The sequence below is a fragment of the Stegodyphus dumicola genome, chromosome 2 (assembly GCF_044657685.1).
Source record: "Stegodyphus dumicola isolate Sdum_Otavi_A_Nest chromosome 2, ASM4465768v1".
Taxonomy (NCBI): Eukaryota; Metazoa; Arthropoda; class Arachnida; order Araneae; family Eresidae; genus Stegodyphus; species Stegodyphus dumicola.
In genome coordinates, this window is record NC_140769.1 from 87026967 (window position 1) to 87099055 (window position 72089).

Genomic DNA, 72089 nt, shown 5'->3' on the forward strand with positions numbered 1-72089 from the left:
CCACCACACTTTAAATCATGTCATCCGACTAAACAAAAGTTAGCTTCATTTTATTCCTATGTTTTCCGTGCTCTTCAAGTTTGCTCCTCCAAACTAGCCCTTGATGAAGAACTAAATTATTTAAAAGAAATAGCTATTGACAGGGGCTTTTCACCCAACATTATTAATCAAGCAGTTAAAAAATTCTCATCTCAACACACTAAAAGCCACACTCTTATTTTAGGAGATTATAAAAATTCTGTTGTCATTCCCTTCTTTCCATCAATTAGCTATAAAGTTGCACATATTTTGCAGAAATTTAACTTTCGGGTTGTTTACTCTCCCATCAATAAAATTCCTAATCAAAATTGTTTGAAACTTTAAACTTCCCGGCATGGTTCCGCTACGTAGACGATACTTTTACCCTGTTTGAAGGTAATAAAGATGATTTAAATAGAGTTCTTTCAACAATGAATTCTATTGATCCTGCTATTCAGTTCACTTTTGAACTTGAGACTTGCAATTCTCTTCCGTTTCTCGACATTCTGGTCACACGTAACACATCCAACTTCAGTACTACAGTTTACAGTAAACCTTCATCGGTTTGCCTTCCACCACACTTTAAATCATGTCATCCGACTAAACAAAAGTTAGCTTCATTTTATTCCTATGTTTTCCGTGCTCTTCAAGTTTGCTCCTCCAAACTAGCCCTTGATGAAGAACTAAATTATTTAAAAGAAATAGCTATTGACAGGGGCTTTTCACCCAACATTATTAATCAAGCAGTTAAAAAATTCTCATCTCAACACACTAAAAGCCACACTCTTATTTTAGGAGATTATAAAAATTCTGTTGTCATTCCCTTCTTTCCATCAATTAGCTATAAAGTTGCACATACTTTGCAGAAATTTAACTTTCGGGTTGTTTACTCTCCCATCAATAAAATTCCAACTTCTATACTCAAGGACCCCATTCCGGATATGAATTCCTGGGGTATTTATAGGATTCCTTGCCAGTGCGGTTTAATTTACATTGGCCAAACTAAGAGAGCCTTAAAATTTCGTGTCAAAGAACATGAGGCATATGTTAGAAAAAAGGAAACACAGAAGTCTTCTGTTGCTCAACATTGTTGGTCCGAAAATCACACTTTCAATTTTTCTGCTGCCAAAATTATTCAAAAAACATCTTCCATTGGAGAACTGGATTTTCTAGAGGCATTTCACATTCATAAAAATCTTTCTGTTCTAGTTAACGATCCTAATTCCAATCCAAATTTGCCTTCGGCTTTTAGAGAAATTATGTTTTAGTTCTGGTTTCGCCAACAGATGGCGCCACTTGCTTATTCTTGTCTAGGCTTTCTTATCTTATCTAAACATTATTTCCTATCTTGTTCATTTGCGGTTTTGCAGCTGAAGATGATGGTTCGGTAAAACCATCGAAACTAGTCCTGTGAAAATTTTGTAAATTAACGCTGATTTTTGTTGTTTGACTTCTGAATTACCTTTATATAATTCTGAAAATAAAATGAATAGAAAGATAATAACCAAAGTCACGATTCACAACCATCGAATGATAAATGTACATATACATATGTAAGAAAAATAAGGAATATGCAAAAGATTAAATTAGCAGCGTAAAATTAATTTTCCTTCTCTATTCTAAAAACAGTAATCTTTCTGCACTGCATCATTTGGAGATTAATTCATGTCATATGACTCTTACATAATTTGATGTTGTAAAAGAAACTAAAACTCAAACAGCCAATAGTAATTTTACAGCAGTATTAACTATCAAAGACGAGTAAAAATGCATCGAGAACCAAAATTAACTCGGTCTGAATTAAGATTTCACCCTTAACATAACACATTTGCTTTTTACGCTTTGTATTAGCTGGATTGCAGTCTGTCTGCTCCTTGTTTCTTACTACACATTTATCAAAAATGTTAATTTTTGGAATAGGCATAAATAATGTGCCAACTTGTTTGTGGCTGCAACATATTTTCTGAAAGAAAAGTTGAATTAAATCTACCTCGACTGCCAAATTTCTTATTCATTGTGGATTGGAGTTTCAACATCTCTAAGCCATCAAAATTCTTGCTGTTCATTACGGATTCAGCTGCTTGTATTCGACTACAGAATCTATTACATATATATATAATATCATTTCATTTGATGGTTGCGAATCATTACTTTGACTGTATATATATATTATTGATTTCATTATAAATATATACATATAGTACTGTACCTCACTGCATATATTTGTATTTCAGTTCTTTAATTGGGAAATTAAACAATTGTATTTAATCACATCAGCTTGTTTAACAATTTGATACCTAATGAGAAATGTATTGCCAAAGGATGGTACTTTCTAGCGTCTGCTTAAATTTTAAGTTACCTACAATGCACTAAACCAAATTAAAAAACAAAACTAGAAGAAACCCAAATTTTCAGGAAGAGAAACATTATTAACAAGCAAGCAAAAAGAATACGGGACTTGCAAATTAGAAACGTAACATAGAGTTCAAATTTAGCATACTTGCTATCCCCTTAAAGCTTGCTTACCAATGATAGTAACACCCTGCAGCTTATTATGACATGCATACACATAGATGTTTTGCGTGGAAGAAAGGATGAATCCAAGAATATAATGTAGTGAAGAAATAATAATATACAAACACTGTGTCGACCCCTTATTACAATACTTTGAATGTTACGTGTATCTCTCAAAAGATAAATGAAACATGAAGATAACATATAATAAACTTAATAGTACCCAAAATACAATAAATTATATTGTAACAAAATGAATTTAAAAAAATTTACAAGTTTCAACAAATACCAATTCTCAACGCACAGTTCGGGAATTAAGAAAATATCTCATAGCGTATAATGTTTTATTCCGTACCTCACTTTTAGTGCTATATAATCTTCCACAGATTTTATATAAATAAAATCTATAACATAATGGGTATTTATAGTATATGTAGTTCTTGATGTAAAAAAGATCAACTTTCGTACTGAAAAAATTCCATCTATGTGAATAAGTATGAATATACTCATATACACATAATTATATTAAATAACTAATTTAATGAAACTAAATTCCTATAGAAAAATGGGGAAAGTGTAGAATCGCCCACTGCTTGGCGCGTTTTTAAGAATTGCACATACTCGGTATCCATGTACACATTGACCTATTTTCACTTAAAAAAACATCTCAGAATTGCACAAAAATGCCATTGTGCACTCCTTTGACTTTATTCATGTACACATCAACCTATTTTCACTTAAAAAGTCAAAAGAAAATTGACAAAAATCCAATTCCTTTTACTTTTGTACAAAGTGCCAAATAAATAAGTGGGCGATTCTGCACTTTACCCGAAAAAATATATAAAAATACCATTTACCTATATATATTAATAATTTATTATTACACAAGGTTTTTCATATATCACCTCAAAGGAACATAAATTTAATTAAAGCGATGCATTATTGGAATAAATTTGAGTCAGTGTTTTACGTGCAAGTTATTTAGATTTCTATTGTAGAAAGAATACTTGAAATAATGTATAGAAATATTATTTTGAACCATAAAAATTCTCAATAGTAAAATTTAAAGTACTGAAAAGGTAGCTATTGTTTTTGACACTAGATTATATAATGTAAAAATACCTCATGCCGAGCATTTTCTGAAATTACAATGCTAAATGAAATTGATATAGTGCAGTATTTAGCAATAATAACTTTTTGTAAACAAATGTGGCTATATTCGCTTAATTGTAATGACAGTAATTTTAACTGCATTTGTATAAGGCTGTACAGAAGATTTATTTATATGGGTTTTCATCCGCAGAGAACAACCGGATTCCCTGAGGAAGTGCTTCCGAAAATAATGTTTAAATATTACTCTAACTATATTTGAAAGCAATGCTATAACAGTGCCCTTATAAGACTCATGATCCGAAGAGCTTTGGTTTTAAATGTCTCGTAAAAACTTTCAATTACTTCTGCAAAATTCATACCCACGTAAAAATTACTACACCGAAGTCAATTGATTATACAGCAAAACGTTCCTAAAACAATAAACTCCACAATTCGAGATAATGCCAGTTTCCTGTAGCCTGACAAAACTATGAATGATTTTTAAGTCCTGTTATTTAATTATTGTCCTGACAAATGTGCCATTATCAGAGGTGGTCATTTAAGAAAATAACCACTATATGAGGTTTCAACTTAATGTAATTTTTTTCAAATAAATAATTCACTTTTTATACTCCCAAGACTAGTACATTTAATATTACATAAATCTTATTCACAAATCTATTTCTATTTCAAAAGCAATTTATGAAAAACACATTTGAAATTTTCTTCATCAAACTAATAATAATGAAAATTAAAGTATGCATAAAAATGATTATATGTGTTTTAACAAAATAGCACAAAATATTTAATGTAAAAATGTGGTTCTAGTCTCATACTTGTAAAGAAAAATAGACCAAAAAGGAAAAACAATGTAAGCTACTATGATCATCTAAATTTTCACATAATTTTAGTAGTGGAAAAATGATTCCTTAAGCTTGTATGTCTTGTCTACCCCATTCAATAAGTAATAAACACATTAAATACTTCAATGTTTATTTCATTAATAAAACTTACCTTTTTTGCTCGCGAAATATAATAAGTACATTTTTTAAAACATAAAAAAACATTCTTTTTGCTCGGCCACATCACATTAGTCGAAAAATTCAAAATTGAATCATGCAAGATCATTTTTAAGTAAGGTATGCTCAAATTTATTAGTACAGTCAAAAGTCGTTAATTCGGACACCCATAATCCGGAATGATCTATAATCCGTACCTCAAAGCTACAAACTTTCTGCGCATGCGTCGCGTTTACGCATGCGCACAGGCGTTTACGAGAGCGCGTAAGACCCTTACGGCTGCGAATATGTTTGTGCGCATGCGCGTTTAATGTGTAACGGAGTTATACGCTAAGCTAAAGTTATCTAATTCAGTTAATGTTGCAGATTGCGTTGTTCCTTAATCTTCGAAATGGATCTGGCTTATTATTTTTTGCAGACTGTTAGAGCAATTTTATAAAAGTAAGCTTGAACTTTTGATTATGTCAAATAGAATTTCCGATATATATTTACTACAAAGCGAAAGTATGTTTTGAAATCCGAAATCTGTTTATCAATTTCACGCTGCTCTGCGGCAGAGGGGGGGGGGCAGAAACGTCATTTTAGATTATGATAGATTAGAAAGATTATGTCAAATAGAATTTCCGATATATATTTACTAATATGTAATTTGTATCTGCAAAGCGAAAGTATGTTTTGAAATCCGAAATCTGTTTATCAATTTCACGCCGCGGATTGGAAGTTGATCTGTCAGCACTATCCTTATCTTCAGGGCAGATGTTTTTATTTTATTTGGTTTATAATTCCGTACTAAGTGTAGTATTTCATTTCGATGTACTCCGTCTTTGATATGATTTAAATCAAGTTCCTCGTCATTATAATTCGCTTCCGATAGTGAAGAAAGTGACCCAGAGGTTATTGAAAACGAAAACATTTCGATTGACAAATTAGTCGGTATTCTCAACACAGCAATTATAGGACTTGAACAGCGGAACTTTGTAACTAAACAAGAAATTATGTCTGTTTAATAGAATTAAAGAGAAAGTATTATCACATGAAACGAAGCAACTTACATTGAAAGAAATGTTTAATAAAGTAAACAAATAAATATTAAGCTTTTTCTTTTTGTAAATTTTGATACCCTTTAGATCATAATTGTTCTTTATTTCATAAATTACGGTTTCATATTTTTAATTTTGTAATTTCTGCATGCCATCTTACCAGATTTGAACTGATGATCTATAATCCGGAAAAATCGATAATCCGGAATCGCCGAAGTCCCGACGAGTCCGGATTAACGACTTTTGACTGTACATAATATTCAAATGATAAAGCATCTACATGAACAAGCTTTAAAAAAGTATTTCTAAACTGTAATCAAAAAAATAAATTTTCCAAAATACAGTTTCAGTAGAATGCAAAAACTACATTTCTGCATCTGCACACTGAAACAAATTATCAAGCCTGAAATTATCACTTTTCAGTCTTTAAGCACATTGATTTTCAGGATAAAAGTAAAGATGGAAAATCAATTTCACGCTCAGAAACTCCATTTCACAACTAGTCAGTTATCAGCAACGTTCTCTCAAACATTAGACACGATTACACGTGCATGGCTTAGTGGTATATTCATAGTCAGTGCTGGTATTTTATTATTTATTACTAATTTCGGCACAGCTTTAGTATTAGTCCTTTTTGGCGAGAAATTTGTTTGGCGACATTTTGGAGCGATAAATGAAAAATTATGATAACCTTGTTAACCCTAAATACTGAGCTTCAAACATGCCGCCATTTCTGTCCACGTAACTTTAACGAATTTGATAGGTATCAGAGCTTTGATGGCAGGAGGGATAAATTGTGTGTTTTTCTTAAAGTTACTTTTGTGTTAGGAAAGCACAACATTTAAAATATTTTTTAAAAAGCCAAATTTTTGATAGTTAAGACTAGTGCTTTTAATATTACATCACATGAGTCTTGACATTTTTTCATATGTCAACTCTGCATATTATTATAAATGCCACCCCCCCCAAGGGAAAAAAAAAAACACATTTTCAGTAGCATGAGGTAAACTTTTGGTGTTTCCTTTGCTAAGGAGATCAAAATTACCATGGTCTAAAAATACTTGTATACCTCATATTAGAACTATATGGATGTGTAATTGCATGAATTCATAGGTTCAAATCAGGTGTCATTATTGCTTTTATAACATTTTCATAATTTGTCTGACTATAAAAAATATAATGTTGCTTAGATTATGGAATATATTGCTTATAATTTTAGAGTTCTCAAATTTTGTAAATCTTACAACCTAACAGCTGTATATGAATAACCTTCACTGAGTATTATTACTTTCATTAATAGTATGTTGACATAAAAGTCGACTTTTTATTTTAAATTTTATGCAAATTTTCTACATTACTTAAACATTTTATCTAACAGAAATCTGAATTTTTTGTAATAAAAACTCTATAATAAAAGTAAGAGTACAATTTATATATAAAAATTTGACTACATGGCAAGCACTTAGATACTGATTTCAATGTCTTTAAATGTTATTATCATAAAGTTTAGATATATTCTTATTAAGTTAAGATATACTTTTATTCTATTATAAAGTTTAGATGTACAGAACAGAAGGCACACTTTGTACTTATGACTCGGTCAACCACTTGTGGCAAGATAACTTATGATAACAATTAAGTTCAAATGTAAAATTTAAATTCAAATAAATTTGTAGCCCAAAGGCTGCACAAATCAATTTAATGCAAAGTTGGTTAAAAACTTAACTGGCATGGAATTCAACTATCAGCAATTATAATGCAAGGCTGAAGACTACAAATCTTTTCTTATCTAGCAACCTATTAATGTGGCCTCAAAAGGCAAAAAGCGGTTTGTTTTACAAAATAAAAACTTCATTTGGATTCTGGTGAGAAAACGGATGGAGGAAATTGACAGTAAAGATCCCAAGAATAAAATAACTCTGGTTACAAAATAAAGGAACGTTGTTCCCTGATTAATTATTCAGTACATGAAATAGTGTAATGCATTTTTGTTTGCATCACATACAAATTATTTAGTTTATTTAAATGCTTTCCAAAACTGACAGGATTTTGCAAACATATTGACCATATTTTTTTACCTATAGATGCAACACTTCTTCTCTTCAGAAGTCAGATTTAGAATTAAGAAATAAGAAAATAAGAGAGAATTATGAATAGAAAATAAATACATATGCTGGCTAGCAGAAGAAGGATGCCTTCATAAAGTACTTTTTAAGAGAAACTGGCTCATTCACATTACATCTACGGAAAACTACTAAAACTCCCATATAGCCAGCCTGAACTACCACTGTTCAGTGGCTATCACTCCACCACTAGTGGATTCCAATGACTGTTTGAATTTTTCACAGAAATCATCATTTACGATGATTGTTGTATTATTACCATTGGTACAAAATTTACTCATTATGATAATTTAATTTTAGCTTTTAAATTATAATCATAAATTACTTGTAATAAATTGAGGGATTAAAAAATACACATTTCTTAATAATTTTACCATTTACAATATTTAATCATAAAAAATATTTCTAACACTGGTACAAAACTTGCCCATTATAATTGAATTTGATTTCCTTCACTTTGAAATAATTTTTTATTTTCTTTTAATAACAGAATCTAAGAAACTAAAGTAACATATACTAGTTTGAAATGCATTTATTAACCTTTTGTAAACTTCATTATTCATAAACATAAAAATTAACCTTTTGTAAATTTAAAATATTAGCTAAGTACTAATATAATAAAATATAAATATGAACTAACTACTTAAAATATTAATGTTTAATACATTATATTTTGTAATTAAAAATATTAACATTTTGTAAATTTCATTACTCATAACATGATAACTGTCATAAATTCATTTACAGTAGTGTTTCAAGAATTTATCATAGCAGTACTAGAAATATTGAAAATTAGAGAAAGACTGTTTATTCTGATTAAGAGCTTACTTTTTAGAATTGTTATTTAGTCTAGATCGGGTTTTGTTTACAATCCGCCATTTTTTTCCGATCTTCAAAACCGGGTCTATCTTGGCGACCGAAGTTTGTCGCCAAATAAAAAAATCGCCAAAAGGACCAATACTAAAGCTGTTCCCTAATTTCTAAACAGTAAAACATAGTAAAATTTGTAATACAGTAAATCCTAGTAAATAATATACTGCATTACTACAACTACGAAGAAAATAACACCATCACACAACAATAACTAGAGCGGCGCCATATTGCTTGTTTGGGAAACTTCTGACAGTGGAGGAGGGAGGGGGAATTTTTTTTCTCACGTCAGCGTTAACAGGGAGAAAAGTTTTGCGATTTTGAATGAACTTGTTCGCGTTAAAGAGATGTTGGTTGATATCGGTGTTTATTTGTAATATCAGAAATGTAAGTGCTTATGTGTGAGTATTCAGAGAACCAACTCGTAGCAAAAACCACCTCCCTAAGACGACCGCCTCTGAAAGAAACCAGTATTTCTGAAAACAAAAGTATACTTTGGTATTAAATATTCCCTCTGTAAAGCGACCATTCACAAAGAAAATTCTGCAAGTGTGTCTGGTCGCCTTAGAGAGATTCATTCCGTAGATGCAATCTCCCTAAGACGACCACCTCTAAAAGATAAACGTATATCTGAGAACGTGAGTATCTATTGGTATTGAGCATCACCTCTCTAAGGCGACCACTTACAAAGATGAATTTTTATTTGCGGCTGGTCGCCTTGGAGAGACCTCGTCGTGTGTGGTGTATATGATTACTGTTATTGTTTCCAAAAAAATTAAATCAAATAAATAAGCATATTTAGTAAAAACCCTCTCTAAAACGACCACCTGCGTTTCCAGGTTACTCTGGTGGTCTTAAAGAGATCATATTTTCATTCTGTTAATTTTATTGTTTACAAGAAGTATATTAACGTCAGAAAAAAAAATAGCACAAACCCATATAAACCAACAGAAGATTTATTATTATATTGATACCAGTAAGAAAACCAGTAAAAGTCAATATAAACCTATACAAACCAGTACAAAGTTCTGCCATTGAATGTTGGTTGTATGGGTGTCAATTGATACCAGTAAGAAAAACCCACAGAGATCAATAGAAACCAGTAAAAGTCAATAGAGACCATCAAAAATTCTATAGGTACCAGTAGAAAGTTTTACTGGTTTCTATGGGTCATTTTGAAACCAGTAAAAAAAACCCACAGAGACCAACAGAAACCAGTAAAAATCAATAGAAACCCATAAAATCTTATGGGTACCCATAAAAAGTTTTACTGGTTTCTATGGGGCATTTTTAGTAGGGTATGGAACTAATCAAAAACGAAATTGCCCAAGAAGGTATCCCAATTCAAAAAATTCGACAAGTAATTCACACTATTGAAGGAAAGAAAGTTCATCTTCCTGTTTTTATAGCAGAATGTACTAGAAATAAAGAAGGTAAAAGAATATATGATCTAAAGAAACTCAGAGGTCTGGATGTCTTTATCGAGCCTTTTAAAGCTCGCCCTGGACCCGTGCAGTGCCATAAGTGCCAAAGGTACGGGCACACACGGGACAAATGTCACTATAAACCTCGCTGTTTAAAATGTGCAGAGCCTCATGAAACATTCACTTGTAAACAAACAAAAAAATGACAACAAACTCCCTGTCTGTGCCCTCTGTGGGCAAAATCACGTTTCTTCCTTCAAAGGTTGCAGTAAACATCCTTATAATGTTCAGAAGCAAATCGAAGAATTTAAAGCTTTAAAAGAAGAAAAGAAAAAAGAACAATTTAAATTTAACAAAAAGGATTTCCCTTCACTCCCTGAGAACAAACCAAAAAATGCATGGAATACTTCCAAGGAAAATGAAAACAATAATAAAACAGAAGACACAAACTCAAACCCACTTGGCTTTGTTAACTGGATAAAAATCCAATTCGCTCAAGTTAAAGAATTCTTCCAGAAATTTAAAACAGCAAACACAATATTTGACAAACTAGAGGTCGGTATTGCGGTCTTCGAATATTTCTCAAATCTAAACTATAAATTTTAATCAAACTCATAGTCAAATAAATTTTATCTCAGCTACAAATAGCTTCTTAAAAATTTGCTACTATAATGCAAACGGCATCAGATACCAACAAGTGGAAATTTCAAATTTTCTTACTAGACATAACATTAATGTTATGCTAGTAAATGAAACCCACCTCCGCTCTTGCGACAAATTTAAAATACAAGGCTACCGCATCTACAGAAAAGACAGAAGACATAATAGAGGAGGAGGAAAAGCAATTCTCATTAAAAACCATATCAAAACTTCCAAATATGATTTAAACCCTGCTTGTACTATAGAAAATGCTGCAGTACTTATCTATAGTGGTTTTAGAGAACCTTTTCTTTTTATCTCTGTCTACAATCCGCCCTCAAGCACTCTTGATCTCAATAATCTGAAAATACTTACTGAAAATAACTACCCCACCTTAATAGCAGGTGATTTAAATGCTAAACATTCCTCTTGGAACTGTAGAGTCACAAATAGAAATGGAGAAAATTTAAACAACTTCATCCACAATAGTAACATCAATCTCATTGCTCCCAATCACCCAACGCACTATACGCACGACGGACTAGGAGATATTTTAGATATAGTTATGATGAAAAACCTTCCTAATATTCCTAATCTTGATGTTCTCCCAGAACTTTCGTCTGACCATCTCCCTATAGTCTTCAACTTCTATGGATTATATCCCCCTCTCCCTAAAGCTCATACAAAGGTTAATTGGTATATGGTTACCGAACAGCTAAATTCTGTAAACAGCAGGGCCATACTTCGTTATGACTGCGATATTGAGCTGGAAATCACCAGATTAAACTCCAAAATTCAAAACGCTATCAATAATGCTACCTATACAGTCAAGAATAAAAATCCCTATGGCATCCCAGAAGAAAGTAAATCCCTTGTACAAGAAAGAAATAGACTTAGAAAAGGATGGCATATTACTCGCAATCCTACTGAAAAACGTCATATTAACTATTTAAACAGAAAAATAAAAAAAGAAGACATCGCCACCCATCGATCAAATTCGTGGGATAATTTCCTAGAAAACATGGATCTTTACCAAAACTCTGTTTGGAAAGTAGCTAAATCATTCAGAAATCTTTCACCCAATCAAATTCACTCCCTGTATCACATGGGCAAATTTCACCACTTCGAAGACTCCATTGCTGAAATTCATGCAAAAGAATTAGAAAACATTTTCAAACAACATGAAAATAATAATTCTGATCACGAAAAAGATATTAATTACTCTGTCAATGGCATCCTCAACAGTCCCAGCATTAATTTTTTTTACGCCTGCATCTCCAAACGAAGTTCAGCAAATTATTAAAAAATTAAAGAAGCGCAAAGCTAAAGGATATGACATGATTTCTAATGAAGCATTGCAAGTTTTACCTAGAAGATGCATAGTCTTAATTACAAATATTTTTAATTCTTGTATTAGACTCAGGTACTTTCCATCGCAGTGGAAACACTCGATCATTCTTACCATCCCGAAACCAGGAAAAGATCCAAAGCTAGCAAAAAATGATATAGAATAAAATTCATTTAATGATTACATCGTCTTCTGCCAGCGCTTGGAAAAGTTTTCAAACGAGTACTTAGTGCTCGGCTCACCAATCATCTAGAACGCCTTAATCTAATAGACAAGCATCAATTTGGATTCCGCAAAGGCCACGGTACCACACATCAAATATTAAATTTAGTTGAATTTATTGCCCAAGAATTTACAAAAAAGAACGGAGTAGCGGCATGCTTCCTCGATTTCGAAAAAGCTTTCGATCGAGTGTGGCATGCTGGCTTACTTCATAAGCTATCTAACTTCCTTTTACCAAACAGCTTTATCAAGCTTATACATTCTTATTTTAAACATCGTACTTTTAAAGTGCGCTGTGGTGAAGCAATCTCTTCAAAAAAAAAAAAAAAAAAGTGATTTACAGTGGAGTAGCTCAAGGCAGCGTTTTAGGACCGAAGCTTTTTACAATATTCATAAATGATATGCCTCTACCTTTTCATTCTAATATACTCAAATATGCCGACGACACAGTCATCCTCACCAGTTCACGAAGTCCAAATAATGCTTTAGAGAAACTTCATTTCTAAGTCAACATTATTAACAAATTTTCTCAAGACTGGAAAATCAAACTAAATACTGATAAATGCTGCGTAGTTCTCTTCCGCAGATACAGAAAAAATATCCCAGTGAATATAAATATCCGACTCAATAACCAAGATATTCCTGTTGCCAACAATTTCCTATTCATTTAATGATTATATCGCAAGTTTAGAAGATTTTCAAGTGTTTCAAAAGACATAGGAGTCTTAAATTCACAGATAGATGTTGCTTTTACTATGTTCGAACTTTATTTATTTCCAAAAACTAGAGAAAACTTCATTTTTCGAACTCTGACTCCTCGACCGATCTAAATGCCGGACGCTGATCACGTGTTTCTGCTCTTCTTGATTCACCCAGAAGCTTAGACTTTCATTTCGCTTCTCGCCACCATTTATATAATCACCCATGCTATGCCATGATATGCAATTTAGCAAAACTTATTTTATGAGTTCTCTCATTTATTGATCTCGCCTTCGGGCGCGGTGTATTTTTAAATACACCTCTTAAATTATTAATTTTAAGGCCTATGGTAAAATGATAATATACTGGTAAGAGCTCCTAGTAGCTAAAGCCAGCAGTAAAGATATATTCCAAGATCTAAGTTGAAGTAGTGATTTGAATCGAATATACAAATCGAAAGCTCTCCCAAATAGAACTATGGATTATAGAAATAACACATATAGACACTATACGTGATAGATGTCTTAGAATGAACTAGAATGTCCTTCGATTTATACACCATTTGATAACCAGTCCCTTTAGAAACATGAGGACAAGTTTTCTCTTCTATGCTATTAAAATATGTGCGCGTTTGTCTGTTTGTTTGTGGCATTATCTCCTATGGAATGGCGGGGATTTGAGTTTGGAGAGAGGTACTCGCAGATTCCAAAAATTTGTGGGAAGCCATTTAGACAATTTTTATCTTCGTACGACTTTAATCAGCTGGGATATTCATTAAAAACTCTGAAAACGCTAATTCTCGCATTCATTTTTCCAAGTGGTAAGTGTCGCGCACTGGTGATAAAAATCTGCGTTATTTTCGAAAAGTGTTGCCACTGCTTTTCAAATCGTAGAATTTGTTACTGAAAATTTTTGTTAAGTTTTACAAAATATGAAACAAAAATAGAATTGCCAACGATTAAATATATTATTATCATACAAGACCTTGAAGAAAGCACGCGATTCTCCTATAATCCTCGTATTCTCACGTTGAAGAAAGCACGCGATTGCATGTGATGTCAATGTCAGCATTTTAAATAAATAGCTGCTGTTGGCAACTTTTTTGTTTCTGGTTAGGATAACTGACACGATATGTTATTGCCACGTTATTTCTTTTATTGATATTTAGAAAAAGTTGTTATATTACATTAAATTTAAATCATGATTTCTTACGTATTAACCTGAAGTGTCAAAAGTTTTTGTTTCCTGGTTTGGCAACAAAAAAATTATTTACGAATTGGATGCTGCTTGAAAAGAATGAACTCACCCCCCCCCTGAATTGGAGGGAATGCGTACTTGTGGCTTAACTTGTAAATAACTTTATTTTGAGTTGGAGCATAAGGCGCCAAAGGGAAGCCAAGCTTCAAGAAAAAGAAGAAGGTGTTGGTGTATTTAATTATGGAAAAGCACACTAGGGCTATTTGCCTAGGGGGAGGGATGCCTTCGTGAAGGACTTTCTAAGGGAAACTGGTTCGTATACACGTTACAAATGGGGAAAACCACGAAAACGCCCATGCAGCCAGATCGTTCGTGGGATTCGAACCTCGGACCGAACTACCAGTGTTCAGCGACTTTACCGCTCGGCCGCTGGTAGGCTCAGAAAAAGAAGAAGAAGAAGAATGAACTCACTTAATTTTACACTGAAATGTTTTTATATATTTTCTTTTCAGGTGTACATAGAACATAAAAGCTTTGCTTTGACCGCAGGCCGCTAGTATTTAAAAAAAAAATTGTTAAATCATCCTTATCATTTAAATGTTATTTATATCCATGAGATAAATACAAGTTATTTTCCAGTTTAACACTTTTTAAAGAAAAATAGTTTCATTGGCAACAATGTATTTCAGATTTAATTTTGGAAACAGTAAAATGTGCAATTCTTAAATTCGGTTTGAAAAACAAATGTATGAGAGGTAACTACTAAAAACAAAATTATGATAAATTTCTCTTAGTATGAGAGAGATGTCGTAAATAATAAGGAATGCCAAACAGTGTTTCTTTTATTATTAGCAGCATCAACAACATATCTATCATTCTATCTCTCTATTTTGTACACTGTGAAAAAAAGGGGTACAGTTCTATATCTCTTGTTCTACTGGTCCGATTGACAAACTTCAAATTGCATTTTTCATGTCTCGAAAGCTCGACGTAAGAGGATATATATTAGATTTCTATATAGCATTGTTCTAATATAAGTATTTTGACACAAAATCGGACTTTTCCTGAAATGACATGCTGATTTTTTTTCCATATTTCGATTCTACGACTCAAATCATTCCTAAATACTAAATTTTGTAAAATTTGGTGCAAAATTTAAGGAGAAATTCAATTTTTTTTTTTTTTTTTTCAACTTGCGCCAAGAATAATCCATTTGGCGAACTTCTTAATTTTTAAAAACCTATTTTCCTTCCCTATTTTTCATTGCAGACGAGCGGAAAAAAATCATCGTTCATACGTTCAAATCATTTTAACAAAGTGCGTAAACCCCATTTGGCTTTATTATCGCTTATAACAAATATGCCAAATTTAAAAACGCGCCAGTATGTAAATTTACATATATCTTTGGAAACTTCCAATAAGAAACTCTAATTTTTGCAGGTGTGCCTAGAAATACATCTATTTTAAGACGATATTAAACATATTATAGTATTTTATATAAATGCTATATATAAATCTAATACATATCCCAAGTCGCATTTTCGGGATATGAAAAACGCAAGTTGAATTTCGTCAATTGGCCCAGTAGAACTGTCTCATGTTTTTTTTTCGCAGTGTATCTCTTTAGTTATTAATTTAATGATCAGTCTTTTTATATAAATGCGAACTAACTGTATCCCTACTAATCTGTCTATGTAAATGTACATTCATACTACGATGAGGATCCAGCTAATAAGCCGAGATCATACCGATCCTACTGAATATATCGAATAATTTAGAAGCTGCTACTAGTAGCTTGAACCAAAACCAACTGGTTCACACGCAACCTAACTTAAACGTAAACCAGTCACTTCAATGGAATCGCTCCGCTAGCCCTCTAAGAGCATGTGACGGGCTATACAAATCTAGGAAAATTATGCGCGCATTACAAATCGCAACCTTCGAGCTGTTACAGGTGTTAGATGACATGGTGTGAAATTACATGAGTAATTAACTTGTTCAATAATGCCGCCACTTAACATTACAAGAGCCATTAATTTCACGTTAAGTGTCAGATGACTTTAGAGGCCTGCACTCGTGTCATCAAGGGATCTTGGATTCAAAGGAACAACTGGCCAATGATGCTGTAGCTTCCCTGATATCGCCTTCAACTACAACGAAGCAGAGGATATAAAATACAACCTAAGAATTAAAAACAATTCCGTTAAAGTGACCGTACGAAATTGCAATGAAAATATATGCGGAAAAGCGCCAAATCTAGCAAACGTGCCCATTTACCCGCACGCCAAATCTAGCGAACGCGCCGATTTGGCAGCGCATAGATAGTTTTACATAGATAGCGCATATATAGTTTTAGATAGTTTTACATTTGTGAGTCGCCATTGAAATACTGGTTTAATTTTTGAATTCTTTTTTGATAACACTATGGATCTAACAATTTGGGAATTGCCCAATGAGGAAAAGTCTGCAACAGAATTTTTTAAAGGGCATCATTCATGATAGAAAATTATGTTCGAACAACCACAAGATGAAATTGTGCTTTAGCGGTAACTTAATAGCAAAATGGTGGTGCAGGAAAGAAATTGTCAAGTCAAATGTGTTCGAAGGATTAAGAAGGAAGAGGAAAATCCTCTTCCTTACAGCCTGTAGGTTCATCTATTTCTGGTATCGGGAGATGACATCTATTAATTTTGTGAACTCCTAAAGATGAACAACAGTACAACTGTAGCTTGGCACAATTATATGCCTGAGGTGTGTGCCGCAACTTCAATGGAATTCAATTGCTCGGCCTATGTTGAAAATTGGCGGATGTGGCAAAATTATTGAAGCAGACTTTCAGTAGGAAAAAGAATAACATCGGACGTGTTCCTTCCACCACAATGAGTTTTCGGCGGATTGTGCAGAGAATCAAAGGAATATTTCTTATTCCTGCTCCAGATCGATCGCCGAAAATCGTATTGAACGTCATAAAGGAAAATATCGCAAAAGGAAGCATTAATTTACAAAGGCCGCTGGAAATCAAATAAGTCGGATTGACAGAGATATGCCGTTTAGAACATTTTACTGTCAACCACAACTACAATTTTGTGGACCCCAAAAGTGGGTGTCATACACAAACACAGCGGCTGTGGGGCAGTGATAAATGGCGTAATAATCGCCATCGGGGCATCCAAAGTATTTCGATTATCATTTGAAGAGTTTAACGACGGACGTTTGAACCAAAAAACTGAAATTTTCTGTGCAGTGTTAGACGATATCAAAAACTTTATGCCTCCCGTTTAATTTCACTTATGCTTAGCCTTTTTTTTTTTATAAATTAAAATAATAAAAATGTATTATACGAAAAGCTTATTACTCTTTCTTTCAGTTATGTTTAACCCTTTGTTTATAAATTATTACAATAAAATAATCTGAGTTAGTTATTTACTATTGTGCTTCTATTCAGCTATGTTTAGCCTTTTTTACTTGTACGAAGTAAAAAGGAATTATTGTAATCGCGAAACATTTCGGGTATCATAGTTCAACAAAAACATCCATTTCGACCGCTATCGAATGCAATTTAACGATGCTTTTGCATGGTATCTGTACGTAAGAACAGAATAAAAGACGCTTTCCCCCCCAAACGAATTATAAAATTGATTTAAAATGGATTCAGAAGAGATTTTCTTCGTGGCGCCTGCACGTACGTACGTGTGTACGTATGTATGTATATATCTCACATAACTCAAAAACGAATAGTCTCAGAACGTTGAAATTTTGTATGTGGGACTGCTATAACATGTAAATGTGCACCTCCCCTTTTTGGTTGCAATCGGCCGCACCTAACGTATATAAACACAGTGGAACCTTGAGATACGAGTACCTCTATATACGAGGAAAGTATGAGCGAAAAATTCGACTCTAAATACGAGCGACTCGAGTAACGAGCAACAAGCCAGCTGTTGGAATGCGTGGCGCGTTTCCCGATCCGGCTCAACTCGGGGAATACTTCGCCAGATTACTCAGTGTTCTTTGATCTTCTTGTTAGTGCGTTTATAAGTTAACTGTTTTTTACATTTAACGTGAAATAATTATTTCACGATGCCTCCCAAGAAGATTATTGCCTCAGATAGTGCTGAAAAGAGAAAGAAGGAAGCCATGGCCGTTGAAATTACAGATAAACATAAAGCGTGGTGTAAGAGTGGTAAAATTGGCGAAGATTTACGGCCGTTCGACATCGACAACCTGCACTGTTCTATAGAAGAAGGAAGAAATTAAGAAACTTGATGTGACCAAAGGAGTTACTGTTATTTCCAAGCGCTGTCCAAAAACTCCTAGAAGATGTTGAGAAGCTGTTGTTGGTGTGGATTAACGAGAAGTAATTAAATGGCGATTCGGTGTCGGAAGCTATCATTTGTGCTAAGGCTAAGAATCTGTACTTGGACCTTTCCCGAAAAACACCAGGTACGTCGAGTGAAGTTGAGATGGTAATGAGATTTTTGAGGTGTGAAACGGATTAATTGGATTTCCATTATTTTCAATGGGGAAGTTTGCGTCTACAAGAAATTCGCTAAGCGAGCTCAATGCTGGAACGGATTAAACTCGCATCTCGAGGTTCCACAGTATATATGTATATATATCCATTCTGTTACTCTGCTCAGTGAGTTCAGTTTCTTTATTCTTACAAGTTTTTAAATTGTGCATTTTTTGCTTTAAAAACGATTGAATATGTTGTTCTTATCTTCTGGTTAAGTTTTTTATGTTAACCTGCATGTTATAGATGATTTATCAACAATTTAAAAGTTCTTTAAGTGCGGCTAAGCCTAATTTCTTTTATCATAACAGCCATGTTTACATTTGAAACTTAGCAAAATAGTGGATTTATTCACAATCTAGAGAAACTAAGCTTCGCAACAACAAAGTAACGTCTTCTTTTATTACTGCAAATTAATTTATGCTTAATCCATTCTGGAATTGTCATTGAAGTTATTAAATTATCTCATATATTGACTCAGCATAGCGTCCAGTTTCTACTCCTTCGGTGTCTTTTTGCCGAGTGAAACCAAATGCAAACTTTCAGTTTTGTGAACCGAAAAAATTGTCTTCTCGCCGGCTGGACAAATTGCTTGTTTTTGCATAGAAACTGTAATTTTAATTGTAATAATTGTTTTTAAATTTTTAACTGTATTTGGTGTTTTATATTTTTCTATATCTTTAAATTTTTAATGAAGATATTTTGTGTATTTATTATTTTTACCTTGCCGCGAAGTGAGAACTGAATTAATTGAGTGAGATATACATCTTTAATGAAATTCAAGGAAGTAAATGTTTTATTTAGCAGAAAATACTGTCGCCAGTCTGTAGCGGACAGAGGAGAATGTTTATGAGTAATGCATGCGCATTAGGTAAGCGGCGCTGAATCGTCTGTGAAAAACTGTTTATTTTTAGTTTGTTTAATTTCTTTTATACGTCGTTTTAGATTTATTATAGTATTTGAATAGAACATGTGGCAACGTTTAGATAATTCTTCAGATGATATAATTTTTTTTTCATTCTGAGTTATAAAATGAATGAGATGTAACGCTGTTAATTAAACCTAGCTCCAGTATATCGCTATGGAAAATAAATTCAGCGAATTTTAAAAAGCGCATTTATTCTATTGTGGTTTATGCGCTATCGACGAAGTAGATTTAATTCAATTAAGTTTTAATGAAATGCAGCCAAAAAAATGCGTCTAATATAATATTCCGTACAAGGAAGTCATGTGGGGTACACACCAGATTTTTTTATAAATTATAATAATAAAATTTGTATTATATGAAATTAACCTTTTATCTGAATTGAAATAATATTATTAGATAGTTACTTACTATTATGCTTCCTTTTTTGCGTTAGGGTTATTATAATTAAATTTGCCACATTGGCATCAATAGTCTGGTGATATTTTATGGTCTCTATAACGGAATTGTATCAAAATGAGTGACTCTTTCAGTCTGAAAAATGTTTTAGACAAAGCAAGTACTAAGAATGCTCTAACACCAGACAAATAGAGAGACTCTTGCCCCTAGAAAACTGCTCATATAATGAAAACAATTCTCCTTTTAACTAACCAATTTTATGTATTCAATTTTAATTGTCATTGCTATATTGTTAAGAGAGCTTTTGTAGATCTGTGATGTGTTTTTAGTTCAATGTACTCTTTACACGCTAACTTAAAGGAAAAGCGGTCAACTCCCAATCACTACTCCGGAATCGCCCCACTTAAGTGGAATGTGTTCTTTGGTTTGTATGATCATATTTTATAAATCTGTATGGTAACAGGAACAACATATCAGTTTTTATGATTAAAAGGTTCGGAATTACGACTTGTTGGGTTTTATTGCCATTTGGATTTTAAACGGAGCCCAACCTGTAGCTAATGAGACAATACAATAATTCGCAAGGATCTTAGTTTTTTGTCTAATGTAACTCCAAATACTTGAGCGCAGAAAGGTAAAAGGTTCCGACTGATGTGGATGCTTGCTATAAATACTAACAATATTTTTAGAACAATTAACCATTCATAGGACTTTGGAAAAAGGATATTACTCTAGATGACCTGATTTCAAAGACAGCATACAGTAATTATATATTTTTATTGTAATTCGAGAATTTTAGATACATCCGATATCTTTTAAATGTCTTTACCTGAAAGCTACATATATTAAAAATGATCAAATTAGGAGTTCAAAATAATTATGTGGTCTAATAACTTAATGATTTTCTACACATTGTTATGTTCAGTGCATTTGAATATTTTAATGAAAAGGCACGTATAAGCCATAAGAATGACATTATCTATGTAAAAAAAAAAAAAAGCTAAAGAATTTTTCTATTTATTTATACATTTCCTCTAAAAAGAAGATAAAGGTAATTTTAAACTGAGCTGAATTAGGTAAAGGATTAAAAAAACAGGACAGAAGGTATCAGATTTTACCTTCACAACTATTTTTTCCCGTTTGGGATAAGTGGGATTTTATTGTAAGAACGATCTATTAAATTTTGTGTAAAAATTTCACTACTTTTTCGCATAACAGTGTTAACACGACTAAAGTAGAAGAGTTTTCACATAACATATTGAAAACAAAAGTATAAGTTTCATTAACTATTTAGAAAAGGTCACAAGACAAGGAAAATAGAAATCAATAAAAAATTGCCTAAAATTAAAAATATACAAAACAATGTTTTATGAAATTAGACGTGTCAAAAATTTGACTCGTCTAATTTCATAAAACATTGTTTCGATTTTTTCATACCAGTGAAGGTCAATGTTTGAGCAGAAAACTATTTATCAATTTTATTATATGGAGATGATGGAAAATTTGTTTTGAAAGGATAAAAGAGAAAAAAGGCCTTACAATTAAAATGAAGAATTTAATAGCCTTCACAAAAATAATTCCTAAGGACATTGAAATATATGCAAAATATATGCCTATTTTGAAGATCAATTTTTTTAAAGTAATTTGTATTACTCTGGAACTGTTTGTGAGAAAGTACACACAAAATTTCAAAAATTGTTTTTATGATAAATAAGTACATGTACTGATTTAATTTTCTTTTATCTTACTATAAACCAAATTAAAAGAGAGAATATCAATTTCAGCATGAAGTATAACGTACGACTAAAATCAAGAGTTTTCAAAATTTTAGTAAATTAAATATTCACACCGTGATATACAAATAAAGCTAATATTAAAAAAGAAGTATTTAATAGAAAGTTCGTAACTATACAATCATGAACAGCATACACTAATCATCTGATAAATGTAGTTCAGCAAATTCGTCTTTTATCTCATCTAAAAGTTGTTTCTTATTCTTCACTTTGCTAAATTTTGCTTGCTTAAATGTATCAGTTTCAAAACACCACTTTTTGCTACTTGTCTGATATACAAAATTTTTATTCATGTCCAAAATTCGTCCGCCGGGTAATTCATAGTTGAACGTTGGAATCGTATCTGCATTTAACCAATGAGCATACAATAAGCAAGCGTTATCAGAATTTATATCTTTAAATACCATCCATCTCACTTCTGGAGTGGCATTCCTATTTGCGAATTTATCCTTCTTTAAAGCATTTTCCATCCATTTGTGACGCATGTCGATATTATCTTTAATACTCAATATGACATTCTTTGAATCGAAACAAATATACACCACTTCCCGTTTCTTTCCACAAACAGCCGACAACATATAAACCCCATAATCACTAGGAGCTAAATTATTGTCCACAACATCTGTTAATGATTTCCACGGTGTAAAATACAAATCACATATTTCACACGGCTCAAACCAGTTACATCTTTTCACTACATCAACCGATTTTGTCGACTGCGGTTTAGGCTTTTTCCACACAGCCTCTTTCTTTGGGTAACACCATTTTTGATGGAACTTCGAAAACACAAGATGTTCACTTTCTTCTAAGATATCTAACCCAGACCAAGCAGTATTAAATTTTGGAAGAACTCCATTATTATACCAGTGAGCACAGAGTGTGCAGATTTCTTTATCTCCTTTCTTAAAATTCAGCCATCGCACAAGGATGGTAGATTTTGTTGCTTTTGACTTTTTATCAGATACTGCTTCTTTGATCTCATCTATTTTAGTCATAGCTAGTTTCTGTATGTTGGTAAGATGCACGTTCAGGCTCACAATTTCTGTGATATTCTTGTTCTTTAAACCAATCACCAAAGCTCCTGGTTTTTCCGGAATTTTGTCCAAAGTTTCTTCATCAATTTCAGCCCACTTGTTGAATCTTTTATCACAGAACTCACAAGAATCAACCCAGCCTTTGCATGCATCTACAGGAACATCATCACTTCCTTTCTTCTTGGTGAATTTACTTTCCAACATTCCAGATGCACCCGCTGCAAATAAATAAATGACAAATTAATGTGGGCTTCTAAGATGCGTAACAAAAACTTTCTTTTTACTTTTAAATGAAAGGTAGTAGTTTTTTATTTATAAAAAAAACATTATATTAAAATAAAAATTATCCGTATTTAAATAATATTAAAATTTAGTTATAAACCTCAATTTCAAACTTTTATTTCAATGTAAATGATTTTTTTCAATTCAGTTTAACATATTTAATATCAGTATTCTCAATTTTTGAATGAGAGTGATTTAAAAATGAAGAAACCTAAAACAGTTCCTTCAGGATGTTCCCTTGTATTAAAAAGAGCTGCGTTAGCTGATATTTTTGCAATGAATTTTCAAATATGCTACTTAACACTTTACCGACAGCTAGCGGTTGCATACGCACGTTCGACCGGCTGCTCAGCCGCAGATTCTCCCTGGTCTGAATAACTGTCAGGACAATCTGATAAATCGTCTAAACAAAACTCTCCAGTACCATTTTTTTCGCTCATCGTGAACGGTAAATTTTTTAAAAACGATGTGAAAATGTGGGAGTTGACGAAGCAAAGCATTTAACGCAAGTGAGCAATGTACCTAAATACTACTAATAAAATGCAGATGATATAGGCAAATGGCAATTGTTTATCGCTATGGCTACCGATTGATAGGTTATTTTTAGCTAGCTCCGAGAAAAAAACGATTAATTGGTTATCGATCGGTAGGCGTTGGCGAAAAAAGCCGATTAATAGGCTATCGGTCGGTACGTGTTGGCGATAAAAAGCTGATTAATAGGCGATCGGACGGTAAAGTGTTAAATACGGAATTTTAATTATCTTCAATAATTCCAACTAACCATTTTATTGTGGATTTATTTTTCTCTCAAAACATGCCAAATTCTCAATCAAGATATAAGTAGTGTCATTTACTACAGCAGTGCATAATCTTATCGTAAGTGCGACCCATAAAAAAATTCATTTTCGCTTTTCAATAAAACAATAGGTCAAAACTATAGTTTAATACTGCATTTATTTACACAGCATTTATTTTACATTCACTGGCAATTTATCTAAGAGAGTTTAGTTTCTTTTGCCCGCTTTGTCTTTCAGAAGCAGATAAAATTCTGCTGGAGCCTCTAGAAATGCACGCAATTGATTTAGCATAAACCCTTTTAAGTATACAATAATGTATTATATAAAATAACCATTATATACATTAAAACGTATTTCACAAAAACAATCCGACTAAATTTACAAGAAAAATTTTATTGAAATTTTAAGAAAATTATAAACCACAGTTTACAAGGTATAATCTTTTCTTGTAAATACTTTTCACAATTAAAGTTCAGACCTCAAAAAGTAATATTTTCAGTTCAAATTCGAAACATCAGGTTAGGTTATTATCGACTTCTAAAACACGATTTAATCTTTTCGCCATGAATTTAATTAGTTTATTACTATACATCAGGTTACACTTTCATGGCGTTGTTTTGTTTTCGATATTTATATTACATATCCAGCCAGATGTGTCCACTGGGATTTAAATCTGCGTACTAAAAAAGAGTTTTGAATATTTCAGGCCAATTAAACAGCAAGCAGAGTCATACATTCATTGCAGTGAATTTAGGATTATTTCCTTGGTAAAATTTAGTATTATTCTGCATATTAAATTTTCTGCCGAGGATTTCAAAAGTCATTTTAAAAAATCGATATGATCGCACTTTTTCATTGTACTATCAGTCTCAAACTCAGATTGCAAGCGGGCAAAATGCACAACCTGAAATCAGCAGACAGATCGGACTTTAAACAAAATTAAAGTGAATTTATATGGTGTTCGCCGATAACATCGCGGCAAAATCATAGCGGGCGAAAACGTCGCAGAGAAAACAACGCAAGACGAAAACGTCGTGCTACAAAACATCGTGGGAGAAAACATCACAAGAGAAAACATCGCAGTTCTAAAACATCGTGGTACAAAATATCGTCGTCGAAAATAAAGCGGTTCAAAAACTTCGCAGTTTAAAAACATCGTCGTCGAAAATATCGCGGCAAAAAATAATGTATCAACAAATCATCGCAGGACGATAACATCGCAGACCTGCTTTTTTCAGGCTTTAATAATTGTAAATGGATATTCCCATAATGATTTGTGAGCACGAGATGGAAAGAAAGATAATTTTTACTTTCATATTTTTTATTAACTAATCAATTCTTGCTAAAAAAGTAAGAAGGAAACTTAATACTTAAGAATAAACTGAAGCAGAAGAAGAAATAATTTTCATTAAGAGTATTAGATTGACAAAAGTGCAGAAAATAATCTCATAATTAGCAATTTTTTATAGATAAGTTCATGCAGTTACGTAGCTTCCTTTTTCTAAACATTTTTAGATTATACTTTTAATGAAAAATTACCAGTACAAACTTTATAAAAAATGATTTATTAATGACCTTTGTTAGTTAACTATGTCAGTTTAAAATTATATTAAGTGCTATAAGTTGCCTTAATTTTCTATGCTTAAATTTCCTTCTTACTTTTTCAGCAAAAATTTATTAGTTAATAAAAAATATGAAAGTAAAGAATATCCTTCTTTCCATCTTGCGCTCACAAATCATTATGGAAATATCCATTTACAATTTTAAAGCCTGAGAAAAGCATGTCTGCGATGTTATTGTCATGCGATGATTTGTAGATACTTTATTTTTTACCACGATATTTTCGATGACGATGTTTTTAAACTGCGAAATTTTTTAACCGCTTTATTTGGACGACAATATTTTGTATCACGATGTTTTAGAACTGCGATGTTTTCTCCCACGATGTTTTGCATCACGACGCTTTCGCCTTGCGTTGTTTTCTCCGCGACGTTTTCGTCCGCGATGTTTTCGGCTGTAACCATTTATATACACTCCCTAATGTATGACTATCTCCCCTCGCGCGATTTGCGGTGCGGTGCGGTGCGGTGCGTCTAATTTTATGTGTTTGAAAATTATATTTATAAAATTTAATTAGCCTGGAACATATTCCAATTGAAAATTCTTTCAATAATATTCAGTTTTATTTTCTACAATGCTTTTTATTCTCAATACTTACTTTTCATTTCTCATATTTTTAATTTTTTATTTTCTATCTGAATTCTAATTTTATTACTTGTAAAAAATTAGTCTTAGTCACACTTCGCGATTCAAACGTATTCACAGCTAAATGTTAAATTCTCAAACTGATATTTTTTTCAAATAATTGTAACGCGTTAACGTACTAAAACAAATGTTATGAAAACTTTCCAGATTTCCAAAGAAATCTTTCTGATAAAGTCTCTGATAAAATCCATCCATCTAATGACTGGCATCACTAGACAATGTCAATTCGTGCTTGCTTCGCTATGAATTGTCGGTTCTCGTATTAAGACAGGCATAAAGTTCAGCAGTTAGGAAAAGGCTCGGAGTGACCTCTGAAGGTAGTTTGCGTGGATTTGTCTATGTTAGTAAAACGAAAACAATCACTACGTGGACAGAGCCAAATCAAAATATAGGAAAGCTCTTTCTTTGAACACACTTGAGAAAGGGGGAAATTACGTGAATATTTTTTTTAATTTCCAGAAACCGTGATTAAAAAGCTTGCGGGAAAAAAACGCGAGAAAATATGATAATTATAAAAAAGAGCATTGTATTTATACTTTTGAGTTAATTTTTTGTATCTGGCAAATTTTCAATGCCTGTTTAAAAGCAAAACATAAATAATTACCTTTCATTTAATTCCCAAAATTCACAGGGAAAAGAGTCACTTCTTCCCATCTTTTTCAATAAATTAAGGAATTCTACTCGTATTCGATGACGTCTGATCGATCAGACAGCAATACTGCAGGAAAATCAGCCATTTTGAGGATATGTCTTATTTCAATCATTCCGAAAGCGGCTTTTAAAATCCAGAGAGCAATATTCTTTGATCGGTTAGATGATAAAAATATTAATTTCTTAAAATTTCTTATACTTACTGTCATTTTGTTACGTTCCATTTCTCTCTTCGAATCATAAATTTAGTAACAAAATTTAGTATATATGCGTATAATATGGAAGCAAAGCGTAATACTCTAGCAATGAATATCGAAGTTCTTTGATAGCGGATCTTCAAAGCAATCATAAAAATAAACTCAATTTTACCCATTCTAAGCCAAATTTGGCTGTAAAAGATATTCTCTTAAAGCTTCCCCTGTCGAGAATGGACATATGATAATATATATTATTATATTTTTTACATCTTTTTTCAAAATTAGCATTACTCTGTCGATATTCTGAATCAGTGCCAAATGAAAGTTTCCTGCTCATTGTTCGCATTGCGTGGATACAGCGGGTAAATCAGCAGTCCGTAAACATTCAGAACATATTTTTAAAATACTTATTTCAGTGAATTTTCCCATCTCATTGTTATTCAATGATGAAGAATCTGTAAGTGTGTATCGCCCTTGCATTGCAAAAAAAATGGTGGAACGCTAAAAACCATTAAATTTTGAACATACGTTAGTCCTCCACCCGAACATGTACACTTCGAATTTCGAATTTTTATTAATTATTTATTCCTTTTTTTACAAATTTAATGAATTTGCGATTAACAAACCAGAGATTCAAAATAAATGTGTTGAAATTCGGCAAATATTAAGATATATATATTTCAAATCGAATCAGAAAACTAAGCGATTTCAAAGAAATTTTTGCTACTCTTAAAATCTTCAGGTATTTTTCTTTCAAATTTAATCAATATATTCGGCGATTTTAAAAAAGAGGTACTGCCAGTGCCAGAAATAAAATAGTTTAATCTTCCACACGTACGTGTTGCCACTTGGAAATGCTTATGACATTTGATTTTTCTTTCAAAACAAAGTGATTTTAAATCAATAAAGGGCAGTTCTTCATATCTTCGTTATTAATTACTAGTAAGATATTTGAAATTTACACTAGCTGCACTCATTCAGCCACGTCATTTTTTTCTGTTTTGCAATAACCACTTGAGGTGGCTGGCCGCGCAAGCAGCTAGTATAAAATAATTTAATCAACAATGAAATGAATAAAATTGCAGTTTTTTAATAGTTGTACTGACGGTAGTACACCTTAGAGCTCTGAATATACAAAATCTTGCTCTTCCCCCCTTAAAATTTAAGTCACATTTCTTACTTCCAACAAATTTAATATCAAATATCATTTCTGGTAATCAAGGTGAAGTATATTCCCACTATTTTCGAAATGCGAAGGCCAATTTTTGACGATAATTTGCGAATGCATGAGGGGGGTTAAGAAAGAGTGTTAAATATATCCTGGCTGGGCTAGATTTCATCCAAAGGACGGTTTTTAATGGGAATACCTCAGCGATGAAGTTTACGGAGTAAACCCAAAAAATAGTTACAGAAGTGAAAATAGTCATTAAAAAAAATTACATTCAAATCTGTAGCCCCCAACGAGGATAGTCATTAGCGAGGGTAACAGCCAAACCGAAGTGCTAGGTTTCTAATCACGGAAAAAGCATGTGTGTTTGTAAATGTACAGTGTTTGTGCGATATGGGGGCCACTCTAAATATGCGGCGATCCGAAAGTCCTCTCGAGAGATTAGTGGTAGGGAAAGAGGCGTCGAGACCCTCGGACCCGCCCCTCCGGGTACTTTCTTACAAAATTAGTGGCGGAACTGAGCAAAGGCGTACTGTCACCCACGCAAACTTGACCCCTTGCCACAATAAATTTCGTTGGGTTGCTTTGATATCAGAGACCTGTACTCTCGATCAATCGGAATAAGCTCAAACAATAATTCACATCTCTAGTAAAATCATTCCTCGACTTCCAATTAGACAAATCAAGTCATCAACAACATCTGAAACAGAATGGAATATTTTATAACTATTTACATTTCGCTTGTTCATTAAAATATTTAGATATATCTTAATCAGCAATGCATACTCAAATATGATATTTTCTATTGATAAATAATAAATATGACATTTTCTATTGATAAATTTAATACTAAAACCGTCACATCATGTTACACAATGTCAGCATTAAGCTAACTTGTTACCTAACACCATAACTTCCTAATCTGGAGGATAGTTAAGAACTAGAATTTGTGATTCAAGTAGAATGCAGCATCGCTCCGTAATGCAACAGAAATTATTTAAACATAAACTATTAACATAATCAGACAACATTGCAATATGGAATTGATAACCGATTTAGTTTACTTACACCAATCGTATGATTTCTTTAAATAGCCATATCTTTATCCATTCTGCTTTTCACAGAAATGGATAAATATATTCTTATCGGTTTCCTGTGCTTTTATACTAGTTCCTTGTAGAAAAAGGTTACTTTAAGGTTTTCAATGGAATTCACAGTTACAGTATGAATATTTTAATGTGCACGAAATGCAGTTTGGGAACAGCATGCTGTTCTTCATGAGTAACGTACTTCTGGAGGTGAAAAATAGAATAACTTGAAGTAGAATACCCCTCCCCCGCCAAACACCATAACCTCTTCGACTTGGCACGAACGCTAAAATCGAAACTTGCCATTATTAAAACAATCATCAATTTTAATTAAATGTTTTCGTGCTTTTTGAAGTTATATAATTTAACAAAATATTTATCAGTATGAAAAAAAAATGTAAGACTAAAGAGATGTGCTTTCAAAAAAAAGGGGATAAACTAAAAATCATTGAACAATCATTAGTATATCCTTTGATAAACTTAAAAATGTAAACAGAGATTCTTAAAAAAAATATCAACTGAAAAATTTTCTTCTCCTAATTCCTTAGAGAATTTTCCTCCCAGTTTGGTATACCGACATACAGATACACAGATTCCTCATTATAGAAGTACAGATTCTTTACTAATTAACTAAAGACAATGCGAAAGCATTTTAAGATACAAATACATTAAATATCACTGCACACTGCAATTCTTTAAAATTAGGATGAGTCATAAAAAGAAACGATAAGGATTTGTAGGTAAAAATAATAAAAAGATTCATATTTTATGTATAGTTTTTCTCTTCTTAGAAATTAGTTTATTAACATCAAGATTTACAATACAGTTCCATTATCACTTTTTAAACTTTTAAATGTAAACCTTGATACTTGCTGCTGATAAAGAAATTATATCACTTAATGGTTAAAATCCTGCCCGTTGTAAAATTCTGAAACGAAAGAGGAAGCTGTTGCTAATCTATGATTCTAAAAATCTGCGTTTCAAAATCAAGATCCAATGTATATAAAATATATTTTGCACTATTATGTCCGTTACTTTAGAACAGTGCTCCGCAACCTTTTCTCACCTGCGACGCACAAAAAATCTTTCTGGAATTTCGTGGCACACCAAAGAGTTCCGAGTTATCAAGAAAGTGCCGAAAAAATTCAAATGCTGACACACTTACAATCACACACAAAACCACACAACAGTGAAATATATAAAAACATTTAAAATAGACATTATTAAGGGAAAAAATTGCCATTGTGTATTAAATACATGATAAAAAATTGCAAAATGTCAAATACATGTATTTGATTGCGGCACACCTATATCCTACTCATGGCACACTGGTTGTGGAGCACTGCTTTAGAATAATTTTAAAGCCTTTTTTACCCCCCCCCAATCCATGCATCATAGCTATAGTAACGATGACTGCTGGGGGGCGAATCCTCTAATTTGCTAAAATCCTGAAATTCTTCCGTGCGGTGACGATATTACACATTTACAAGCATAAATGAGAAAAGAGGTCTACGGTGTAAGTGGTTAGCACGTCCAGAAGGGAAGTATAAGATTCGTGGTTAGAATTTCGGCGGGGATGCTATTTACATTCCACTCTTCTTACTCCGAAAATACTAATAGTGGCCTCTATAGTGGCGGCGAACAAAAATATAGTAAATGATAATGAATTCTGTCTTGCCTTTCCCTACGGACCCTTGAAGTGACAGAATCTGCTAAAAACAATAATGCAAACTATGTAAATGTTTGTGGACATTTTTCATCGATACAAAAATTAACCTTGTATCAATCTCGTGGTGGTATGCTAGCTGGGTGCTGCTTGGCATGTAACTGTTGTTTGTTCGTGTCGGCATTTATTAACACCAATGAGAAGTGCAGCAGAGTACAAGTTTCGTATGTCCTTGATGATGATAATGACCTTGCGATTGATCTCGGGTTTGTTATGCGACAGTTGAAAATCATAAAGCTGGTTGCAAAAGAGCTCCCGTACGACAGGTTGATTTTCGAATAGCTTTTGTAATGAGAGCATTTGATTAGCTCTCGAGATCGCTACAATCTCACAGCTATATAATCATCTGCACATCACATCGTATACTATTTACATACATATATCCGAGTGGGGCCCTATAGATATCGCTCAATATATTTATAACACTTTTATATTATTTATGTTTAATTGATTACGGCAAAGCATCGAGAATAGCTGCTTGAAGAATAGACAACTATTTTCAAAGAAAACTGGCTTGTATTCACATTACACATGAAGGAAACCAAGAGAAACCTCATGTAGAAAGGTCGTTCTTCCGGAAATGAGTTCGAGGTTTATTATTTGTGTTCACCGATTTTATCTACTTATGAGCAGGCTCCAATAAAAGTGTATTATTAAGGCGAGGAATATGCACACGCATAATAAAATAAAAAATATGAAATTAACATACAAATGGCACAAAATACTTTTACAAATGATTAGCCTATTCTTCAGTCCAACTGGAAAAGATATATGCACAAATTTATTTATTAGGCAAAAAATATAACCTCAGTTTGGGGTAGATTTTGAACAATTTGAAACCGATTGCCACTGACACATTTTTTCCCATGGTCATTAAAAACGCAATTTAATAACCATATCTATTATAAATAACTTTGTCATCATCCCATTCCATCCTTTTAACAGTTACTAAAATGCTCGGATCTCTAGAAATTCCAATTTCAAGTTATTTTCCCACCTATCAATAAAATTCGCTGTTTGATTCTTAAAGATACCATCTCTAATTTCAACTCTTGGAGAATTTATAGCATATTTTAATCTCTGAGGTTTGACATATATCGGCCAAACTATAAGAGCATTAAAAATTCGGGTCAAAGAAACATGAATCCTATACTCCAAATGAAGAAATAAACAAATCTTCGACAGATAATTATAGTTGGACACTTTATCACAATTTTGACTTAAATTCTGCGAAAATTATCCCTTAGAACTTCACTTGGCTAACTAGATCTCCTTGAAACTTGACATTTACAAAAATTTTCCTCCTTATAACATAAACTACAGTTCAGTTCTTCCTAGTGCTTTCAAAATTTATATCTTTATTTTCACATTTCATTACTATTTCTATAGAACATAGATGGCCTATGTTCGATTCCACTTCCGGAATAGCAAGTGCTTTCGATGAAAAATGGCAGTCGCTGTCCCCCCGTTTTACGAAAAACATTTCTATTCCAGAAGAAAAAGAGGCACTTGTCTGATCGCCTTCAAAACCAACAGAGTTTTTATTCAGAATCTAAGCCAAACTAAGGTGCTTTTTCTTGGGGAGGGGGGGGAGGACTGAATTTTAAACTTAATATCTTACTATATTCCATGCGTCAAGAGTCTAAATAGATAATAATCATCACTACTAACTTAGGTATCCTCTCGCTTTAATAGAACATACCCCATTTCCAATCACTTTCTAGCTTCCATTGGAGGGTGGTAGCAATTTTTTTCTCACTAGTTTGATGAGATTAAGTATTTAAATATTAAGGATAAATTTTACTCTGAAGTATGAACGATAAGTGACTAAGATATATTTAAAGATTTATTTGTAATATTTTCTTCATGGCAAGCCTTATACGACATAAACAACAGTAATATATATGTAAGATATACCATGATTACCTAACAACCTAAAATTAGCCAATCATAGCTTACAGTACTTTCTGCATGTACTTAGTATAAATACCGATCACAAAATAAACTACGTCATTCCATTCCTTTCCCTAAGTGCAGTTCCGTCATCCTCGCGACGCTTTGCTTCTCAACTGCCTACGTCATTTAAAAAAAAAAAAATGTATATAAAAATTTATCATATTTAATTATGATTGAATAAGTGTCTACCAAATTAATTGGATATGTGTGAAAATAAAGATTGGTGATTTGCCGGGTTGATCTTTACATTACGGTAACTTGGAGATTTTTTGGCGAAAATTTGGCGACCAACTCCCCTACAGCAACCCTCTATTTTTTTTTCCCCGCCGCCATTTTGTCTTCACGAAGTAAAGACATGTTTCTTTTCTTCTTATATACTGAACACTTCTTCCAACAATCTACTAGCCGAATTACACTTATGCTAGAAATTTTATCAAACAAAACTGCTTAATCATGACAAATATTCACTGCAAAATTCGAAAAAAGTGCACAATACCATACACCTTACGCGTTTTTCAAAATAACACATACACATAAACCATGTACACGCCGACTTATTTTTACTTAAAAAAACATCCCAGAATTGCACAAAAATGGCATTGCGCACACTCTTCACTATATCCATGTACACTGCTTTTTTCTCATAAATTCGAAAAATTTCACGAAAATACATGACAATTTTCTCAATCTTTAAACCCGGTAAAAAGAACATATATGAAATTACCTGATCGCGAAAAAGTATTTACCCTTTACAAATATGAACATTTCCACATATAAAATAAATAAAATATCCAAAAACTTTTACCTCTAAATCATCTATTACATTATACACGTCACCAACGAATTCATACATGAAGCATTACAAATATTTAGTATCAAATATTTAAATTATTTCCATGCACGTTTATTTCAACTTAAACGTAAACCAAATTCCTACAAGCATAAAATTCACAAAATAACTATCATTTCATTAAAATATCACTGAACCATGTACACGTCGACTTATTTTTACTTAAAAAAACATCCCAGAATTGCACAAAAATGGCATTGCGCACACTCTTCACTATATCCATGTACACTGCTTTTATCTCATAAATTAAAAAAATTTCACGAAAATACATGACAATTTTCTCAATCTTTAAACCCGGTAAAAAGAACATATATGAAATTACATGATCGCGAAAAAGTATTTACCCTTTACAAATATGAACATTTCCACATATAAAATAAATAAAATATCCAAAAACTTTTACCTCTAAATCATCTATTACATTATACACGTCACCAACGAATTCATACATGAAGCATTACAAATATTTATTATCAAATATTTAAATTATTTCCATGCACATTTATTTCAACTTAAACATACACCAAATTCCTACAAGTATAAAATTCACAAAATAACTATCATTTCATTAAAATATAATTAAATTCAAAAACACCACTTAAAATATACATGAGCACATACATTCAATTAATAAAAATTACCTTACAATCCTAATTACTTTAAACTAAATCATTGCTAATAACAATTTTCCCAATAATACCAAATTCCTTTCCACCTTACATTTCCAACAATGCATAAAAATAATTAAAAATACTAACTTACCTAATCTCCTTCAGAATCTTCATTACGTGGCGGATACACTTTTCTTCAATCTCTTTCAGAATCTTTAAAATCATACTTATCTTTCAAAGCAAGATACCACGTAAAATAAGTAACATAATAAAACATGTTTATTTCTCTCTCACACAACCTTAAAATACATTTCTTACTATCCTTTTCAATACCACTAAATACCCATTTCGAATTCACTTTACTTACGGCCATGGGATCCAAAAATTCACAAACACTATTTCACACAACACAGAATAAAGCCAAATACAAAATTCCCAGATTTTTCCCCATTAAAGAACAGTAATTCGTCCATTAAAATCACATGACATATCCCATGATCTCTTCCGATTAAAGAACCGTAATTCGTCCATTAATATCACATGACATATCCCATGATCTCTCATTTCCCCCACACAAAATAATGCGTAATCGGAACTCAGTACTGCTCACATTATTACCAAAGTCCCAGGTAGTAACCTTTATCGCCTCCAAAATGTCGCCAAACTACCAGTTACCGTAATGTAAAGATCAACCATTTGCCGAAATTCAGTTTTGTTGCCTTCATCTGTTTGCCTTAACCACCAGCCATGATGGTTATCGAAAGCTGTTAAAATTTCTAGTGTTTTCTTCCACGCATTAGGACATTACATATATATACACAAGGAACAACTGATCCAGCCGTTTCATTCTTGTTTATATACTCTAAAGAGGTTATCACATATGGCTACAGTCCTTTCTAGACGGTACTTTTCTCAGAAACAAGATTCTGGTAGCACTGATTTAAATGAAAGGATTCCTAGAAATAAGAGCCCCGCTGGAAGCGAAGTCTCGCCTAGCTACGGAAATAATGTTGCGGCTACGCGGGAGTTTTTCAAACCTCACCGAAAATGTCTTGGGTTGCGGGTAGAGACAATCAATCAGACGAAAGTTCTGCTTCTGAAGGATCACGTGATCCCAATTTGAGCGATAATCGATTACTGTTTGGCGTTCAAGTCTTTGTAGTAAGTGAGAATGATAACCTAGCTACGGGTGTTTCCCGGAATTGTGCGGGTTCTGAGAATTGTCCCTTACGACGTCAAGTCCCGTGTAGCCTAAACATAATGTGATTGGAACCTAACAGCGAATGAAACGCTTCATGTAAGAAAGGTTTCAGAATGGCACGTAACAATATTTCCAGGCGCATAGTTTAAAGTGTTCCCATAAAGTTATGTACAGTAAACAAAAATAACTAACAAAAATTTCATTAATTCGGCCAGTTAGTGCAAAAACAAAAATTCTGCTCATGTGACATTCAGTCTCAAGTTACCTAAAATTCTTCAATTTCATACTCAATAAACGAAGAAAGAGTCATTTACTTCTGTGCATTTATGAAATTGTTATTATCATATGATTATATTTTGTTTAATAATAGTTGGGGTTTTTTTTTTTTTTTTTTTTTTTTTTGTGTATGGCTAATGCAAATTATCATATCGGCTGAAATCGGCATTTACACATAAATATTACATATACTTAACAATTTATTCTTTTCGCGTACGTAAAGGTAGTAGTAACCTTGGTTACTGATGCGTATTCCCCACCCAAGATAGAGATATAATCACAGCGACTGGACATCTATCTATTTTATCTACTGATTTCAAAAAACCGTACTTTGCTCAGACATGTAAGTAATTTGTTTTAATACTATTGCAAACATATGTAGAAAAAAGATATTACTTAAACACTCAGCTTACTTACAGAATTATAAACAATTAAATGTTTCCGCATAGTTTAATCCTATGCAGACATTTAATATTTATAGGACAAATAAAACGGATCAATTTGTACATAACTGAACAAGCATAATATACAAAAAAAAAAAAAAAAAAAAAAAAAAAAATAACAAGTTTTTATAAATAAAAATCTGATAAAATACTTGAGTTCCCATTTTCCCAAAGAACTTTATTCTGTATTTTCAATATACTCTTTCATTTCTTGTTCCGAAAATCACAGTGTTTAAAAAAAAAATTGAGATAAAATTGCCAAATTTAGAATATTGCAGAAAAAGAACACAAGCTAAAGTTAATAAATGTAATGACATGCATTCTGTTGTTTAATATTTTGAGCCTATACTACTAAAATACCACGAATAATGACAAAATAAACTCGATATAAATATATAAACAAAATTAAACTGTAAAATGGCTACAAATTTAAGAATTTAGGATAATAAGCATTTTTCCAATACTTTCCGATTCCGAATGTACTGGAATATCCCCCAGTTTTTTTCTCCCTTTGATGAACTGGTCGCATTTCAGGCTTTGAATTAAAATGGATTTCAATATTACATATATTTCATAATCTACCTTTTTTCAGTTTATTTTAGAAAATAGTTCCACAACATGATTTATTATCAATATATCAATGATTATCAATAAAGAAGAATTTTCCAAAGAGTCAGTGCTCAAAAGAGATTAAATAAAATCCAGCTCTGTGTTAATAGTTTTGTGTTATTTCAATTTACATTCTGTGACAGCTAGCAAATTAGAATTTATGACCTAATAAATATTTTATTACAGTGTAAATTTTTCGACAACAAACTATATTTTCTTTGTAAATATTTAATAAAAATGTACTTTTTGTTAGTACATATTTAATAAAAAATTTACTTCTTATTAGTATTTTTTAATTTAAATAATTTAAAATTTGGTATATTTCATTTTTTAAATTTTACCTCGTTTTTGTAAACATATTTAACTTTAAAGTGCTGTAAGTCAAACAATAAACAATAAAAGAAAATATACCCAGGAAGCAAAGCAGAAAGGAGGAACTAAAAAAGAAATGAAAGAAACCAAAATATTAATCTCAAGACTATTTAGCGAATCCAGCTTTTATTTTATTCAGCCTGCATTTTATTGTAGTAAAACTTAACATTAACAACATGCCACTTCTACAAAAATTAAATAATTTCACCACTCTTACAAAAAGGAGAGTTCATCACATTTTTTTAATGTCATGATAATTTGTACACTGAATCATGACAATGTGTACATTCAATTGTATAAGTTGGTACAAAGCTTATTAATTGCAACTATTCTGAATTATAGTTGTTATTAATGCAAACCAAACAGCATTAAAAAATTTTTACCAAGTTATCGCAATTATATTCATAACAAACATAAATAATAACATAATTGTAAATATAAACAATTTTCTTCACAACAGCCAAAAAGAGAGGAATTACTGTAGCAAAAAAAATCACCCAAAAAATTTAGAATACTTTTTAAACAGAAATGATAGTACCTTACTATCAAATTTTTTCACGACATAACAAGTTATGCACTGACTCTATATGTTCTTTTTGGCGATTAAAAAAAAAATGGAAAGAGCAGAATATAGAACTTACCCATAGCTTTCTGACAGTTAACACTCAAGCTTCAACGTCGCAAAATTCGAAATCTAAATGACAAACCCTTCACCGGCGATTACTTATACTAAAAGGGAAAACATTGCACAACGTTTCTCGTTTCTGTTCTAACAACGGTTGTTATGGTTATCGTTGGTGCGCAACGTTGTGCAATAGGATGTGGTAGGTTACCAAAATAGGGCTTCTATCGCTCATCTGGCAAAATCTACCTTTTTTGATTTTAAGAAAACTATTTTTAAAAAAAAAGCTATATTATTATTATTATTATTATTATTATAGAAATAAGATCAATTTCAAGTGTGCAAATACATTCAAAATGAATTATTTTGTATGATAAATATAAATATAGTGGCTAAAACCTTATGCATTCAAACGCCTTCGATAAAACTCTTGATTATACAATATATTTTCGTATAAAGTTTTTAAAGTGTATATTCATTGCTCAGCAGTCTATTTTTATTATAAAGACCAACAAATAATGCAATTATTCAATTTATTAATTATTTACAGCAATATATTAACAGATATTTAAACAATGAAATTATTCATCTTTTACCGACAGAACATATTTTATTCTGACACGGAGCCATTTTTGATTTGATGACTTTTCCTCTAATACTAATGTCAATTTCTTTTCGTCTTTTTTTTTTCCTTTTCTTTTTCAGAAAGAGCTATATATGCACGCATCATTTTTAACAATAACATTATTTTTTTAATAATTTTTGTGTAAAATAATTATCAAAATTTTTCGCTAAACATTATATTTTTATTTAAATCCCACAAGGGGGAAATTGTGTGCCAAAATACAATTAAAATATACATACAATTATAGTACTGTAAATAAATACAATTAAAGAATTCTAATTTTTTTATTTTAGTTATTATTTTTAAACTGTTAAATTAATATACCATACCATGAAATTGGGGAAAAGGGTGATGGAAATTAAGATTACTGTTGTTTAAATGCATAAATATTTGCTAAAATTTTGCAGCCAAGTATAAATTTATAATATGAACTAAAAACATTTCATTTAAATCTTTTGTCTAAAATTATGCCACTAAAAGTAATGTAATACATTTTCCGCTGTTATTAAATTTAACGGTTATAAAACTGAGCCGCTCATTACATTCCGATTTTCAGGAACCAAAACAAACACATACTAATGATTAGAAAAACTGCCATTTATTAAACTCATCTCCCCGCTGCTTATAAAAACTCAGATTGAAAGAGATTGATACTTCAGTGCGAGAATATCTTATTGGTATCCATCAGAAATATTTGTAGTTCATCCATTTAACGTATTTTGGACTTTATCGTTCAAGTATATAGCTCTGTCGAATTATTTTAATTGTATACACTAGATGGCAGCACTTGCCGGAAATTATTTTGTCTCAATCTTAAATGTGCACTCAGGGGTTAGGGCGTTAGAGCCAGCGATTTCATGTAACATTTCTCGTTGGTTAGAGCACGTTCTATTTTGAAAACTATTTTTGTTTACGAAGACCAGTGTGTGACTGTTTCCCGGTACCTGTACCTGTGAAACACTGTTTCTAGTGTTCTTTGTTCACATTAAACTCCCAAACTTTCAATGGGTTCCCAAACATTTACACATCTCCCAGCCCCTAAATTTTGGTTTGGTTTAGTTTATTTAATTATGGTAAAACACATTAGGACTATCTGCTTAAGGGGAGGGTTACCTTCGTGGAGGACTTTCTAAGGCAAACTTTCTTTTATACACGTTACACATTGGGAAAAACCACGAAAAGGCCCATGCAGCCCGTTCTCGGGATTCGAACCTGGGACCCCTAAATTTTAAAAGAATTGCTTGAGAATAAAATCGGACTTTCTTTTTTTTTTTTTTTTTTTTTTTTTTTAAGTTTTCAATGATTTCACATCATGGTCTGCAGCAGCACCGCCCCGGTTGTGGAAATCTTCCAGCAATTACGATGGCTTCAGACTTGTGTTTCAAAAGACAGCACCACAAAGTATGCATTTTTTTGCCTCCACATCATTAGTTTTCACGAGCAATATAAATTCTAATTAAACAGTTGAAACAAATGGAATAATCTTAATTCTTATTCTTCTTACCTTGTTTCGTAAATAGATGTTGGCGCTGGGAAGGATGATTTTTTAAATCCAAAAAGCTACTAAAAATTTACACACATCATTTATTAATCATTTTAACACACACCCAGACTTAATACAGGAGACACTTAACGGAAAAACAAACATAGCAATAAATCGAAAAGAAGTTACAGTCATCTAAGTTCCTGGGCATGCGCAGATGCCCGGAGTTTAAATTGGAAATACTCCATTCTATACTGTGGGGGTTGCAACATTTCCTCCCATCTTGCAATCTGGTGTAGGAATGCAACCAAAGTCTCAATCAGATAAGTTACAAAGTCAGTCTCTGAGTTGGTTTTACTACACGTCCATATCTAGATTTTACCACGGAACATTCTGGACTGTTTTCAGCTTCAAGAGGATAAATTCTTTGGTAGGGTCTTAATAGTTTTTCGTCATTCATAGTTTTTATGCGGGCAACACGAGTATTTTGGTCTTGTCCGGGATAAAGTTTAATAAGTATTCTGCCCATAGGCCAGTTTATTCGTTTGCTGTTGTCACTTCCAATGAGAACAACTTGACCTATTCTAAGGGTTGTTGGGTGTTTGCACTTTGAGTAAGATTTCAAATGACCCAGGTATTCTATCAGAAATCTTTTCATCAGGTCTTGTTTAAGTTTCTGACGATTACGAAAATGTTTTATTAAATGACTCGAATCTAAAACATCTAATTGAGGGAGAGATCCAGTACGTATTTCTTGTAAAAATAAAGGTGGGGTTAATGGTTGTAAGTCTTCAACATCATCTGACAGATAAGTCAAGAGACGGCTATTCATTATGTATTCTGTTTCACATAAAATAGTAGCCAGTTCATCATAATGTAGTCGAGCTCGTCCCAGATGTCTTCTTAAGATTCTTTTAGTCATTCCAATTAGTCGCTCCCACCATCCGCCCCACTAGGCGGGGGCAGAAGGGATGAAAATCCACTGAATCAGCTTAACTGAAGCCAACTCCTGTATCTTTTGCCATTCTATTTGATGTAAAATATTATTAGTTCCTACAATATTTGTACCGTTATCAGAATAAACATACAAGAGTCTTCCTCTTTCCGATACAAGTCTTCGAAATGCTAAACAAAAGGTTTCTGTGCTCAGTGATTGTACTAACTCTATGTGCACTGCTCGAATCACAGCGCATGTGAAGAGGACGAACCATGCTTTTTATCTCCATTTCTTAAGTATAGTGGCCATCCTAAATCAAGTCCTGTTATTTCAAATGGAACTGCATTCTTTACACGATTTTCTGGCAAAGGAGCAGGCATAACTTCAACATTGGAAACTTCAAATCTTCTACAATTCTTGTAATATTTCAAAACTTCACGAACAGTTTTTCTACATCTTAATATCCAGTAGTTTTCTCTCAGTTCAGCCATTAACGTTTGTACACCAGCACGCTTCAATCTTCTATGATGTTCTAAGATAAGCAAATGAACAACTGGATGTTTGCTGGGCAATATTATTGCCCGTTTGAAACTGTTAGTGTCATCTCGTTGTATGAGACGTTTAGTAACACGGATTAAACAATCTTCATCAAGTTGAGGATATGGATATTTGAAAACCAGATTAGTTATTTAGCCAAAACCTTCCTGCTTTTTGCTTTTTAGTAATATCAGTTTAGCTTGTTCTATTTCTTCGACAGTCAATTCTTGATAGAACCGTTCTACCTTAGGCTTCTCGGCAGTTGCTATGAAACGTTTCATCCAGGCAAACGTTCTAACTGTCTTTGAGTAGGAAGAAAACCTATTGTAGTACCAGGGTATCTCCTTTTTAGGATTGATCACGGCCGTCTTCCTTCTCTCTTGATTTAAACTTTCTTCATCAGCTACGATTTCAAATTTGAGCCATTCCTCTGCTGGAGATTTTAACCATTCTGGCCCTTGTAACTATTTTGCTTCAATAGGGTATCTAACAGAACTTCCTCTAGACGAAATATCTGCTGGATTCAGATTTCCCTGAACATGATGCCAGTCATCAAGGGGAGACAGATCTCTTATTTCCTGTGTCGTATTGGAAACAAAAGTTGTCCAATGCTCATCTCGTTTGATCCAACTTAAGGCACTGCTAGAATCCGTCCAGTAATGTGTTTCAAGATCTGGTCTTTTTAAATCTGTCTTCACGTTAGCAGCAATCAAACATGCTAGGAGTTCCAGTCTGGGAATTGTGATTGCCTTTAGCGGAGTTATCCTATTTTTAGCTCTAACAAATTCGCAAGACACGGACTCTTCGGTTTCTATTCGGATAAAATCACAAGCTGCATAAGCATTCTTGCTGGCATCAGCAAACACGTGTAAACTACACTGCTTCTCCGGAGAAGTTCTCTTCGTCATCCATCTAGGAATAAAGATATTTTTCAGATGTGTTATTTGATTTTGCCAGTTTAAAAATTTCTTCGTGATAGCTTCAGGTAATTTTGCGTCCCATGCTATTTCTTGTTTCCAACATTCTTGTAGTAGCAATTTTGGCAACATTGTAAATGAGCGAACAATGAGCAGTGTTCCGTTAAAAAAAGGTTGTACAATGCACTGTCGCGTTCCAATATACCCATTTTTGCTCACTATCCTAAAACATTGTTTATTTTGAGCAGGAATTCTCAAATCTGCGATTTTTCTCCGGTAGGATTTTCTTGAAATTTCTCGTCTTTCGAGAAATTCTGTGAATGTTTGTACAAATGCAGAAAAAAATTTAATTTTATGTATTTTAAAATGGTTCAATTTATACGATGGAAACAGAGATACTCCTTCTTCACTTTCAGCAAATAAAAACAAGAATTCATGAAAGGAACAAAAAGTTAAATTTCTTTAAAAAATGAAACGTTTTATTTCTAGGTAATAATTAAAATCAAAAATGAATAATTCTAAGCATCTTTAAAATAGGTTTTAAAAATATAAATATTTTATTATTGAAATCTAATTCTTGCCGCCCAACTGGGACAGTGATTAGTGACTCTGACTGTCGTGCCGAAGCGTCTGCCTTCATATCCCGAAGACGGCATGGGTGTTTATGGCATGGATGTCTGTGCGGCGTGAAAAGACTCTAAATATGCGGTGATCCGAAAGTCCTTTTCATAGGTTAGTGGTTGGGGAAGAAGATGGGAGACCCGCAGACCCGTCCTTCTGGGGTGCTGTCTCTCAAAATTAGGGGCGGAACTGCCACCTGTATGGTTCTCAAGGCTTTTGACACTGACACGGGCATCCTTTCCATGATGAATGTCGGAGGCTATGCTAACCATTGTCAGATAAGTGAGATTGGTACCAACAAAGAACAACAGCTAACTCTTAGCTCTTCAATACATCAAACGGCTGCGGGAAATAGATTTTCAGAACATGCAAAATCCATTAGTTGAAAAGGTCATTTAATTGACTGCAGTGTACTTCGTGAAAATTAAATTCTATTCTGAAGTCAATTCTCAATAATATATTGTTACGAATTTGGTATTTAAAAAGCTAATGTTAGTTCAATTATAAATTAAATGGTTTTATTTCTCGCGCAGTGCAGCGCGTGACGAATATTAAAAGAAAGCTAAGCCGGAAAATTGAAAATACAAGAGCGCGTGCATGAAATAAATAAATATCTCTTTTTGATTTCGAGAAAGTACTAGCAAATTCTAGCGCGTGATTTTAAAATCTTATAAAAGGAGGAAACATCTCAGTTCGTGGTATTTTTAGGACTGAAATTTCTGGTATTCCTTATATTTATCATATTGAAGAACATGAGAAAAATAGTGATTTTTCGCTATTGCAACCCATTATTTAATTATTTTACTCTTTTCATCAGTTTTGGACAAGTTTACGCTAAGCGAATCAGAATGCCTGATTCCGCTCACGTGATATGTGACTTATTCTAAGTATACTCTGAAATAGACATTTTGAATTTGTAATATATGTATTTTGTGTTAACATATGTTCTGCATTTATTTTGTTATCTTGTAACTCTTACTAAAATTATTCCTTTTCTGAAACATCTTCGACTGTTATAATGAAACCATGATTCTGTTTACACCACCCCCATCACGTTATCATGGACTCAGAATTTCAACTTACAGGACTGCTAGACTGTATTATGTGATGAAATATGGTTTATTCCATATGTTGTTACTCTGATGATTACTAGAAAAATTTCCCTTTTATGTAATTATTTCTGCAAATTTGTACATTTAAGGTTTTCTTCAGCATTTCTAACCTGAAATCTCGCAACGTATTAACGACTTCTTCACACCTCACGTGACAAGGTAGTCACGCCCTCTCAACATCTGCAATCCTGACTTAGGTCTCACTCATGTATTCTCCTACTTTCAGCGCTCTATAGCAACTAACTCAGACAGCCGGAACAAAACTTGCAAATCCTGCAAGTTAATCAGTGGCGCATCCAGCGGTACTTGGAACTTGGAAAGTTCGTGGTAGTTGCTTAGTTTTTTGTTGTTTAGAAAACTGCTCTTGTTGATTGTAGAGAATTCGCGGATTAGCTTTCTTTAGCTGTTTTGAATTACGTTCTATTGGACATTTGAGTAGTTAAAAGATAACTACTGTGAGATATTGTAATACTGCATGATAATTTGAGATGATTTAAGCATTTTTGTTGTGATAATAATAAATTTTTGTTCATTTTTCATCGGACTTGTGCATTCATTTCGTAACGAACCCGTACGCACGCAACAATATCTAAAACCATTTCACAACAGTGTATCCAAAACCAACACCAACTTAGTATATAAAGCTTTTTCAGCAAATTCTGTTTGATGATAGAATTTCTGCAATCTCTGATGTGTTACCAAGTTAAAAACCTCATATAACTGAAATTCTTGTTATTCCAAACGCAAGACATGAAATTCATCCAAAGCAAAAGTTAGATAACCCATGTTACATGGTATCGCATAAAGACGCTATCACATACACTATTTGTTGCCGGAACACAACGTCGAAAGAAACATTTCTCGAAACTGCGTTTCCAAGGAAACGGATTACCATACTCAGTTGGTAAACATACTTGAAAGCCAAACAGGAATCAGTAATCGCTTAGATTGGCGAAAGAGACGTTTGCTTTCAAAATCTGTGCATATACAAAATATATTTTGTAATTATTTTAGGCTCTACTCTTATATGCGCCATAAGGTTGCCAAATGCGGCGATATGTGTTGTGCGCTGTTTTTGGCACGATCCCGTGTTCTGTTCTGCGATGGTTTTGGGGGCGATGTTGGTTTCTGTGGCAACCCTTTTTACGTGGAAACTTGGATTTGCTAGTTGGTTCGTGTGGTAGTTAAGTGATTTATGACGTTTTGGCAAAATTTTAGTCGCGTGCCTGGTACAACTGTTTTTTCGGGTGGCTAGAAATTATACAAGTATTTCGGAGAAGAAGGTTTTTAACATTTATTTGTGAAACAAAGTATCAATTTTGTGGATAGTGAGTCTGGCTGTCATATAAATACGACAGAGATTACGTTGCGGCTTGTTAAGCGACGTAGCAGACTTATAATCAGAAATGCGATTTGGAGTTTTATTTGGTAGTTTATATATTTTTCATCGTTGTTCTGAAAAGGGAGAAGATGCTTTTAACAAATTTGGGGTGAAATTGTTTTGGTGATGTTTGAAATCGGTATTTCTGCTGTTCGAAGAAGCATTTATTTATGGTAAATGCATTTTGTTTTATTCTTGTCCTTATTTAGTAGAATGTTATGTTCATTGTTTTTTAAGTATGAATTTCTGTCGTTATTGTTTTTTTTTAATTGTTTAAAATTTATTTTAGTTTATTTTGTTGATTAGCGCGCAATGTCTAGATTGTGCAAATCGTAGTTTTTTTTTTTTTTAAGTTTAAACAGAAAGCTGTGTATATGGTATTCTTTGAAATTTATTGATGTTATGTTAATTTATTTAAGCTAGGTATGCGTAGTTCGTAGATTCCTTCGGTGCATAGATTGTGCAATTCTGTGATTTTTTTTTTTTTTTTTAAGCTAAAACATATCTTTGTGTACATGGATTCTTGTCGAATATTTTTGGTTAGAAACTTTACGTTTTTTCTATCTAAATTTTTTGTTTTTGTTTCGGATTTTTAGCTTAAATTGTGTGTTCAAAACGTGGTTTTTGCACATGCGAAAATCGCGTTTTTGCAGACATTTTAGGCTAAAAGTTCGAAATGTAGACAAAAAAATTTAGGTAGTAATATGGCGGAGTGAAATTTCTCCCAAAAAATGTTTGGCGAGAAATTTGTCGCCGCATTTGGCGACCTGAGGGCGCATATAAGAGTAGTTCTTTATTTTAATACTGTTGGCTCAATACCTTGGTAATGTATTCGGAAATGAGTATTTGCTCAGTGGATGGAAACCTGGTAGCGTATCTTAATGTGACATTAAATGAAGTAAAAAATTTGAAAAGTTGTAGCGTGCAGTTGTTTCTTAACGGAAAAACACACAGTTTATTTAATAATCGCGGTTAATAAGTAATTCCACTTAGAAACTTGCCAGTTTACTTTTCATATAGAAGCAAAGTTTGGCTTTTATTTAATATTGATTTACACAAAGTGTTTTTACATCTTCAAAAATTCTTAAACATGAGTCTTCTTATTTTCGGCATCTGTATTTTCGCAGTTTATTTACACGTACAGCACATTTACATAAAAGCCGGTATATGGCGACATCTATTGAGTATATTCGAAGGACACATAAAAATTAGAAAAATTATAAGAACATTTTTGAAGTATTTTTGAAAGATAATATTTCAAATTATAGTACTATAGTCCTTATAATAATATTTAATCATTGCATTCAGTATTCAGGAAAATGACTCATGATTTACATTTGCGTACATGGAATTATTTAAAATAGCGTGTTTTGAAAACTAGATATTTCCGGTTGAATGTTTGCAGCATTTATGTCATTTGGATTTTAAATTTATAAGCTCCTGCATTTAAATTTCCTAAAAACAGTGTATATCCTCAGCGTATCATTTTTAATGTGGGATAAGTGCTAAATGATGATTACGAGATCTACAAAAACATCGTTTATTCTACATTGCTAATCCAATATTCTATATCACAGATATGGTTAATAATAATAATAAATACAGTTACATATATAACATCTCCCTTTCTTAACAGAAATAATAATAATAAAAAATATAATAAGAAAATTATGACAAATTTAAATTTTAACAAACATGTATATACGTAAAAAAAGCAAATTTAAAGTTAAAATAATTAAAAAATGTGCAAACATACATATTCTTTTAAATAATGAGGTTTTTTTAACAGTCCTACCAGATCGAGTAACGTAGTTATGCCCTAAATTTGAAGTGCTCCTACTGTTCTCATGCATCTCGGAGTTCATCCATAACTTCATCCTCATGACTTTCATTTTCATAGTTGCTTTGCATTGTAAAATCTTTCTGATGAGTTTCTTTAAGCATGTCTCTTCTGTTCCTTCCTACAATTCTTCTATCTATTCTTATAATCATGTATGAACGTAGTCTTCCTGCTGCTTCTATAATTTTCCCCCTTTCGTTTAGTTTTTTTCCCCTTTCTTTTTTAGGTACACACGATCTCCTGCTTTCAGTGATCTAAATAGTCTTGCATATCTATCATAAGAGCTTTTTTTTTTTGTAAGGTTTGTCTCTACAGTAAATATTGTTTATGCTCTTCATGTTGTTTAAAGTTTGGATGAAATTCTCTTTTATAGGCACCAATCCATTCACTTTTCTTCCAAACATCGATTCTGACGGTGTCTTAATTTCATCTGAAATAGGAGAGTTACGATATTCCATTATACTAAACATGAATCCCTGTTGTCAACTACAGCTTTTTCTAACATTCGCTTGACAGTCTGACTATGTTTTTCAACCATTCCGACTGTGGGTAATTTGAAGTTTTTGTTTCAAAATTCCATCTTTTTGAAAATTCTTTATAAATTTCTTGCAACTATATTGTGGACCATTATCCGAATATACAATTTTCGGAATACCATGCCTAGCAGGAAAGGATTTCAATCGTTTTACCACTGCTACACTTGACAAATCTTCCAAATGTCCAATTTCAACATATTTGCTAAAATAATCTATAACTATTAGATAATCCTTGACTTGGAAGTAAAAGAGATCTGTTCCCAATACTTCCCATGGACCATTAGGTATTTCTTTAGATATCATTGGTTCTTTAGTATTACCTTTTTGTAAAATTAAACGTGTTGGACAATTCAGTACCAAATCTTAAATTTTTTTCGATATTCCAGGCCAATATAATATTTCTCTTGGTTTGATCTTGCATTTTACTACTCCTAAATGAACACAATGAATTCTGCTTAACATATCTTTTCGTAAACTTCTTGGTACAACAACACAGGAATTTTTAAATATTAATCCATTTGCTTCTGATAGTTCTTCTCTTCTTCTCTGAAGTTAAAATAGGGTTTTTCCAGTTCTGGAACCATGCATTTTTTATTTGGCCATCCAGTTTTAATTTTTAATTTTTCTTAAAACTTGTAGCTCTTCATCTTCTTCTGTTTCCATTTGAAAAACTTCCCTTTTGCCTTAAGACATTGGTATACATTCTACAACCAATCCAATATGAGTTTCTATGTCTCCTTCAAAGAAATCAGATCCTTTATCAGTGATTGATCTTGATGATGTATCCGCTATAAAAAGTTCTTTTCCTGGTTTATATTTTATCTCAAACTGATATGGCTGTAATTTTATACGCATTCTTTGTAATCTCACAGGTAATTTATTATGTGGCTTTTTGAAAATCGATTCCAGTGGTTTATGGTCACTTTCCACTGTAATATATTTTCCAAATATATACTGGTGAAATTTCTCACACGCAAATACAATAGCTAAAGTTTCCTTTTCAATCTGAGCATAATTCTTCTGTGTATATGTTAATGCATGTGCTACTGGTAAATTACTCTGCAGTAAGACTTCTCCTAGTTCTTCTTGAGATGCATCTTCAAGCATTTTTATATCATAATACTGTAAAACTGGTTCATTTACTAAGACATCTTTTAGGCTTCTAAATGCTTTTTCATGTACTGCATTCCAATTTCAGATAACTTGTTTTTTCAACAAATTTCTTAAAAATGAAGTCAATTCTGATACATTAGGTATAAATCTAGAAACATATATAATCATTCCTAAGGAAGTTTCTAATTCCTTGACATTTTCTTGGTGGTTTTATATTTAGAATAGCCTTAATTTTGTCTTCGTTTGGTTTCAACCCTCTTTAGAAAATATGTCCCATATATTTGACTTCATTCAGTCCAAATTTACATTTATTTATATTAAATTAAACATTCTTTTCTCTAGCTCTGTCCAACAACTTCTTTAATCTTAAATCATGTTCTTTTTTATCTTTACCCCAAACTATTAAGTCATCTGTATACATTTGAATTCCTTCTAAATCACTAAACATTTCAGATAAACTTCTGTGAAAAACTCCTAGTGATGAATTCAGTCCGTATGGAAACCTTAAAAAATAATATCTGCCAAACGGAGTACTAATGTAGTAAATTCACAAGCTGAATCTGACAGTTTGATTTGCTAAAATGCTTTTTATGCATCTAAAATACTAAACACCTTCGCATTTGTCATTTGAGTCGAAATTTATTCAAAGGTTGGTATGTGATAATATTCTCTCAGTATATTTTTGTTAAGGTGCTGAGGATCTAATCACACTCTTAAATTAACATCCTTTCTCTTACTACGAGTACAACTAATGATTTCACAAATTCTGTAAATTATGTAAATTAATTTTCTTTATAATACCATCTTCTCCCATTCTTGCCAGTTCCTTTTTTATTGGATTTAATAAACTTGTAAGGATCTTAAGTTTTACTAACGTTTATTTTTATTTTAAATCTTTACTATCACTTCTTATTTTCTACTTCCGGCCAGAATTAAAAGCTTTAACTTATTTATGAAAATTTGTCTGGCGAACGCCAAGTACTTAAGTTGTGGCTTTTTGCCAAGCGAGAGAGGAAGGAGTTAGTCGAAGCAGGCCGCTTACCTTAGCAGTTTTACTCGGTTACTGGTTGCCTTCCAGGCCAGAGGTTTAATCCTCGTGATAATTTTAAACGTATTGTAGTGTTAACAGTTCTCTGTACTACATACGGCTTCCTGTTAATATACGGCCAATCTTCCACGTAGGCCCTTGTTTATTATTCCAAAGTTAAGTTAGAGTTTAGTTAAATATTTTTATATTCTTACGTTCAGACCACAAGTAGTTGGTCTCTGTATTCCGAAGTACGGAAATTATTGTAAAGAGTGAAAAATAAAGGGTTTCATATACCCTTCCTGTGTATCTTGTCTACTTCCCACATTTATTGGACACAGCTTTAGTAAGCTCCCTGTTCCGAGTCAGGGTCTTTGCATGTTCCCAAAGAAAGTAAGGCGGAACATTGAACCTGATAGTGGCGCCCAACGAAGAAGAATAACCATGGCCGAGTTTCAAGAAGAACCTGTGCTGCCTGTAGAAGCGGCTCAGAATCCAGAAATGCCAGCTGCCGCCCTGGAAGGATTTGGTTACATCGTCCAGACCATGCGCGCAGCGATGAAACCAGAAGCAACATTTAATGGAAACTCACCGGTTACCAGTTTTTTGGAAAAACTAGATGACTACTTCATGCTCTACCCCGTGCACGAGTTTCAGAAAATTACCTTAGCTACCAGCGCTTTGAGGGGCCAAGCGCTTAACTGGTTCAAATGTATAAGCAGAAGTCTCTTGGGTCAAGCAGGAAGTCCCACCTATACTTACGAAAATTTCAAGACTGCCCTAGTAAAAGCCTTCCCTGTCGTAAGGGATCGTGCGAAATTAGAAGCGGAACTTTTCAGCATATATCAGCAAAGAATCGAAAATCTTTCCACCTTTATTTTAAGAAAAATTCATGTCTTCAAACTCTTGTATGGAAACCGTCCGGATCCTGAGATAATTCAAGTGATTTTGCCGAGGTTACTTCCCCAAGTACAAGACTTTATTGAATTAAGGAATCCGACTACACAGGAAAAGTTATTTGAGCTAGCAATCCAGTTTGAAAGTAGAAGAACGGCGGACATTGAAAGAAGACGCCAATATCAACAACGAAACCAATTTGGTGAGCCAAGACCACATCAAAGTCAAGCACACGGCTACGGAAGCAAAGCGAATCAGTGGGCAAGGAAACCCGAGTATCCAAAAACAGCCGGCGAACGTCGACAGTTCAATAGCAATCCAGGAAAAAAGTCTCAAGGCCAGTGGAAAAAGAAGGAAAGCATGGAAATGAAAAAGATTTAAACTAAAACGGATTTCTGCTGACGGGAGGGTGTGGAAATCCGAAGGCCAAGAAAACCCCTCTTCCTTCAAGTTAAATACAGTAATGGTGAAAAATTTGACTCTTCCGAAGATTGAAGTGTTGGTGAATAATATCCCAGCCACCGCACTCCTGGATACAGGCGCGCAGTGTTCCTGTGTGGCAGAAGATTTTTTTAGGAAGTATTTTCGTAAATATCGCATATATAATTCGGATAATACGACAGTGTTAGCTGCGCAAGGAGAAATATGTAAGTGCATAGGTAAATTACCGCTATACGTCCGTATCAAGGACGAACAAGTAAAGGTTATGTTTTTTATAGTAAAGAATCTGCAAGCACATAGTATCTTAGGAATAGATTTTCTTTCAGAGGCACAAGCAACGCTGGATTTTAATGAAGCGTCCCTTAAGCTGACGATGAAACCAGTTCGAGAAGAAAAATCGGAGCCGCCGATGTTAAACCTTGACCACCTGCCTAATGAAGAGCAACAAAGAATCCGACAAGTGGTAAGTGAATTTGCTTCGTTATTTAGTGATATTCCAGGATTTACTCAAGTTACTAACCATAGTATTGACACAGGAGATTCAATGCCAGTTCGCCACAAAGCATACCGGTATGATAAGAATAAAGAAAAAAATATAGAATGGCACATCAGAGATATGCTACGTAAAAGACCTGAGGACGTGCCTAAGACTGCTTTTATAACCAAGTCTGGCACTTATGCATTTCTGCGTATGCCGTTTGGCCTCTTAGGGGCACCGGCAACATTTCAGCGATGTATGGACATTGTGTTAAGGCCTGTTCTTGGAAAGTCCACATTTATCTATTTAGACGATATCATTATTACTAGTGATAATTTGGACCAACATGTACAGGATTTAAGACAGGTCTTTTCTTTATTAAATGAGGCCGGTCTAAAAGTTAATGTCGAAAAGTGCAAATTTGCAGCCCCTGAATTAAAATATTTAGGTTACAAAATATCTCAGAAAGGAATCGAGACAGACGAATCAAAAATAATCGCTGTGCAAAAGTATCCGCCACCAAATACGGCGAAGAAGCTCTCTTCTTTTCTAGGACTTTGTTCATATTATAGGTCCTTTATAAAAGATTTTGCAGCTATTGCTGAACCATTGTTAAAATTAAAAAGGAAAAAGGCAAGATTCTCGTGGACGGCCGAAGCCAATAGTGCTTTCGAAAAATTAAAACAAGCATTAACGCAAGCCCCTGTGTTGAAATTTCCTGAAAAGGATGAGAATTTAGAAATTTCAGCGGATGCTTCGGATTATGCGGTAGGAGCGGTACTTTCGCAAAATCAGCAGCCCGTGGCATTTTTTAGCCGAACTTTAAATCAAACACAAAGAAATTATTCCGCGACCGAGAGAGAGGCACTTGCAGTTCTGTTAGCAGTGCAAAAGTTCCGAGTCTATTTTGGAAAGGCGCCAATAACAGTGTATTCTGATCATGCGGCGGTAACTAGATTGTACTCAGGGAAAAACTTATCCCCAAGGTTAATAAGATGGGCACTCAAGCTACAAGAATATAATCTGGTAATCAAGCATACCCCCGGAAAGGAAAATATCGTAGCAGATGCCCTATCCAGAATAAAAATAGATGAAGAAGGTAATACTGTAAAGGTGGCAATGCTCACAGCATGTACAATAAATTCCCGAGAAACTGTAATAACCGAACTGGGTAAGGATCCTGAGTTTGGAAACATTTATGAGTATTTAAAGGATCCTGAAAATTTTAGCCACCAAGATATTGTGGCGATAAGAAATAGGGCGGCCCATTACGAACTAATAGATGGTCTATTATTTTATACAAAAACTACAAATTCCAACAACAAATTTCGACCTGTTATCCCAGCTAGTCTTAGATTAAATATCCTGCAGGAGTTGCATGACAGCCCTTTAGCTTCTCATGCTGGTATTCGAAAAACTATCCAACGCGTACGCGAGGCAGTCTACTTTCCTGAACTGCAAAAGTTAACAAGGGCGTATGTCCAGTCCTGCCCAACATGTCAAGCAGTTAATTATATTAATTTCCGCCCGGCCGGGTTTCTAAATAGTATTAAATCCGAATTTCCAAATGAAATAATTGGCATCGATTTATTGGGCCCTTTCCCAAAAAGTCAGTTAAATAAAAGTCGGTATCTCCTTGTTATGGTTGATCATTTTAGTAAGTGGACCGAAATTGTTCCCTTAAAACGAGCCTCCGCGAAATTAGTTACTGATTCTATTTTAAATAAATATATTTTAAAATACGGGGCGCCCCTAAAAGTTATATCGGATAATGGTCCTCAATTTGTAAGTAATATATTTGAAGACATGTGCGAAAAACTGGGCATACGTCATTTAAAAATGGTCCCGTATCGGCCGCAATCAAATATAGCGGAACGGGTCAATAGAAATATAGTAAAAATTATTCATAGTTATGTTAAAAATTTTCATAAAAGCTGGGATAACTATGTCAATGAATTTGCTTTCGCCCTTAGGACCGCAAAACATGATACAACGGGCAAAACTCCTGCTGAGTTATTTTTAGGCAGAAAGATTATAACGCCGTTAGATAAATTATTTTATGTGCAACAAAGAAAGAGCCCCAGAATTTAAAATGGGTGATACAGAAAAATTAATTAAAGAAGCAAAAAAGAACACTGAAGTAGCACAGAGAAAACAAAAACTTTATTACGACTTGAAACGACGGGGAGTAACTTATAAAGTAGGAGATGAAGTATTAAGAATTAAGCATTCACTTTCTTCAGCACCAGAAGATAAAACCGCCAAATTTTTTCCACGATTTGGAGGACCATATGTCATAGAAAAAATAACTCACGCTGTAGTGGTGTTAAAAGCCAGGAATGGTGAAACATGCTCCGCAAACATTGATCAAATAAAACCATATTATGATCGTAATAAAATGCAAATATTCAAAGATCTTTTGCAGGATCCGGCACGGCAGGCACAAGCTCCAGAGGTGAAACAACGACAAGGTCTTGTTATGTTGAATTTTAATACGTTAGTGTTTTGATTGTAGGCGGCAGTGTTGAACACGTATACATAAACACATTCGTGTTTGGTGTTTTCTTTTACAACACATGTCAGAGAGCACGGGAGAGATAATTAAAATAAAGTCATGAATGAAATAAGAATGTTAAGAGAAATATAAATATTCATGTTACTTGCCATTTCATTGTGTAACATTTCATTAAACTAGTTTTCCTTCCAGATCTCTGGAAGGAACCAGATTTGAATAAAAAGCTCCTGTTTAAATGCAGTACAGATGAAAAATTGGTTGTCCATGGAGCTGATATTGTAAAAACAAATTTTATTTTAAATTTCTAGTTTCTAGTGAGAAATGTTTGTAAAAGATTGGCCTCGCGTTAGATTCTAGAGCTAAAAGTTTTCAACAAGGTCGTTTTAGACCTCAGTTTCAAACTAATTAACTCTGGCGGGAAGTATGCAAGGATCTTAAGTTTTACTAACGTTTATTTTTATTTTAAATCTTTACTATCACTTCTTATTTATCTTTACTATCACTTCCGGCCAGAATTAAAAGCTTTAACTTATTTATGAAAATTTGTCTGGCGAACGCCAAGTACTTAAGTTGTGGCTTTTTGCCAAGCGAGAGAGGAAGGAGTTAGTCGAAGCAGGCCGCTTACCTTAGCAGTTTTACTCGGTTGCTGGTTGCCTTCCAGGCCAGAGGTTTAATCCTCGTGATAATTTTAAACGTATTGTAGTGTTAACAGTTCTCTGTACTACATACGGCTTCCTGTTAATATAAGGCCAATCTTCCACGTAGGCTCTTGTTTATTATTCCAAAGTTAAGTTAGAGTTTAGTTAAATATTTTTATATTCTTACGTTCAGACCACAAGTAGTTGGTCTCTGTATTCCGAAGTACGGAAATTATTGTAAAGAGTGAAAAATAAAGGGTTTCATATACCCTTCCTGTGTATCTTGTCTACTTCCCACATTTATTGGACACAGCTTTAGTAAGCTCCCTGTTCCGAGTCAGGGTCTTTGCATGTTCCCAAAGAAAGTAAGGCGGAACATTGAACCTGATAAACTAAGTAGAATTTTCCTACAGGCCTCTATTTTACCAACGGCTTCTGGTTTTAATTTAATGTGATAGGTATATTCCAGTTCCTTTAAATAAATCTTGATACCCTTTTAAAAATTCTGGAATTTTTTCATTAGATTCAGGATTTACTGTTCAAATATTTTGTACTATATTTTAATTTTTGCAATGTAGGTAAACCTAAAATAGCTGGGACAGTATAATCACATCCTACTAATCCTACTAATGAAATTCTGCTTCATCTTTATCACCTTTAGATATTTCACATAAGAACTTACATTTTCCAACTACATCAATTTTAGAACCATTCTAATCATTTAAAGTGACTTTCGATTCAGTCAAACATTTATCTCTTAAATTTAATTGCTTAAATTTAGGCAATGGCAACACATTACACTGAGCACCAGTATTCAACTTAAAAAATAAATATTTAGATATGTTTAGTTTTAGTCTATCAAACCATTGTGTTCTATTTTTAGAAAATGGATTTTAATCTTCTACTGATCCCAAAATATAGTCATTACCATTATAATGCAACTCATGCTTTAAATTATGCTGCACAATATTAACATTTTTGTAAGTGAATATTTTAGAAAAACGATTTTTCTTTTTACAGTATAAGCAAATCCTATTATAAGCAGGACAATTGTATAACTTATAAGGTATTTCTCCCGCTCTCCTAGTGGGTCTTCGTGGTGCAGTGGTTCTGCACGCTGGGCCGGTATTCCAGAGGTCCGTGATTCGATTCCCGGCGAAGGCGATTGCTAATTTTTCATCTTGCCTTACAATAAATAATTCATAAGTGGCGCCCGAACTAAAAGGGTGGTGGATGATGATTTCTCCCCACCCAGGATTTGGCAATTGGGTTCCTAAAAACCACAGCTGCACTTTAAAAGAGGAAGTATATAAGGTATTTCTCCCACCTTCTTGGCGTGCCTTCGTGGTGTGGTGGTCTGCACACTGGGCCGATATTCCAGAGGTCCGCGGTTCGATTCCCGGCGAAGGCTTTGTTAATTTTTCATCTTTCCTGCTTCCAAAATAATATCTAATGTCTCTGCAAACTTATGAAAAGTTCCACATTTTCTGCATGGTTTTGGATTATTATGCGCATTTCCTTGATAGTTTGAAGATGATTTAGTAATTGTTGCTTTCGTTTTACTTCGTATTTTTTTCTTACACGGCCGGCTTTTTTCCTCTGAAGGTAGCATTTTATTCCGCTTGATCACTTTTATTCAATTTCTTCAGTTCAAGTTTTCAGCTGAGGCTCTGCTAATTCAGAAGCTTTGCACATTTTAATACATTTTTCCAATGTTAACTGATCTTCCACTAACAACATATCTTTGAGATTTTTATTTAAAATTCCACTTACTATTCCATCTCTAATTAAACTATCTTTTAATTCTGCAAATCTACAGTTGCTACTTAATTTCTTTAAATCTGTTAAAAATCATCAAACGATTCACCTACATGCTGTGTTCGACAAAAAAATATATGTCTATCAACACTTTGTTTGCTTTCGGTGTGCAATAATTTTTGAGAGCTTCAATTACTTTGTCAACATCCTTGTCTTCTTCACTTACATTAAAAGTATTAAACTTTTCAAGTGCTTCTTCACCAATAATATGCAATAAAATAGCTGCTTTAATTTCAAGTGATTTAGTAATACCACCAGACGCTAACAATCTGGAATTTTTATTTCCACTTCTTCCAGTTTTTGCTTAAATTACCTTCGAAATTTAGATTTTTGGTGACTTTAATCCAACCATATTTAATTTAAGACTTTATATAGTTTATATATAAGTATTTTTAACCATTTCAAATAAAAATAAACAATTTACCTACCAGCGATGAAAGTTTCTATTTCACTGTAAACAACTTCCCATCATGTTTCAACGTTTAGAATATCTTTACGGTTATTCGTAAGTGACGCTGTATGGTTCTTTAAGAAAAATATTTTTTTTAACCTACTGTCGAATGCGCCATGTACCGGAAAAATGGCTGAAGGGAACACCAAACGTAAAATTTAAAAACTGAGTAGAATTTTACTCTGCAGAACAACTTCATTAAAAAAAGTTATTACGTATAACAAAATTACAATGAAATAAGCAATATCTCTAACTACAAATATTAATTATCCTAATAAATAAATTAACCAACTTCCATTTGCAAAATCGTAAGAACTCAAATGGTATAAAGGAGGTTAAGAACTTTGTTTTTTAAAAAAACCACTCAAAATTTTTCAGTATCATAAAGATAGTGAAATGAGCAATAAATAACATAAAATAATACAAAAAACAAAAAATTCCGAAAAGCAAAGTATAATTAATGATATTTTATCTTATATTTTTAAGCGGAAAAAATTACAATGAAATAAGCTATATCCCTTAATACAAATATTAATTATCCTAATAAAAAAATTAACCAACTCTCCGTTGAAGAAAAAAATCATGCAAAACTTTTCAATATCTTACAAATAGTGCAATAAGCAAAAAATAACATAAAAGAAATTTAAAACACAAAAAAATTCCGCGCAGAATTTTACTCTGCAGAACAACTTTATCAAAGAAAAAAAAAAAAAAAAAAAAGCTAATGGAATAAAAAGAAAATCAAATACCAGATGCACCGATCTTAGTTACTTTTTATTCTTTAACAACATAGCAGTACATGGCCAGTGTTAGATTTCAAAGTTTTATATTTAAATTTATAAGGGATATTGACAGTAGCGACGAACTAAATGCACACTAATGAAAAGAATAAAAATTGCGATAAGAACCCCTTAGAAACAAAGAAACATAGTTTTGTTTTAACAAACCACATTCGTTTGCATTAAGTTCTATCGAAAGAATGTTTGAAGACTATGAATATGCTGAAGCATTTGTCCATTTAGTTTCCCTTACAGTGGAAGAAAAAGTATTACCAAAGCAAAACGAAAATGAGAAAGTCGATAAAAATTTTTAAATTTCTTTATCTATTAGGTGATTTTTCAGATGCTGTTTCTGCGAAATTTATCAATGATCAAGCATCTTGTGTAAGATACAGCATTGTAAAAATGTGGGAAGAATTTTTATCCACAATGCTCATCTTGATATTTATTCGTAATTATATACCTTAGCATGTAGTTATATAGCTTAGCTCATGTAAGTCTTTTTCCCAATAATGCTGATAAAGTTTGCAAACCAAATCCTTAATTAATCAATAAAAAATGAAATCATAACTTTTTAGATATATTAGGTAGTTTTTTTAAAAGCAGGAGAGATGCAAGAACTAGCAGAGAAAATAAAAGGTATTATTAAACGCACATCCGGGCATTAGAAACCGGTCATTCCAGGGCATTAGAAACATAATACTATAAATTACATGATTATAAAGCATAGGAATTATATTTCTTGTAAAATAAATCAGCTAACACTATTATTGACTTAGCACCTTTCTTTGATAATATTAGTCATGGTGTCTGAATTAGATTGAAAAATTTATTACGTTTAACTGCAGTGCAAACAATTATTCGGTACTAAAGTATATTAAAGTATGCTAGACATATTTTTCGTTAATAACCGCGCACCGTAGGCCCTGCCACCGCCATCAGCACATTGGATTGATTACCTTCCATCTGCTCATGTTGCTTTACTGAAATACAAAATTTACATAAATACATTAGTTCTATGGTTCAGATGGCAGCTGACTACATTTGTCATGAATGGCTACATTACAATTAACTATGGTTTCCATAATTAGATTTTTATATTCACTAAGAAGTTAAACATTTCATAATTCTTCTCAGTTGAAAGTTTATGGTCGTATAAATTATATACAGTAATATACCACTATTTGCCAGCCTTTCTTTATGCTTGTAAGGTGCTGTTATAGGGCTGGGGAGGCTTATTCTATCTGGGTGCACATAGTTCTTCGCCTTTTGTTGATAGACCTTCCTGTTATTATTTGTAACTGTTTTTTTTTCACATGTCTATTTTTAATTGCATTGCGTGAGAAGCTATCTAAATTTTCGTTGGATCTTTTTAAATGTAAATTTTTTGCTATGAGGCATTGACTAAATAGTGTTCCGGATTGCCCCTTTTCCACAAACACGCATATCTGATATAGAAATTTTCCTTTCATAAAAGTACGTGGCGAAGGAACTGTCTCTTGTAATATACCAATTCACACATGAATTGTTTTTTATTTCATTTATCTTGATATTTGGATGTTTGGTTTGAATCTGTAGATTCTACTACACTGCTGGGCATTTTTCTTCAGCTATCCCATTTCTTAGCATCGTTTCTCTTAGTGATTTTTTAATCTCAGAGTTAGTGAGAAGAATATTGGTTGTTATTGCATTTTGATTACTAACTGCTTCTTTTACGTATTATTTGCTTCTTCATTTCCAAGTGTTCCAGCATGCGCTTTTTGCCATTTAATTATTATTTTAATATCATTATAGTTCTGAGAAAGTGGTTGATTAAATCTCTGATTATTGGTTTATTTTAGTTTATTATGGCAGAGCACACTAGAGCTATCTGCCTAAGAGAAAGGATACCTTCGTGGCGGACTTTCTAAGGGAAACTGACTCGTATTATATATATTGACCTTTGGAGAATCTCGCTCTTGTTAATAATGTTATGTGGGTTTTCTGTTCTCAAATTCTACAATAGTGCTTTCCCATTTACATGAAATGTTGCCTCGTCCGAAAATATCAGATTGGTAAAAGCATTGTCTTTGACCTTCAAAACTAAAATCACTGGTCTTTAGGATGTAACTTTAGCAATAATTATAGTCCGCACAGTTTCATGCTTAATTTTTTACTCAAAACACGCCAGAGAGTCATTGTGCACATTTTCAACTCAAGTGAAGCTCTGCGTATGGATTTTCAGGAAGTTTTTATGAAAGCTTCTCTCTTTCGTTCAATGTTATTTGCACTCCCACCCTGGCAAATCACTTTTCTTCTTGACGCACAAACATCCAATTTCAACACACTTTACATGCCAATTATATCTTGTCTTCCTGGTCAGTGCTGTTTTTCCATGCTTTATCCTAAATTTTAGTTAAATATCCGCTTGACTCTTTCTTTTGTTGAATTCTAGCATGCAGAAATCCTTCTCAGTTCCCAAAACAGCCATTTTCATAATGACGAAAACTAGCGACCGCATATGGAACTATATGTAACACCTGCAAGGAGGGAAAAAAAACTTTCAACTTCATTCTTTGAAATGATGTACTCTCTTACTTTGTAAAACTGTTCGTTTGGTTACAATTTTTTAAAAACATTCTCTTAATTAGGAATCTAAAGATATCCTGTTTCCAAATATTTTGTGATTTTGCTGTAGGATTTTATGTGGCTTAAGGCTTGCAAAACGTTTTTTTGTCTTTTTATCATTAACGTTTTGTTTATTAACTTTATTCATTAAATATCACATTTTCCTACTTAAGCGACGTAAAAGTGAATTCAACGGCAAAACCGCAAAATATTTAAAAGCAAAATATCTTTAGAATTTTCGATAGACAGATTCGCGCGCTGGAGATATAAATGTTTTATTCCATGCTCTGTATCCACTTCCCGCTTCCAAATAGTGTAGTGTGTTAATCAAAAATTCATTAAAGTTTTACAAAATATGAAATTGATTATAAAATTAATACGAAATTCAATATTCGGGTTTCCAGGTGCACATGTTCCAGTGAAGGACTACTTTATTCAAAATTTGATGGCTGTAGGTGCCGTAGTATTTTTCACAATGAGAGAAACATGCATTTTTCATGCAGATTCTTCATTATTTAATTCCTTTAAAAATAATGCAAGGAGATAATAATTGGTGGCAACAATTTGAAAACTGATACACCATTTATAGTAATCAATGCTAAATCCCGTTTCGAGGAGGTTAATAGCCCATTTAGGCTAACGCCCTTTTGGTTAATAATAATAAAAAGACCAAAAAAAAAAAAAAAAAAAAAAAAAAAAAAAAAAAGAGTTTTGTAAGTCACTTTAGTAAGAAAACTGAACTTTGGTATGGTGAACTGAGGAAAGACTGGAAAAAAAGTAGAAAATGTTTCCAAGACTTAACACTGTATCAAATTCTAAACATATGCCACTACACTACTTTTATCATCAAAATTAACAAAAAATAAATATTTAATTATCTACTCAATTTTTATCATATCCTGCAACTAAATGATTTTCCTTTAATTTTGAGTAGACTAAAAATCTGCAGTTGATGCTATCTATCATTTGTTGTTGAAAGGGTTTCTTTAAGTTCTGCAATTAAATTTTGAGTACAATCTGAACTTTTATTTCCTACTTCCTTGATGCTGTCTTAGCATCAAAACATCGGCAAATACAGAGTTTTATCGTTTTTCAAATGCGGAAGGCTGCTTTATGGAATTTGGCCTTTAAACTCCCTGTAAGAGACATCTTTTGGGGAGCAACGTAGTATAGATAGGTTATTAAAATAAAATTAAACTCAAAGCTGCTGGCGTGATACGATGCAGTAAATTATGAAAATGTGTTTTTATTGTCTTTTACATCGCTTAATTTGTTGAACAGCTACAGAATGAATAAGTTTGAAAAATAAATCAAGAATCTTCAGGTTTTAAAATCAAACAAAAAAGCAACCTTAGATTGGCTAAGAATTTGAATAAAATTCTCGGTTTCAAAGGCAACAGATATAGATCCTTCTTCTTGAAGAGAAAAAAAAATCATAAAGTAAAATTCTATATTGGTCTATTAGTCTTCTTTCTAATTAGGTACAATGCTTTGCCAAACGACAAAACTCTGATAACTACTTATTAGGGCGCAAAGGCATAAATAAAATATCTTATGTATTAAGCAATGGCATCAATGGTTGATGATAAAAGCATGGTAACGTCACGTAACATAATTTAATGTAATGACACAAATATTTTGGAAAAATTTTTGCAACGATGCTTCTCATTTCAAAATTAAACGGAACGACGAAGTGCAACGTTTTGTGTAGTAGCAGAACTTGCCAAAGCACATAAATGAGAAGGTAGCGTAACGTAGCAGTAGTGTAACAAACTAAAGTGCTTTATTTAAATTCTGATAAAGAGATTTTTAATCGCAAAACAACATAAAAATATGCATAAAATGAAGCAGTTTCTTCAATTTTTAGCTTTCTGTCTTCTGCAAATGTATATTATCATGGAATCTTAGGTAACTAATTGGAAACAGAGTAACATGATTATTTTGAAAATAATGCTCCACGTATTTTCAGCCATTACTCTAATATACGTTTTTTAACCTTCGATTTTCTTTTTTTTTAATTAATAAGTGTGCTCACAATGGAAGAGTAGCCGTAAAGTATGCAGATAAGCAGTTTTAATAGTCTCCATAGCTTTAATGCCTAATTCTAACTATTTAACTGCTTCTTATTACTTCTTTTATTATTTTTTTTCATTAATATGCATTACTGTTTATAAAGTTTAACTATTGCATTTTTATAAAATGCTTTAACATCATAAAATTTTCAGAAAAATTCGTACACTGTTTTTATAGACACTTAAAATATAGAAAAGAAATGAAAAGCAGTCGATTTCATTGAAAGACAGCAAAAAATTTACCTCTTTTTCGAAATAAAATTTACAGATGAAGGGGGGGGAAGGGAAAAAAACATGCTTCCTCCGTGAAAGGGCAATTTTATCATATCTTGTAACGTACACTTCCCAAAACATACTTCAGTAGATAAACTCCGTTTTCTTAGTTTATTTTTATCTGAAGCTAATATTCCAATTTTGTCCTGACATTTACCTGATTCTGATTTGTTACCTTTTTCAATTTTATTTTTTACCTTCTTGTTGCTTCTCGTAAGTCTTACTAATTCTTAGAACATCAAGTGAGACGAGGAAATTCGAATATTTTTTCTTACTTCTTGACTTGTTTATTCCGACTCATTTTCAAAATATACTGTCTCTACCTAGAGTAGGGATTTCGAACACTTTTCTTGCATGGAATCCTTTTAAAAGAATGATCTTCTTTATCGAACTCCTTTACATTTTTCTTTATAATGTACGGCATACAACATAATCATAATGCAAATAATTGCACATAAATAATTGAAAGATAGCTATTAGACCAAGTATATGAATAAAAGTTTTGAAAAAAATTGTTTATTTGGTTTATGTTTTATTATTTTTTGCATAGTTACTATTTTTTATTTTACAAACATTAACAAGCTTTCAGAAACAAACGCAGATACTAATCTCGCAAAAGTTCAGTATTAATTGATATAATGTCTGCGCTTGTTGCAACGACACAATCTTTTTTAAATATTGGTATATAATTGGTCAAACTAATTTCTAAATCACTTCATTGAAAAGCATTCAACCTGTTTCTTGTTTTCTGTAGTAAATCATTGATTGATTTGACTAAAGTATATGCTTCTAGTAGGTAAGAATAAGGAAAAGTCAATAATATGGTTAGTTAACAACTTATTGTGGGATACTTCTCTCGGGTGTCATTTAAATCTCAACGCTTAGCGTATCCATGAAATTTCCATTAGCGTATCCTGAATCAAACTTGATTTTTGTATTATATAGCTTTATATCGATAAACAATTAATTACGAATTTCATTAACAGCATTTTATAATCAATGGAATGTTGATTATGCTGATCTATTGCCGTTGAATATCAGTTACCTACTCCTTGATCATCACTGACCTCCTTTGAAAGTTCATCGATCCCCCCCCCCCAAGGTTTCAATAGCGACTCTGTTGGGAACATCTGATTTTAAGAATCAAAATTTTTATATTCAATATTTTTGTAAATGAATTTTTCTAAAGGCAGGCTGAGACTTCTAGTTGCCGCACAAATTTTATGATACCTTTGGAACTATTATGAGCTTGAGCTTCCATGAGTTGCAATACAAGTTCAAAGCTCTCTTCTCTCTGATTATTTGTAGATAATCTGTTTATCTGATGAACTATAGTTAAAGAAATTTTGTACGAAATAACGAACTTTCGCATGAAATAACGAACTTATCAACTCTCACATGCGCTCTCCTGTCATTAAATTATTAAAGATTAGTTCAAGTTACTAGACATTAGGGGATGGAAGCTAACAAGAGGCGAACATATATCTGCTGCAATGTATCCGAAAGTGAGTCTTTTCTTTCAGAAATTATTATGATGAATTATTATCCTGACACCTGTAGAGAATTTTATGTTAATTAACCAGTTATTTATTTCGGCGTTGCGTTTACTCGCCAATGACATTTTAATTCTGACGCTCCAGTTAAGTAGTTACCGAGCTTCTAATATAGTAATTAATTCTATAGTCTTTGACTATTGTTCAATATTTGATTTAAATCTAATTGTATCTAATCTAATTGTATGTAATCTACCATTCTACCACCCTTGCCGAGCAAAATCCTACCATCAAGTAAAAAATAATAAAACAACATCTTGCAGAAATGCTAAAGAATATAATTATAATCCCCATAAATTGCTTGTGCGCTAGTCCTGCAGCATTGTGCCAAAATAAAAATCTCCTTCCTACTGATTTTAAAGCATGGCGCTTTGCTACTGATTGTAGAAAACTAAATAGTGATAAGGTGAAAGCGGCCAAGTGTAAATAAGGAGGGCCAATGTATAGTCCGAGCTGCCAAAATGAGTAAGTGGTTAGTTATTCTAACTGCCCTACCGAAGTGCCTGGGTTGGTATCCCGGAGAATGTATGGATGTAATTTGTCCGTCCCTTCATAGGAGGTAACGGTGGCCCACCTATTAGGTGCCTCTATACTATAAAGACCACCATTTCCGAACTTAGTAGTGCCAACATTTATAAGCAACAAGAGCTCGCCATCAGAAAAATCAGTTTATCCTTTCTAACTTTTTTCTAGGGTTAGTCCGATATTGTAAGGGACCACTCAATGGAACCATATCTTTTGCTTGTTCCTTTGGTACGGTGTTAAAAGTTTCCTTTCGAAAAAATATTGCATGAACTGTTGACTGACCAACAGATCCAGCTTTTGCTGTGGCATGATACCAGAATTATGACGCTCCGGCACAATTCAGTTATGATGCTCGGGAGCGAAATTTTGAATAACAATCGTTTGCGAGTGATGGCCTTATTTATTGACCTGAATGATCGTTGAGTTTATCCTTTCTAACTTTTTTCTAGGGTTGGCTGAAAGGTCTGGCATATTATGCACCCTTGCATAATAAAAAGGAACTTATCATAAGTATCTGGATAACTGCTGCTGCCCTCTGAGAGGTGCTTGGAATATTTAAAGATATTTGTGATTTTGTGGGTCTCTGGAGTCAAGCTTGTATTGCAGCTAGTGGTCGAAACATCGAAACATCACCTTTTGTGATAATTCTTAATCATAGAAGTTATATTTTGATGAATAAAGGAATGTTTTTTGCTTTCTTTCATTTTTCATGGTACGCGCATATAATAATAGTATTTCCGACTATGCTTTGCTATCTGGTTCCCATTCGTCTTTTAGTACCTACTGCTCCCAGAGTTTTGTATACAGAGTAGCGAATTAAACCTATATACTTCAGTATGTTCAGTCATCCATAGATTCTTAATTAATCAACATGTCTTAGATTTATTATCAACTGTTATTAGATTTGTTAATCTTATGAACAGAAGTTTGTAATATCACTACAAAATTGAATATTCAACAGTGGAATTTTATGCTAATGTTCGATGAATCTGGGAAAAGTTCAGTGAGAAAGTAAATCCCCTATTGCCGCAATGATCTTACTCAATTAAGCTCTGCCTCGTTCAGAAAACGCAGTAAAATTTCTAATTCTTCATACTAAAAAAAAAACGTAAAGTAAGCCGAGGAAAAGCAGGAAGATGGTTATCTACGAACTAGCTTGTATTTTTAAAAGGTTCTCGAAAGAAAATCTATAACTATACCGAATAAATTAAAAGAAGAATTTGCACTTAATATAAACTTATTATCTTATTAAATTTAAATATCTGCACTTATCAAAAGAAGAACTGCACAGAATGATTTTTCAAAGTTTACGCCTCAAGAAATTCTATAATCCATGTTCTTGTCAAAGCCAGTTCTTTGCATAGCGACATGAGTGGTTGGTAGTGGCCGGTTTCCTATGGTGCCACAAGTTTTTTCATAAACGTGAGATAAATAAAAGTTTATTTCGTATTCAATTATTAATTCGTTTAATCTATGTTGTTGTAATTAATCTCACTTGTCTGATCTCATCATCAGAACAAGCCTCCGTAATTTATCGTAGCAAAGAGTACAAGATTACGTCTGTTGTTGGCAAGAACCTTGCATATAGGTAATACGAAGATTTTTCCCACTTCGATCCCAATTTTAAGAGAGAGCATTCCCGGAGATGGTTCCGAGGGTCTCTCACCCCTCTTTCTCTACCACCAAAACCCACGAGAGGACTTTCAGCTCGCAATATATTTAGAGTGCCCTCATGCCGTAAAACCACTATACATTTGCAAACATCCATGCAACTCCGGGATTCAAACGTGGGTCCATCGGTACGGCAGTCTGAGTCACTAACCACTATCCCGTTTGGGCGGCCATTTAATTTATACGAGGCGCCAACTATACTGATCGTCCAAGGCATCGAAAATGCTGAAGCTGAAACTATTTGTCATTTTGGAAAAAGGATTTCATCTAGAATGTGAAATAACAAACTTTTCTCACTTATATTCTCGACAAGTTGCCGCTAGCTTATAAGGTATTTTCTCCCTTCTTCCACCATACCTTCGTGCACACTCGGTGCGAATTCGAGAGGTCGTTTTGAGTCCCGGGGAGGCCATTGCCCAACTTTCATGTCTCCTGCTTCAAAATAACCTAATGATTCTGCAAGTTATCTGTAGTATAAAAGGATACAGAAAATAAAGGACTGAATTTTAAACTCCTGATGTATTCAGTTTTATCATATTGCTTCATTTAATTTCAGTTGATTTTGCTTTTAAAGAATTATTGTACGAATATATGGAACACTATTTCTTCATTTGTATTTAAAATTATTTTTTTTAAGTATTGCAAAAAAGAAAATATTTGTTAATTGGTGTCGAAAATTATTTACATTTTTAAAATTAAATACTCAGGTGTACTCTTTTCACATTCGTTTATTTTTTGCATTTCAAGATCTAGAAAGATTTAAGAGATTACATTTTTAAATCGTCACAGTTTAAATGAAATGATTTTGAAAATTTGATTTTTGAATGGAATGATTCAGTTGTAAGCAAAACTGAATCATCGATTGACTTAAATTGAATCATTGATTGACTGAGAAAGCTTAGCTATTTTAATTGTACGAAATTTTTTGTCTCGCATAATGCATTGTAGTACTGCATGCATTACCCAGTTCCTTTTTTTTTGAAGTAATACAAGAAGGAATCGAGAATTAAGATGGAAGTCTAACTGTTGGATAAACGTAGTTGATCATGGCGAAGAAAGAAAGCTCTCCTTCTGAGATTCGTAACTCATGGAAAAAATAGGAAAATCGTACATTTAATTTTTATTAAGCGACTGATAAAAATCATTATTTAAATGTGAATTCTTACCTTTTCAGACACGGGAGATGGAAATTTGAAGAATTGCTTTGAAATCAGCTCTCCTATAAATAGTTCCGGCAAATCTAGATGTATGGTAGAAAATGCCAAAAGCTGGAATCAAATAAATAAATTTAAAAAATTAACTAAAATGCATTTATTATACTCCTAAAAATTAGATACGAGCTAGCTAAAGCATGCTGCTCATAACAGCCTGGTCGGGTAATTGCTACTTAATGCATTCCGCGGAAACGGCTAAGACCTGTCAGTCACTCAACATTCTCTCATTGAAAGCGTTATCTAGAATGCATTATAAGGTATTTCTCCCACCTTCTTGGCGTGCCTTCGTGGTGTAGTGGTTCTGCACGCTGGGCCGGTATTCCAGAGGTCCGTGGTTTGGTTCCCGGCGAAGGCGATTGCTCATTTTTCATCTTGCCTGCTTCCAAAAAAGACCTAATGTCTCTACAGCATTACAAGAGTTTTTGCAATGAAATATACCTTCTATAATAGGGAAGTTCTGTGGAAAACATTCCGGCAAACGGATTCAAGGATTTGCACTCCCTCATCCTCTTCTACCATTAATCTTATCAAAGGAATTTCACCTCAGCAATAATTTGAGTGCTCCTATGTCGCAAAGATACTATACATTTATAAACATCCATGTCGTTGTCGAGGCTCGAAGTCGGGTCTTGGATATACAAGCCTGTTCCTTTACCACCATGCGAATAGAACAAAACTATTTAAAATATTAAATAAATGCAATTAATTTTCTTTAAAATTAAATTCTTTCAGCAAGTGATAGCGAACCAAAGGAACACTTTGCTGTAAATGAATGAGAGTCGTATAAAGTCCATTTCCATTGGTTAGACAAGGACTATAACCCGTGTATATTGTAACCCGAAGCTATTTGATACCACTGCAGAACAGAACAACAGGGTCATCGAAAGAGAAGAGATTGGTTTTAAAGAGGCTTATTAGAAAAAGTGTTCTGACGCAGCCTAACAATAGTAGTTGGTTGTTTTACAAATATCAAAGTGGTATTTTCTTTCCAGCCACTCCCTCTCGATCATATCTGAAGTGATATTAGTAACAGCAATAAGTGATTCTTTTGCAATAAATAGCTGTGTCCCATAAGTTTGCCTCAAAATTGGGTTGAATAGTTATAACATTTAAAGTTTGTGTACTAAAACACACTCTGCATTTTTTGCCACACAGTCGCCATCTTCATGCGAACTGACTGGTTAAAGGCTGCGGCATTGCTACTGTTAAGCTAATAAACTTCTGTGTATGCTAAAGGGAATTTTCGTACAGTTAAAAGTGGGCATTTTAAAATTATTTTGGAACACAAATTAAGGAGATTTGTTTACGATAAAGCTTTGTACTATATTCCAGAAATGGATGAAACAAAATTTAGTTAGTTACAATAAAAACACAATTACAATGACTAAAATAAGTTTTTTTTTTTTTATGTTCTGGTATTTGTTACTCCACTTTCATAGCGAATTGTATATTGGAAATGCGTACGAATTCACTTAAATCAGTAGCATCATGGAGTTAAATTTGGCAACTTTAAGAAGTGGAGGAGCATATGTTTAGACATATCACCCTAAACTGAAGCCGCAGATGTAAAATGCTCTATGTGACAAAAAACAAATTTCATAGGACCAGCAGAAAAAACTATCCCACTTATCACAAGTATGTCAGAAGTCAACAAAAAATAATGAGATTGATATACCTAGGATCCATGGAATTCAGCGTTTTTGAACAATTTAAGTGTTCTTTGGTTTCCCTAAAAATTTTAAAATACAGTGAAATACTTTTAACGCGAAAACGCTTAAGAAGAAATATCGGTTAACACGAAGTAATACAACGGTTCAGACAAACTACTTTGTATTTTCATGCATTTTGTTTCTCTTAACACGAAACAAAAATCGCTTAACACGAAAAGATATCCTTTCTGGGAATGAACAAAATACGGTAAACACCGGCCTTGCAGGCGAGATTTAAGCGGGGTGTGAAATGAAAGAGAGGTGGTTTCACATGATTCGGTAGAAAAGAGGCTATCTTGGCATTGAAATACCCTCGGAATAGTCTGTGACAAGAGCCAGTTTTGTTTACCTAAGTTATTTTCACCTTCCACTTCTACAAAGGCAACACAAACATCTCATCCCTCATCAGTTGGATTTGGAATTCGGTGACGAGTACATCGCAGTATCTGCATGTCTCTGTTTCTTCATGGGGTTGAACTCTGTATGGAATTCAATGACTCCAAGGGCGAATGAAACTTGTTTTCCTCATGCACGATTCTCAAAAGTATCCGATTCTTTGGCGCCAAAAGAAATGGAGAAGGAGGATATTGAAACTGAGCCGATACTTAATGAATTTGTTTGAGAAAGTTTCTGTATTAATGGACTGTCCTACTGTATTATCCGAAGAATTCGTTGCAGTAGTTGATGATAATGTGTGTACAGCCCCAATTATGGAAGACAAAGACATTTTGCAGTTTGTTCAAAGCTAAAACATATCATTAATACAGATTCCGACGGCGAAAATGAAATGAATAATGTAGCTCCTGTTCCCACGTCATTCGAAATGAGGAACAGCATATGCGCAGTTATTGAGACTCCCATTTCAGCGGTGAAATGAATAACAAAATAGACGACCCTAAGCAATTTGTTAACAATTTTGATGCTAAAAAAGACAATGCAAAAAAAAAAAAAAAATATCAGATTGTTTTCCAAAAACTGAATAAATATTTTGTTTTTCAAAAAACTTGAAAATTTATAATAAATTTCATGAAGTTCTTGTGGATGTTTTCGTTTCATTGATTTTATTAAATACATGCATATATACATATCTATGTAAATAGAATGTACTCTAATAAACTTAATTTTGTTGAATATTTTTTTTTCAATATCCTTTAACACGAAACAATATTTCAGTCCTCATATCCCTTTTTAAAACATACAATGTTTTTTCTTCCCAGATTGGGCACAAAATTTTCACTTTGTTATGAAAAAATTGTTGTAGTTTATAAAAAATGAAACTTTAAGATAATAATATATAAAAATAGTGTTACGAAAATTAGGTACAATCTATCACTTGTAAGAATTAAAAAAAGTAAAAACATTGAAAACTAAATTTTATTCTGCTATGTAAACAAGTCTGAAAGTATTGGAAAAGTGTTAAAATGTAATAATAAACAATAAGTGAAAACAAAAAAAAAAAAAAAAAAAAAAAAAAATGGTCCCAATAATAATAAACCTTTAATTGTCATCGATGCCATTATTCTCTTTTCTTTCTAGCTACTGCATGCTGTCGTTGTAAAATTCTATATGTTCGGCTGATATTTACTGTATGTACTTTTGAACACTCACGATTTTCTTTTCGTTTATCGAATTCTTTCTTTCACTAAATGCTGGTTTGTCCGGCAGAATCGTGGGAGCTGTAAGTTTTCTTGCGGTAAACGTATCCTCTCTCTTATGAAACGAGGTGCTTATGAACGCTTATGAAACGAGGTGCCTTGAGGTGACAGATGATAAAAAATGCCCCATTAGCGTTATCTTGAAAGTTACTTTATTTTCCTTTCTGATATGTCTGCCGTAGCTTTCATCTGATACACATGAATTTTCAAAGAAAGTAAGCCCCTCCCGCAATTTCTTGAACACCTTGATTTGACAGTGTGTAGAGTCATTAGGTTAATTGGAATCGGAAAAGATGAAAAATATGCAACCGCCTTCGCCGGGAATCGAACCACGGACCTCTGGAATACCGGCCCAGCGTGCTACCGTTACACCAAGAAGGCACGCTAGGAAAGGTGGGTGAAATACCTTATAAGTGCGTATCCGTATTACTTTCAGTCGTATTTTTTTTTTCTTCTTTTTTTTTCGTTGTTCGACTTCCTCATCAGTCCTTCATATTATTCTGGTCTGCAGCTCAGTTCTTCATATTCTGGTCTGCAGTCAGTTTGTTTGTTTGACTTCCTCATCAGTTCTTCATATTATTCTGGTCTGCATATCTGCTCGGTTCTCCCGATGACGCACTTGGTTGCTCTGAAATATCAATCCTATCGGAGGAACGAATACTCCATGACAGGGGAAAAAAA

At 33.0% G+C, this 72089-nt stretch overlaps 1 protein-coding gene across 3 annotated transcripts; it reads right to left on the reverse strand.

Moving 5' to 3' along the window:
• Nucleotides 1-21851: 21851 nt before the first annotated feature.
• LOC146998505 (uncharacterized) lies at nucleotides 21852-38160 on the reverse strand. Of its 3 annotated transcripts, none has more exons than XM_085810841.1 (2): nucleotides 38003-38160; nucleotides 21852-23087 (listed from the first exon to the last, which is right to left on the reverse strand). In XM_085810841.1, the coding sequence occupies exons 1-2, from the start codon at nucleotides 38004-38006 to the stop codon at nucleotides 21973-21975; spliced, it is 1119 nt and encodes a 372-aa protein (XP_085666967.1). In that variant the 5' UTR covers nucleotides 38007-38160; the 3' UTR covers nucleotides 21852-21972. The 3 variants fall into 3 exon arrangements, with proteins under 3 accessions (XP_085666967.1, XP_085666968.1, XP_085666966.1); XM_085810842.1 differs by lacking the exon at nucleotides 38003-38160 and adding an exon at nucleotides 34612-34801; XM_085810840.1 differs by lacking the exon at nucleotides 38003-38160 and adding an exon at nucleotides 23461-23494.
• Nucleotides 38161-72089: the final 33929 nt, after the last annotated feature.